General features: G+C 47.0%; 3 protein-coding genes and 1 non-coding gene across 10 annotated transcripts in view; 2 read left to right on the top strand and 2 right to left on the bottom strand.

The window, feature by feature from the left end:
- tbc1d30 (TBC1 domain family, member 30) overlaps nucleotides 1–13,491 on the bottom strand; it is a 20,941-nt gene extending 7,450 nt beyond the window's left edge. For 4 of the 7 annotated variants that reach the window (XM_068307401.1, XM_068307403.1, XM_068307402.1 and 1 more), the window contains exons 1-5: nucleotides 13,367–13,491; nucleotides 5,995–6,373; nucleotides 3,999–4,163; nucleotides 166–227; nucleotides 1–8 (exon numbers count right to left, since the gene is read on the bottom strand). The exon at nucleotides 1–8 is cut by the window's left edge and continues 58 nt beyond it. In XM_068307401.1, coding sequence (XP_068163502.1) covers nucleotides 1–8; nucleotides 166–227; nucleotides 3,999–4,163; nucleotides 5,995–6,373; nucleotides 13,367–13,489 — 737 coding nt within the window. In that variant the 5' untranslated portion in view covers nucleotides 13,490–13,491. Of the gene's footprint in view, nucleotides 9–165; nucleotides 228–979; nucleotides 1,041–1,803; nucleotides 2,211–3,998; nucleotides 4,164–5,994; nucleotides 6,374–13,366 lie in introns of those variants that run through there. The other 3 variants (XM_068307405.1, XM_068307407.1, XM_068307406.1) reach the window with 2 other exon arrangements.
- On the top strand, nucleotides 7,375–12,731 carry gnsa (glucosamine (N-acetyl)-6-sulfatase a). The gene is made up of 14 exons (XM_068306695.1): nucleotides 7,375–7,690; nucleotides 7,950–8,009; nucleotides 8,167–8,373; nucleotides 8,694–8,759; nucleotides 9,152–9,250; nucleotides 9,338–9,505; nucleotides 9,585–9,667; nucleotides 9,777–9,895; nucleotides 9,984–10,087; nucleotides 10,162–10,263; nucleotides 10,332–10,442; nucleotides 10,521–10,631; nucleotides 10,747–10,907; nucleotides 10,988–12,731. Exons 1-14 carry the CDS (start codon nucleotides 7,529–7,531, stop codon nucleotides 11,061–11,063), a joined length of 1,629 nt encoding a protein of 542 aa, XP_068162796.1. The 5' UTR covers nucleotides 7,375–7,528; the 3' UTR covers nucleotides 11,064–12,731.
- Nucleotides 13,492–31,947: 18,456 nt separating the features above from the next.
- Nucleotides 31,948–34,788, bottom strand: pim3 (Pim-3 proto-oncogene, serine/threonine kinase). Its single transcript, XM_068306948.1, has 6 exons — nucleotides 34,262–34,788; nucleotides 33,961–34,070; nucleotides 33,800–33,850; nucleotides 33,342–33,705; nucleotides 32,365–32,541; nucleotides 31,948–32,186 (listed from the first exon to the last, which is right to left on the bottom strand). The coding sequence occupies exons 1-6, from the start codon at nucleotides 34,347–34,349 to the stop codon at nucleotides 31,963–31,965; spliced, it is 1,014 nt and encodes a 337-aa protein (XP_068163049.1). The 5' UTR covers nucleotides 34,350–34,788; the 3' UTR covers nucleotides 31,948–31,962.
- Nucleotides 34,789–59,271: 24,483 nt separating this feature from the next.
- Nucleotides 59,272–59,345, top strand: trnan-guu (transfer RNA asparagine (anticodon GUU)). Its single transcript has one exon. It is a non-coding gene; the product is annotated as a tRNA-Asn (tRNA).
- The last annotated feature ends 12,059 nt before the right edge of the window (nucleotides 59,346–71,404 follow it).

Raw genomic sequence — 71,404 nt, 5'->3', positions numbered from 1 at the left:
TCGTACCACTGGAGAGAGAAAACCGGCCGTGTGTTCACACTTTAGTTAAAATCCCACCAATGATACGGCTAAAGCTCAAATGATGAAGACTTAGTGCCTCTTTAGCGACTTTAGCAACTGTTAGCAATGAAAATCCATATTAAACAGATTTATGGTGCTGCTCACCTGCTGGAATCCATTCTTTCCCAGCGACGGCTCGATGGTGAACTTCAGCCTCGTGTCGACCCCTAAAATAAATATTAAAATATTAACAAAAATAGTAATGATAAGCCATTTTTTAAATGAAAAATGGGTATTTTTAAATATATTAATCTTTAATACATCTCAATCAAAATGATGATGAACTTTATTTTGAAATTCCAGATGAAGGAATTCCATTGGACGGACAAAACTGACGTCAGCTGTGCGTCGATATAACGCTGTAATCACTACATCAATGAATGACTGAATGAATGAATGCGCGCTCCTGTCGTGCACGCGCTCTCCTATAGGAGGCCCGAATGCCGACGGAAATTACCGAAGTAAATCTGAAACTACTTTCCACGGTTTCCGGTTTTGTGAAACCCGATGTGAAATATTTTATCTGATAAATATTGTATTTATTGTTTCTAAGCGGCTTCATTTCCTCCAGGGAAGTGACGTCAGGCAAGTTTTTTTTGGGTTTTTTTTAGAAATAACCGTTCGGATTTTTGGATCTACCCTTAAAGCCCCTGCGGGGAATTCATTTTCAATCTGTTTTACCGGATAAATCCCGACGTTCCAGGCAGGATTTTCACATTTTAAGGTGAATTCTGATCCAGGAAGAGTCGCTGTCCGTTTCCTCCCGGTGCTGAATCTGCGTCTCAGTTTGATCTGAACTTAAGACGCTCCAGAAGCTCCGGCCGCGGTCCGAAGCTTCCGATCGGTCGATAGAAGTTTGATCGATGATCGATTCGATCCAGATACATCTCCTCTAAATAAACCGGGATGTGTGTTTAACCTGCGTGTTCCGCCTCTGCCGTCGGGTCGTGCGCCATTCTGGATGTTTCCTCCCGGAGCTGCGGGACGGATTAACGCAGGAAACCCTCCTCCTTCCTCCTTCTCCTCTTCCTCCCCCCTCCCTGACAGATTAGATATGACTGACACTAAACGACATCAGTCTTCCTAACAGATACACTTTAACGTCTCCTGAGTTTAATTAACCCGGTAGAGGTGAGGATGGGTGAGGGAAGGCAGCTAGGACGGAGGAAGCAAGGAAGGAAGGAAGGGACCAAGAGTGGGAACAAAAAGTTAAAAGTAGAATAAAATACCGATTAAATGAATTTATTTTCTGATTTGGAGTTTTGTTGTTTCCCCCGTCAATAAAGTTTTATTCTAAGCTATAATAAAATCAATATATTTATATAATATCAAATAAAAAGGGTCCAAAAACGTGGAATAACCATGTCAGAGACGCAGAACTCAACATCTGATGAAGGTTTTTCTGCCGAAACCTGAATCTAGACGCGACTTTTTTCATCTTCATCGCCTCCAGATTTGCGCCTCCTCATCTTCCGGATCGATAATAAGAGAATTAGGTTTCCATTTCCAGCTGTTTGAATGCAGAGGAACCAGAAACAGAACCCGAACCGGAGCAGTTTCTGGATCGAACCCATCATTTGGGAAAAGTTGGAGGATTGCCTCGTGATGCGTTCAAGGGAATATTAGTAAGATAATAAAATATCAATAATTAGGTACTGATACCTCAAGATTTTGTCGTTATTATAACTCTATCATGTAATCCGATTATTTTTAGGGCTAACCGGTCCGGTCCGGTTCGGTCACCTGGCTCTAAGGTGCAGAGCAGCCGCGGCGCGCTCCTGGAGATCCCGTTGCGCTTCCTCAGGACGCTGCTGATGATGTTCCCGACCCCTCCCGCCGCCTGCGGCCGCTGCTTGGCGCCGCTCCTCGGCCTCCTGCCGGCGGCGGGGAGCCTCTCCCGCCTCATCGTCCACCGGGATGGGGGGGGGGTCCGCTCACCTCATCGTTCCCCGGTTAACGGAGCTCCTCACGTCCCCCTCGGTGAGGAGGAATTCATCCCGCCGACGCTCTCCTACCCGCAGATGCTCGGATTTAAATCGATGATCTATCTCTGTGATCGATTAGTTTCGATAGACCGACGTCCGTTCATCGTTCAGGCTTCGATCGAGCGGCTAAAATAATCGGAAAGTCCGAACCGGATCGGTTTCTGGTTCCTGCCGCTGGCCGTCGGCGATGGTACTGATGCTGCACCTCCTCCTCCTCCGGTCCGTCACCGGGAGGAGGTGCGACGAGCCAGAGTCACGTGAGAGGGGGAGGCAGAGGAGGATGAGGTAATGGTGGGGGCGGGGGGGCAGTGGGGCGTTTGGATTTCAGCAGGGGTGTCACCAGAATGGGTTTTAAGGGGGCCCAAGAGGAACGGGGCTGATGTTTCAACAGCATCCTGTGTTTATATATAAACTGTGTATATAATATATATATTATATAATATTAATGATTTATATACATAATATATCATAAAACATATATATATAAATACATATATGATAAATATGATATAAATTATATGTGCAGATGCCCCCGAGAACCTAACATTTTACTTACAAACATTCATACATACAAACTATATATATATACATATACATTATATTATATATATGTTTTGTTATATGTACTGATGTAATTATGAAAGTACGTAACGTCTTTTTATCTCTGTCAGTTCCTGCTATGTGTATTTATTTGTATTTTTGTGAGCAGATGTTAAACTGACATTCATTTGGGATTAATTAAGTATCTATATCCATATCTCTAATATATAGACATCTCATAGTCATTATCCAATATACCATCAGCTCAGAGAAGTATTAAGCGTTACCCAACATAAACTTTCCTCTACTGTCAAATAGCATTAGCATCCATCAGCTGACATTAGCTTTCACACATGTTCTCCAATAAAAACATTGTCCTGTTGTTGACCAACACTGAGTAACGTTAGCTCAGTTTGATCATTAGCATATACGAACATTATCCAGGTGGAACCTCACATTGAGTAATCTTGCTAATCTTAGCTCAATGCCAGGTTTAGCATTATCCAACAGAACCTTTATCATTACTGATGACTAGTTCTCTGGAAACTGAGCATTATCATTCCAATCATTATGCTACTGATGATTAGCATTAGCCCACATTAGCTCTGTTTGAAGTGAAGCATTATCATGTAGGACTGTTAGCTCATTGCTACCAGCGTCACAGCCAAACTCACATTTCTGTTTGCGTCAGTTAATTCTCCTCTAATGGAAGCAATAAAGCATTAATGTTTACTTCCATCCATCTGACCACAAATAGTCGAATGCAGAAACACTATTTGCGTCCCAACTCAGCGATGCGCGAGTCGGCGCTGCAGTAAAGTGCTTCCTGTGCGTCGGCCTTAACAGCATCTGAATCAATACCTGCAAATATTCCAGACCATTATGTAAAGAGCCTCCATGATAATGTTCAAGGCCGTTACGACGAATTATCTCATGTGGAGGCGTTTCGATTGCACGACGCTTAACAATCGGGGAAAATAGAAGCTAACCCGTCGCTAAGCAACCGCTAAATGCCTTCGTTGACGTACGGAGGAAAATCCTTCCATTCACACGGATGGAAAAACAAGACGTTCGTTACTGACCACAATCAGGTTTATTAGTTAGTCGTTGGTGCGCAATGCTCGCTGGCTAAAATACAAAAATAAAAACCCAAGCAAACAAAATTTAACTTTTGTATTTTTCCACTACAGTCAGGAAAACTGGCTGAACAGGACCTAATGAAACTGTAAAAACACCATCTATTGTTCTATACTCTACTTCCTTAGCAAGTTTCACACCTTTAAAGGTAAACGCAGAACAATAACGCGACACAAAGACTCCTGCAGGTGCGTTTGACTTGCTGAACCATCTTATTCTCCCTTTTATACCTGAGAACAGTTCAAGGACAACCCACCGCCAACACGGATCTCTTACATCTTTTCTGCGAGACGGCCTGCAGGCACGCTGTGATGATGTCATAGTTCTTCTGCAGCTTGTGGCACAGTCGGTCCCGCCTCCTCAGCTGGCGAATCAGCTTGGCCGACTGCAGGCCGGTGCGATATTTGACCTCCTGGATGATCGAACGCAGCTCCTCCGGCGCTGAAAGAGGAGGAAGAAACACTTCAGCTTCATCGTTTAGACTGTTTGCTTTTAACATGAGCGGAAAGAAACCACTTTCTCACTTGCACTTGAACGCACCAAGCAATTGTGGTCTCGCACGATTTATTGCAGGGGATATCGTATCAAAATTCACAAATAAATATGAATGAATGAATAGGTGATGTGTCAATGTTAGAGTAGAGTTTTCCCTCCTTAAGGCCATCATATCATGATGAAATTACCCACAATGCTGTGTGTTTGATAAGGAAATCGCTATTATCGATGAATTGAGACATCCCTATTTTTTCAGGTCTGTCAAACATGTTTAAACTGAACTTTCAGAGCAGGATGAAACAGTCGTTTGTCGGTTCTTCAAGCCGCAGGTGGAGAATGAAATGAAAACCAGAACACTGACCCCAGATGAAAACCGTTAAGGTTTATGGACACAGAATTTGATTTTCAAATGATGGTCAGTCAGATCTGATCACTGACCCTTCGTTTGGACAAAAACAAATTAAGGTGATGATGGGAGCTTAGACGTTCCCCGGACGACAAAAAAAAAAAGGACCCAGCCTTTCCAGGAAGGATAAAACACGAAACAACCATCTGCTGAAAAAAACTTCATTCAAGGCCTTCTTTTTTTTCATTTATCAAGAGAAAATATTGCTATAATATGATTAACAAATGCTTTTACATGTAAAAATTAACATTTGCTGCTTTGTTCCTCAAAAGCAAAGCCTGAAAAGTCCTGCCATCTCCTCCTGTTGCTGCAAAAACAGCTGAAAATGTTCAGGATTCATTAAAAAAAACACCTCCTGCGTCCAGAATCCACAGAATTATTTATATAGTTCAGCTGAAACATCCCAGATTTACAGAACCAACATTTAACTTTGCAGACAGGCTGATTATGCTGTTTTCTGAGGCAATATCATGATCATTTCCTCTTCCTGAGTGGCGGCTCTCTGCATTGTTTGACTTGACCGAGCCTCACGTGTGCAGAGGGCAAACACTGAAGCCGCGGACCGGCCCGTGTTGATTGTAGGACACAGCAGAAACAGGACAGACAATGGTGCCACATGCCTGTCGAGACTCCAAGGCAACACCGTAAGACAAGTGAGCTGTTAACACATTTGTGTGTGTCTCTGAAAAGCTCTGCATTCTTTGAGGCGACCTGTCAGCAGCAGGAAAATCTAATTTGTTGATCTTTTTACGGATATCTGATTTCAGGAAACCTGCTGGATTATGCAAGCAGGAAAGACTGCAGATTAAATTAACCATGCATTCAAGCATTGTTACTAAATTCTCCCTAATACTCAACAAAAACCTGCTGCAAACGTGCATGAACACACAAATATCCAATTTATTTCCTCTGTTCATAATATCCTTTCTCTATAAATGTGTGATTTGTATTTTTAAGCGATCCTGACTAGATCCAGTCATTACAGGCCACGTTTAGCAGCTCAGCAGCTCCTGAGGCAGGATATTCTAATTTGAATATATGAACGCGGTCAATGCAGTGAGGATGCTTTTCTGCAGGTTTTAATGTGGATTCTGCAGAAACTAACAGCAGATAAAGTGAATTAAGAATTCGAGACACAATTTCCTTGTTATTTGAGGCTTTTTTTTAAGTCCCATATTTCAAAAATGTGTGTGCCACAGCTTTTTTAGCACATGCATTACATGTTTAAAAATTATACCCACTGCAAAACACCGAAAATAAGCGTTTCAGCATTAATGCACATCCAAATATCAGATCTTATTTTAATTTTTAGCTTTTAAAACTTTTTCTGAGCCTTTTACAGCAGGCTTGCGCACCTGCACACCTGCTCACCTTTCTGGGCCAGGTAGTTGACCTGGTGCCTCCTGGTGTGTCTCTCCTGCAGCTCCTGGAGGAAGCTGGAGCCGGAGTTACTGCGGCCCAGGAAGGCATCGGACCCGGACGCCTCGGTGGAGCTGTCCCAGCTGTCCGCGCTCCTCCGGCCGCCTCCGTACGTCTCATAGAGCTCCACCAGCAGGCAGTCCACGATGGAGCTTCTCGGGACTTTGACTCCATCTCCACGGGACTCCGAGTCACTGTCTGAGGCCGCGGCCGCACTTGGGGTGTCGGTGCCCGGCGGAGCTCCGCCGTCTGCCCGCTGCCCCGGAGCGGATGATGTGTCAACAGGTGACTCGGCCGGGCTCGTCCACCGCTGTAAGCCGCAGAAGTCATCCTGGAGGGAGGCGACAGAGTTGACAAAAACGCCGCTCTCGTCCTCCTCGGAAGCCACCCCGCGGTCGCATATGTCAACTTCTGAAAGTTCATTCCCGTTTAGTTTCACTTCCGTCGCCATTTTTTCCACCAGCGCCTAATTACTTATAATTCATCCTGTTCTTCCGTCAGCTTTTCTATTCTCCGCTTGTCAGTTTAACAACAGAAGTTTTCTTTGAGCGTTTCGAGGAGGATAGAGTTCCTGGAGCATTCCATTTCCCTCCTCAAAAAGGTGGAAATCCGTCTCTCTCCCGCTCGTTTCCTTCCTGAATGGGTCGTTCCCGGACTCCGGCCACCCCTACTGGACTGGCATAATGGACCAGTCCACTCCTGAACTTCTTTGCGGCTGCTAAACTTTTTTCCTGGTCGCGCGACAGGTGCCTGTGGATTGACCAATGAGGATGAAGCCAAAAGAAAATCGGCGCATCCACTTCCGTGTGTCAGGCCTGTGATAGGAAACGTTACCGTGTATTTACATCTGCGACACACCTTCGAAAATAGCGGAATATAACGTGAAGTTCAGGAATGAATTCACGTTAGTTGCGTCACAGAACATTTTAGAAAGTTTTTTGTTGTTGTTGTTGAAATAATGAACCTGATATTCAATGTTTCAGAAATAGAAATAATAAATTTATTTAAATATTAAACAAACACCAATTGATGAAAATACTTTAATTACTGCCACGCCCTTAAATTATTATTATTATTATTCTGATAAAGCATGTACATTTTATTACAATATGAGGGATTTTTCCTTTTGTCATCACTTTCTCGTTAATACATGTAAAAATATGATTTAATGAAAAAAATAAAATAATCGTTCCGACATTGTGTATTTTTATGCTTGAGTTACAAATATGCAAACATTATAAAGCAAATAAATGAAATCGTTTGATATTAGTAGTCATAATGGGGGCGTGACGTCCTAAAATCAGCTGATTCGGGCTTCCGTAGTTGGGCGTCACGTGACTCAAATAACCAGGAAGTGTTGTGAGTGGTTCGGGCCGACAGTGGGTTTACCTCGGAGAGGCTCGCTGACGAGGTTTCATGTTTGTTTATGGCGCATAGCTTCAGGAGGAGACGACGGGCGTCGGTAGTTTATGTTTAAACCGTCACAATGGACTCGAATGGCGCTCTCCTGCCATTTTTAACGAAATGTCTGCTAATCTGCGTCACTTTGCTGAGCTGCTCGACCTGCGGCTCTTCTGCCAAATCATCCCGGAGACCAAACATCCTCTTAATCCTGACCGACGATCTGGACGTGGCCATCGGGGGTCTGGTGAGGGGAATTCTGTTTTATTAATGTTTTTAGGTATTTTTAAACCTTGTGACGTAGTATTTACAGTCTTTAACGTTGTTTTTAAACTGATGACAGTGATAATGGGCGTCAGATAGTTGTTTTTTTTAATATTTATCCCATGCTGAATCACTGATCGATTTGTTTTAGCTTAAAATAAATGGATTAATGATTAACTAAATGTCATTTATGTTAAAAAGTTGACTTAAATCGTCTTTTTTTTACTTCTCCTTTCCTCCAGACTCCACTAAAAAAGACCAAAAAACTCATTGGTGATGCAGGAATATCGTTCTCTAATGCAGTAAGCATCATTATTTTCCCTCGTTGTCACGACTCATCATCGGGAATCGCATAAAAATCAAAACAGAAGCCCTGCCTGTCATCCTAAAACGGAAAAGTGAAAGTAAAACAGGATCGTTTCCACTTCTTGTTCATTTCTTCCCCATCTGCCCTTTCAGTTCGTCGCCAGCCCACTGTGCTGCCCCAGCAGGGCCAGCATCCTGACGGGGAAATACCCCCACAACCACCACGTCATCAACAACACCCTGGAGGGCAATTGCAGCAGCCAAGCGTGGCAGAAGAGCGAGGAAGCCAACACCTTCCCCGCCCTGCTCAAGTCACGCGCCGGTTACCAGACCTTCTTTGCCGGGAAATACCTGAACCAGGTAGGAGACAGTTTTTTGTGGATTTGCAGTTGTAAATCAGACGATACGTGTTAAAAAAACGTCTTTCCAAGTGATGATCGATGGTGAAAGCAGTCATGTGATTCGTCCACATGATAAACTCAGTCATGAGACGTCTACGTCACCTAAATTGCGAAAACCTGAACTCTTCACCCTGTATGTTCAGTATTTCCAAATCTTTTTTTGGACTTGTGACTCCCTAAAGTTGAATAAACTCAACCTGTGACCCCCACCCCTCTTTCCTCCCCCACACTGACATGATAGATCATCACATGTTCTGTTAATCTGTTTTCTCGTTCCAGTATGGTCACACGGAGGCTGGAGGACCGGAGCACGTTCCTCCAGGTTGGGACTTCTGGGTCGGACTGGTGAGGATGTGACCTTTGACCTTTCCTCCTGTCAGCATCAGCGAGTCTGATGTTTTTGGTGGATTTAAGATTGCTTCCGAGAAACCTGACTGGAAAACGCAGCCCAGTTGCTCTACACGCATGTTCATGAACTTCACAAGGTCACGTGACTCCAGGCTGGGGGAGGAGCTAAAGTAACAAACAAGCTAAAATTAGAATTTCCCGTACGCGTCTGACCGTTTTCACCCGAGTCGTGATTCATCGCAGCGAGGTCACGACTGTTTACCTTTCGCTCGGCAAACAGACGTGAGAACTGGTCTCATGACTGGATTTCTAATCTCACGCGGCGGTAGCAGATTGTCAGCTGACGCTGTATGAAAACTAAAACCGTTCATCAGGTTTGTGTTTTGCAGGTGAAGAACTCGAAATACTACAACTACACTCTGTCCGTGAACGGAAAGGCCCAGAAACACGGAGAAGAATACAGCAAAGACTACCTGACAGACGTGCTGGTGAGAAAAATAACGCAGACGTGATCAAACCCCCCCCCGACAGAAAGTAGCGTGACCTTTCCTCATCCCCGTCTCTTCCCCCCTCAGGCCAACATGTCCCTCGACTTCCTCCAGTACAAGTCCAACTGGCAGCCGTTCTTCATGATGGTTTCCACGCCGGCGCCCCACTCCCCCTGGACGTCGGCTCCTCAGTTCCAGGACAGTTTCAAGGATGTCAAGGCCCCCAGAGACCCCAACTTCAACGTCCACGGGAAGGTGTGCTCCCCCAGCAGTTGAAACGCGATCCGCTTACACCGGTGACGTTTAACCCCCCTCTCCTTCGGTTTGTCTCCAGGACAAACACTGGCTGATCAGACAGGCGAAAACTCCCATGAGCAACTCCTCCGTTCAGTTTCTGGATGATGCCTTCAGGAAGCGGTCGGTCTCTCCTTCCTCTTCCTCCTTCTTCTTCCATCTTTAACCCACACTTACGTTCCGTTACTTCCTGTTTGTCGTGGATTCATCCAGGTTCCCTTTCCCCCTGCAGGTGGCGAACGCTGCTCTCCGTCGACGACCTGGTGGAGACCCTGGTGAAGAAGCTGGAGGCCAGAGGCGAACTGGAGAACACGTACATCTTCTTCACCTCGGACAACGGCTACCACACAGGTGCGAAGCCGCCGCGCCTCCTGGAACCAACAGGAAACGAACGGTTTTAACTTCCTCTCCGTGTTTCTGGCTCCTTCCTCTTCCTCAGGTCAGTTCTCTCTTCCCGTGGACAAGAGGCAGCTCTACGAGTTCGACATCAGAGTTCCCCTCATGGTCCGAGGGCCGAACATCAAGCCAAACCAGACCAGCCAGGTACCGACCCCCCCAGTAGATGTCTAGAAACGCACCTTTGAATCCTCAAGTTTCAACCGATCCCTGTTTTCCAGCTGCTGGTGGCGAACGTCGACCTCGGCCCCACCCTGCTGGACATCGCCGGCTTGGACGTGAGCAAGACGTCGATGGACGGCACGTCCTTCCTGCCCGTGATGGTAAGACGAGCGCCGGCGATCAAAACGTCACAAACGCACCCCCAAAACTCATCTGAATGTGTCTCCAGGAGGGGAAGACGAACAGCAGCAGCTGGAGGACCGACTTCCTGGTGGAATACGAAGGCGAGGGGAGGAACGTGTCCGACCCGGCCTGCCCCCTGCTGGGACCGGGTGTGACGGTACGCCGCCGAGTCGATTACGTTTTTTCAGAGGGAATTAACGCAGGAGGAATCACGCCACTCTTCTTCTTCCTCCAGGACTGTTTCCCCGACTGCGTCTGCGAGGATTCCTACAACAACACCTACGCCTGCGTGCGCACCGTCGCCCCCTCTGCTAACCTGCAGTACTGCGAGTTTGACGACAACGAGGTGGGAATGCCTCTTCATTCTTTTTCTTTGACATGCTTCTTTGTGTGGCGTCATCTGGTGGTGAATTCAGGAACTACACTCACACCGACTGACGCTTGTCGCTCTTCCCCTTTAGGTGTTCGTAGAGGTCTACAATGTGACCTCTGACCCCTACCAGCTGACCAACATCGCCAAAACCATCGACCAGGAAGTCCTGGAGAAGATGAACCACCGGCTGATGATGCTGCAGTCCTGCGCCGGAAAATCCTGTCGGACTCCCGGCGTGTACGATACCAGGTCGGTCCGTCAGATTTAAAGGGTTTCCAAAAAGTCTCATGAACTCAAACGTGACTCCGGAGCTTCTGCCGTTTCCTCAGGTATCGATTCGACCCCCGCCAGATGTTCAGCAGCCACAGCTGGCGGCTCAGGAGACTCAGCCAGAGGATGAAGTGAGCAGACGAGGGAGAGGAGGGACGGAGAAGAGGAAGGGCTGCGTTGTTTCGTCTTCAGCCTTTCGTGATGTTGTTGCCTTGTTAGCGGACCTCCTGAGCTGCTCTCCGTTTGGTGTGGACGGAGAAGGGATCAGGCCAGTCTTATTTAGGGGGAATAGCTGGGTTGCCATAGTGACAGGAAGCCCCGGACCACCTTCGGGGCCTCCAGTTCGGGCCAAATTCTTTGAGGGTGGGGTTGGGTCAGGAGGCCATCCGCTTCGCGTCGTCGTGTCTGTCAGCGTTTTGCACGGCCAGTCGTTTCCATTTAAAACCTCACATCAAACACGTCGACCATCCAGATGCAGAGCCGGGTCACATGACCGTGTCGTCACAGACTCGTGTCAATGTTCAAAATCGATCAACGAGGAATAAAATGGACATTTAAGAATTTTCAGAAAATCCGCGAACCTCGCTTTTAGTTCGTTGCATGTTTGTGCATCGCACTTCCTGCGTTTCTTTTTGTCAGGATAAAACATATTTCCACTCAGGCTGAGCATAAAACCCTTCTTCCTTTTTTCTTCTAAGCACTAAAAACAATTCTTTTTTTTTTAAATAATAACATTGTTTTGCATTTTAAAAAATTGGAGAATATGAGAAAAACATTTTTACTAATTAATAAGACATTAATAACTAATAAAACAATTGATAAAAGTAAATAAATGAAGCTACTGAGGGTATTGATTACCATTGATCATTTGACAACCATGGAATTTCCCCCCAATGTCAGACTTTAGGAAGATAGCGCCACCTGCAGGCGAGCTGCTGCTAGCAGTGTGGAAGGGTATTATTTTTATACAAAATCTGATTAACACACTCTTTAATTTGTCCCAAAGTCCAAGAATTTGAATTAATAATTTGTTTCTTTAAGTCACTTTAAACATGGATTTCCATGTTGGAGAAACTTTGACGTGTTAAAAAGAATTATTTCTAATTTGACTTTTGTGATATTTCACGGCGCCAAATTGCAGAAATTAAATTTTTTACTGTGAAAGAAACACTTAAGGTGTGTTAAGTCCAGAGAGGCCAAATAAAATATAATTTAATGAAGAGACTGCCATAGAAGAGGAATCTATATTTGATATCTATCTGCTTCACGTTCTTCATAATTCCATGAAGGAAAAAAAAATTAACAAATTTCTTTCATATTTTTTGCCTTAAAATTCCTTTGTTGATCCTCCACAGGGGGTTTAAAAATCCACAGGTTTTAGGTAAAACCTCCCAAAAGTGAGACATCTTCCAGAAAGTCTCTGGGACGCTTTGGGGTAAAGTGAACTTTTTTTTTTATGTGTGACTTTTTGTTTTTCTGGCTGACAAACCGGCTGTGAATCGTGACTCGATGATCGTATTGTTGTTGTTGCTGCTCTGTCTTCCTCTGTGATCAGGCTTAACGTGACAGCACTGAGATTTCACCTCCCGGACTCGGACTTCGGGACTCAGACTCGCGCTTTGTTATTATTTCCGATCACTTTCACATCACTGATGCACTTTTCAATCGATCAAAATGTTTCTTTGGGTTTGGAATGTTGTTGTTTTTTTTCCAGAGTAGTTTATGATGATGATGTTTTAGCCTCGTGTGTTTTTGTTCGAATAAAGATGTTCAAATATCACAAAATAAATTCACTTCATGTCATTACTGGTAACAAATGATTGATTCTAAGAGTGAAACAAATTTGATGTCATCTACAGTCAATAACAAGCTTCACACAATCTAGAGAATGAAATAAAATAAGTAAAATAAGACGTCACACGAAACTATACAGCCTACCTGTATAGTTTAACATTTAAGGTGTCTTCTTATGATTTCAATAAATTTAAATCATAATTAAAATTCAGTTTATTTAATGTATTTTTTCTAAAGCAGTTGATTCAAATCTATTGAAAAACTGATTGGAAATCAAATAAGCTAATTCAGGCGACGTGTTGCAGTTACCACGGGCGGCCACGTGGGGGCGGTGTTGCCAAACAAATCTGTAATGTTTCGAACGTTACCTGAAATGACCCAGAAAGGCCTGAATCCGTGTTTTTATTCATCTCTCATCGCCTTAGAGATGCACATCCTGACTTTAGGTGTTTTACAACAGGAAATAAAACCTCATCCGCCGTAAGGCTCCGAATCTACAGGGAGAGAATCCATTTGTTCTCCTCTGAAGCTACCTCTTTTTCTTTTTTTTTCGTGGCCTTTTGAAAATCCCGGATACCTTTTTGGAAGCGTCTCCTCGCGGCCCCATTTCGGATCAAAGCATATTTTCCTAACCCGGGTCTCACCTTGCAATAAGGCTTCCCGGCTTCCTGCGGGATGATGTCAGCTGTTTTGACTCGCCGGGCTCGCCGAGGTGAAGGAGAAGCCAGTCGAGACCTGTCTGAGCTGGTAGGGAGAGATGGGAACATACCGCCCCCCACCACCCCCACTACAAACAGCCTACCCCCAACCCCCTTAGCACAACGCTCCTCTGGTCTTCACTCCTAGATGTCAACTCCTACTATTTGGAAGCGTTTCAGGAAGGGATGGGAAAAAATTATTTCCCACACATCTGGAATCCTTGAATAAAAATCTAGTGCTAATGCTAGTCTAATGCTTAGCTAATGCTAATCCTTTAGCTTCAGAGATGTCACCTATAAGCAGAGCTAAACTATCTTCCTACGTATCAATCATCTTGTCTCGCTCTGTAACAAATAGCTCACTAGATTCTTGCAAGATGGCACCTTTATCCCCCCTGACCAGACATGCTAAACACTCATCCTCTGACTAACACAACAGTCACATTAGCATTGAGGCTACAAACCCTGTCTAGACTTTATTAGAGCCGTGAAGACCAGGAGAAACATCTGACATTGTGACCGATTGCTTGGAAACGAGATCGACTCTCCTTTCTCACCACCTCGCCACTCCCAAGACAGAAATCAACAAGGAAAGTTTGAGGCGTGTCCCGGGAAGCTGATGAGTAACCAGGCTACCACACACACACACACACACACACACACACACACACACACACACACACACACACACACACACACACACACACACACACACACACACACACACACACACAGACTGTCTGATTTTGTTTGTAGGGTTCAATCATCTTTGAACTCGTGACCTTCCTGTGGAGGATCCCCCAAACTCTGGCCTCTGACTAGAGTCGAAATTAGACCGCCGTAGCTTCCTCCCGCTGGGCCCCACCCCTTTTACTGCTGTGCAGCGAATCCCTGGTCAGATTCCACAAAACCTACTTGGAGAAGTTTAACTGCAAATACCCTGCAGTCGGAGGGGCACCCTGTGGTCAGTGGGGTGCTCTAGGATTGGAGGGGTACTCTACGGTCGGAGGGGTAATCTACGGTCGGAAGGGTACTCTACGATCAGAGGGCTACTCTATGGTCGGAGGGGTGCTCTAGGGTTGGAGGGGTACCCTGAAGTCAGAGGGGCACCCTGTCGTTGGAGGTGTACCCTGAGGTCAGAGAGGTACCCTGTGGTCGAAGGGGTATCCTGTGGTCGGAGGGGCACCCTGTAGTTGGAGGGGTACCCTACATTCAGAGAGGCACCCTAGGCTCCTCTCTCTGCTTTGTGGTGGTTTTCCTCTGCTGGGACGGCCCATCTGCGGACCACATGGTCCAGCTGTGGCGGGGTGATGATGAGGACACTGACGGGGTTACCGAGGAAACCGCAGAGGAAAGAAGCATCGTGTTCTCCATCCAGAGATGCCCTCTCCTCCCTGGCATTAAAGTGGAACTGATTCTCCTCCTCATCCTCGTTCATCACAGGGCTTCTCCTTCCCAACTGTGTCCCTAGACAACAATCGTCTTTGTTCCGCTGTAAGGCGGTGGGACGGGGGTAATTACAGTGCTGAGGGGAACCGTATGCTAAACTAGAAGCCAGATGTGGCACCATGTGCTTTTGTTCGTCTCTGATGTCAGACACTCCTTAAACTTGCTGCCCTCTCTGATGCGGTCGTGTCCGCCTTCCTTTCACCCAGCTGGACGCCCAACCGCCGCCGATTACCAACAAATTGGAAACGCCGCAGAGCGCAGCTCAGATATAGATTCTCAAGGTGCAGCATGGGAACTGTCGCACAAATGAGGTGCAGGACGCCGTCGCGCTCTGAAAACGGAGACTATGGCGGGATGCAAAAGCAATTAGACGAAGGACAGAAGAGCGCCTGAGGTTAAGGAGAGGAAATTGAAGTTTGTGTCGTGTGTCGATGGATGAAGCGCGCTCTAACCCAACACCCGTTACTTCTTCATCTTTAGGATCCGAACGGGTTCCGATCCACGTTTCGTTTGAGTCGGCAACAGTCAATCGGTCATTTTTACACAACTTATTAATGTTATTCTAATTTATAATTCAAATCTTACAAGTCGAAACCTTGAATCCATCCCAGATCCCAAAGACATCGATCCCCGACAGATTTGGAGAAAATATTCTGTGTACGGTTGCAGCGTTTGCCTTGAAGGAGCTGAAGAAAGTTTGTTTAAATGGACTTTTTTTTTTTTTTTTTGCACGAGTCTGAATTATTTATTCACGTCGAGTTATTAGAAGAACCGTCCAATCGCAGCTGCGTTTCCCCCCTCGTGTGTAGAAACCATATTCTACCCGGGACCCTTCTGTTCGATAAACGAGCGACCAATCCAAACACGGTTAATTATTCAACGTGTTGCGCTGCTGTTGATGGGAATTGCTCTCCGTTTGTCCCTGAACATCGCTGTGAAAAAGCTCGCATTGTGTTTTAACCTCGGAATATAAATCCTGTGGACGCGTTGATCCCACCCCATTTGGAAAACACAATTCCAGAGTATTATCTAGAGCGAAATTCAGCTTTGCTTCTTTACTTAATTCTCTATGATTATTTTTTAAGTGTAAAAATTTGCTTCACAGAGCGGCTAGCATGGTTGCTACTAACTTCAATAATGCTCACATTGATCAAAATTTGCGATATTTTTATTCGTTAAATAAGATGCATTTTCCTGAAACAACTCATATTTGATAAGCGTTGAAACTAAATTAAATTTTAAAGGATCCGGCAGCAGGTGCGGTCCTGACAGGCGTGTTTCGACCACAACTGGTCGCCATAAATTCATCATATTCCTGTGTGCGCGTTCCAGATTTAATTTACTTCCAGCTGCCAGGACGCACATCTGCTGCTCGGATGGAGCCGGCGGTCTTTAAGTTGCGGGATCGTCTCCGCCCTGACACGTCGTAACTAACCGACCAGATGGTGATGCTCAAAACGGATGGAATCGCGGGACGTCTCCGCAACCTCAAACGGCACCTGAGTCAATCTGGAGGAACCCCGATGAGTCTAAATGTTGGCGGTTAGACGAACCCCCCAAACCAGACATGCTAACAAGACTTCCATGCTCTTATTCGTCTTCTGCTGTTGCTGACTCCCTAATTGGTCGCAGGCCGTTTCGAGTATCGTCAACCAGTTTTAACTTCGCTGGCTCGGCACTTCAAACGCATTCCTCTCCCTCACAGTTGGACGCGACTTCAAAATATTCCCCAACCAGTTGTAAAAAGCCCGGTGGAAACGGAGGCCCCCTCTCCGTTGGCCTCCCCTCGCGGCGGCGTGCGTTGCCATGGCGCTCAGGTGGTGTTGACACTGGAGGGTGTAAACAGACGCTAAAGAAGAGGGAGAAAGGTGGCGGCGTGTCAGGCGCAGACCGGAGGAGGCTGGAATGTTAGCGTTAGCATGTGGCTCTCCATGTGGAAACACTGATAAGAATAAAAGCAGATTAAGTGACGTCCGTGTTTCTAGTAAATATAGCTTCTCCTTTCAGCTCCCTTTTAGTCCCCGCCCCCCAAATGCTAAATGCTAAAGCTAATGGTAGGCAATGGCAAAGTCGGCGGCGGTTGTCGCGTCAACGGTTTACGTCTTCAACCGCGCTGAAAAAAGCTAACGTTCTCAGGAATGAGTCGAGTAATATTTCGTAGCGCGTTTATCCAGCTAACATGTCGGCGTCATCAGCGTAAAAAAGTCGCAAACTTAAATCCCGTCTTTAAGGTTTTACGCTTTTCTACCGCGGCGTGACTCCGTCCCATCCATCCATCCGTCTGTCCGTCGAACCCCCGAAGCAAAGACGGGCATCGCCCCCGCTTTCACCTTAATGGACTGGATTAATGGCTGGGCTGGGGGGCGGAGCCTCCATGCGGTCCTCGCCGTTCCTCATTTCCTGGCTGTTATCGGCTCGTGTGGTTTTGTTTTTCTGGATGGCAACCCCCAGAAAGAAGAGAGAGCCTCAATCACAGGGGAGGGGGCAGCTTATCCTCGCCGACCACCCCACCGGTGGCGGTTATGCAACCCACGGGGGCTATTCTCGGTCAGGACCGGGGGGTGGGGAGGTGGGGTGACTCACGTTCACATCAAGCAACCTCAGGGCAAAAACAAAGAACAGGAACATTTGGTGCAAACCAACTGTAATAACTGCTTTTTTATTGGCTGTGGTGACGAGTTTGGGGTGGGGGGGTTGTTGGATGGGTGGGGGGCAGCACTGCTGGGTCAGCTAAGCCGTGCTGTCACCTCTCTGTTAGCTCAGCATTTTTGGACATACAGTATATCTGCTATGCGAAGCTGCTGGGCTGACGATATGTCTCTCAACCCCCCCGACGACCCCCCCCCCCACCCCGCTATAAATTCTCATCGTCACAAAGCTGCTCAAATTAAACAAACTCTGCATTATTTAAATGTAGACGTCGTAAAGGTTAAAATCACGTGTTAAAATTAAAATCAGGCGTTTAAACGGTTCATTTTTTAATCCGTTCCTCAGTTTGCCGACTTTTTGCTTCACGCTCTGGGATTAGATGTGTGTTAGCCTACAGATTGATAGATTATAGAGAGGCCTACTGGTTTAAACTGTAAGACAATCCAGAACAGGGTCACATTTTACAAGGGAAGAGTATCTGTAAATAATACTTGTGAGAAAAGAACGTTTAAAACATTCCGTTCTGCAAAGACGGACGTTTTGGCGCGCACTGCTCAAATAATGTCTGGGATAAAATCTGTCTGATCGCCAGAATCTCGATCAGCAAAAGATTAAAAGAACTACAAAGCAAATATCCTGCATAAGATTTAAGTTGAAACATTTATTTAAAGATAGCATGAAAAATAAACATGTAAAATCAATGTATGAGCCAGATATGTGGAATAGTAATACACATTTTTATTGCAGTATTATTAATTTAATTTAATATTTTGAATTATTATCTGTCCACTATGCAAGAAAAAATATAAATGTGTTTATTTGATAAAAATAAACACAAATTTTAATACAAATTTAAACAATTTTACTAATTATATTTTTATTATTATATTATTATTATATTATTATTATTATTATATTATTACTGCATCATCTCTATATGCATTTGTGCCCATCAAATTTAAAATAGGGCGTTCAAATTGTTTGAAAGGCACAGGATAAATAAAGTTTAATTGATTTATTGAGTAACCGGATCCGACTACTGACGCACGAAACGCCACAGAGGCGGAGCTTGATTTCATTGGTCAGCAGGCGGGATCAACAGGTAGCGAACTCATCCGACCGGATCAAACATCCGGGAATTCCTTCCGCCCGGAACGCCGTCTGGATTCGTCAAAATTTTGGAAGCTTTTGTAAAAATCGACGTGGAGCGTGAACACGCCCCCAGAGGTCAAACGTTGATCACATGGTCTGATGGAGAAGAGTCCGATCTCTCGTTCCATCGCTGAATCCGAATTAAAACTGTGACCAAACGACTGCACAGCTTGATCCGGCGTTCTTACGTAATGCTGGAACCGAGCTCGCTTTCCGCCGCCAAGCCTCCGCCGCTCCGGCTTGGCCTACATCCTGTTTCTGGGCGTCCTGGTGAACGGTTCTGGGAGCGAACGGCGAGGAAGTGTCTCCGCTTGCAGAGGGAACCGGAGGCGGCGCGCTTCCCACTCACCAGCCTGCCGCGGCCCCCGCACACACGTAAGCACGCGGACACGTTCACGTGTGGTGGGCGACACGCCAGCTAGCGCACCGTCGTCGTCGTCGTCCCGTTTTGAGTCATCAGGTGGAAGAAATAGAAGTGACAGAATTAAATCCAGACATGAACGTGATTTATGAGACACGCAGCGCACCTACGGCGCCGCCGGTCGCTCCCCGCCCACACACACACACACACACACACACACACACACACGGCGGTGGAGTCGTCCCAGATGGACTACTATCAGAGCGGCGTTACGTAACAAAGAACCGCTTCAAGCGCTTGACTTGAACGAGCTTGGTGCGCCAGGTTTGGATGGTTCTCGCCATGCTGCTCGCAAAAAATCTGCAAGACGCCGCGAAATTCAGCGTGTCTGATTTAGTTTTAGGGGCTTGTTTTTTTTCCTTTTCACAAACACCAAATGGTCGTGTAAAATATGAGCATGAAAATGATTTCTGTTCATTCTGTCACCTTCTTGTCCTTCGAGGGGTCAAAGGTCAAGGATGGCGGCCGAAAACATGAAAATGGTACCAATGGAAATCACTCGGACGACGATACGGCGCAAAGATGGAGGAGGCGGAGTCAGATAACAACGTAAAGCTTATGTGAAGTGAAATAGAAGAAAAATGATCACAAATATTTATTTTGGTTCCACAAGACTGACGTGAAATGTTAATTAAGTGATTAAAACCAGGCAAAAATACCTTAAATTTGATTAAAACCAAACTGGAATACTTTAATTTGGATTAAAACCAGACAAAAATAACTCAAATTTGATTAAATTGGACTGAAATACTGAAATTTAAATTAAACCCAGACTATAATACTTTAATTTAGATAAAAAATTGGACTGAAATACTTTAAATCTTACTAATCGTAACTCCATGCAAATCAAATCTATAAATATTACAGTAAAACATTTATTTTTCATTTTGTGTGCTGCTAATTGAATTCAAATTTACACATCCTGAACATTACCTTTTCCCTCTGAGGGTTATTTGTACTGGTGGTGACCTTTGACCCCTGGAGGAGGCTGGTGGACTGCTGGTGCTAACGCTAACACTAGTGCTCCTCGCAGAGAGCCTCCTGTTAGGTGGGGAGGAGAAAGAGAGGAGGGGGAGGGGGGGTAACTGGGAACAGATGTAACTCCTGCCACGTACACACACACACACACACACACACACACACACACACACACACACACACACACACACACACACACACACACACACACACACACGTCAGCCTCTATCTCTTCCTCACTCGTGTCCTCCCTTCAAACCATGTTTTCAGCAGTGCCTCCCCCCTTTTTCCAGCTCTGACATTCCTCCCCAGACGTCACCCCTGTCTCACCCCTGGAACCCTGCCCCCCCACCCCCTCCACCGAACCGTCACCTCACCCCCACTGCAGGTCTCAACAACGGGCCCGCTGTGGCCCCGCTGGCGTCACCTGGTTCCCCCGCCGGACACAAGTCACTCCTGTGTGGGTGCAGGAGGACCCCCCTACACACATACACACACACACACACACACACGCACGCACGCACGCACACACACACACACACACACACACACACACACACACACACACACACACACACAAACACACACACAGCAGACCTGGGAGACACAGGAAGGGGCGGGGTTTATAATTTCCAGAGAGGAAGAACAAATTCAATTGGTGGACGACGTGAACTACAAGCCAAAGGTGCGACACATCAGGAAGTGAGCTAAGCTAGCTTTCAGAAAACTACAACTCCCAGCGGCTAACTCGCTGCTACCGCCGAAGCTAGCTTAGCTGCATCCAAGTGGAACAGTTGAATTGATTTCTCCTCAATGGTGTCGTATTTTTAGAGGCTTTAAAATGTCTTAAATAATTAAATTAAATTAAATTAAATTAAATTAAATTAAGATGCACTTATTGACCCCGAACTGGGAAATTTAAAAATTAAATTCTATTTAAAATAAAAATTTAAATTATTATTATTAACCAACGCTACTTAGCCGTGGCTAATTAGTCAATGCTAACAGGAGAGCTAACTGTCTGAAACATGAAGCGGCTTCAGCAGAAGCTGAGGTGTAAACAGACCAGAGGACACAATGGGGGGGTTGTGTTGGGGGGGTCTGTGTTGGCAGTGCTGCTCAGGAGGGAACTACAAGGTCCATGCTGTTATAACCCCCCACATCGCCTGTTATACCCCCCCACATCGCCTGTTACCCTCCCACATCGCCTGTTACCCCCCCACCCTGTGAGTGTTTTACAATCAGCTCTGATGCAATCAGAACAATCCCTCCTTTATGCGACCTGTGATCCTCACTGAGGTGGGGGTCCAACCTGTGGTTCTGGTTCTGGTCCTGGGGAGTGAGTGTGTGTGTGTGTCCTCTTCCTCTCTAGTATTATGGGATGTCAGTGCTGCCGTGTTGCAGGAATGCATCCTGTATTCCTGCTGAAAGCAGCAGGATGTTGCTGATGCTCATAGGTTCTTTCAGGCGCCAGGCCCCGCCCCCCACCCCGGGCCAATCACAAAGCAGCGCGGCCGCCTGCTCGGACCGATGGACCACACAAACGCCACCGGTGGCACAAACATGTCTGTAAACGCACGTGGGCATTCCTGACATGCCTGCCTGTTTATACGGCCCGGGGGGGTCAGTGGGGTTCACGAGCGGCCGGGGGCAAACGTGATGCGTGGATGTTACCAGAGAAGCCCCCCTCACCCCGCCCCTCACCCCCTATTTGGACCCCATGAAAGGACCAGGTTGGACTCCATCACCCCGCCATCATGGGCTGCAGCCCCCCCTCCAGAACCCGATCGATCAAAAGGAACCATTCGCTCATCAATAACTGATTTCAACTTATTTAAACCGACGGTACATTTTAGGACGTGTCCATTCACATTCCTTCATGCCCGTTTGAACCCGCCCCCCCGCGCCCCCCAACCCCGATCCAGGCCCCCGGACGCAGATGAACCCTACGACCGCTCACCACCCTCTGTTTCTATTGGCAGCTCCGCAGCAGGTCCTGTGAGGCCTCTGATTGGTCAGTTCAGTGCTGAGGAACACGTTAGCATGTTGCTAACCGAACGTGGAATTTGTTAAATTATTCTACACTTGGGAGAAGAATAATAACAAATAATTAATTAATTTCCAATGAATAAATTATTCTCCACTTCGTGTCAATTCTTAAACAACTTTAAACCTGCTGGTTTAGCGATAGGGCGCTAAAAGGTCACATGACGTATCGCAGGCTGCTGATTGGTCAGAGAGCGAAGCTTCTTCATCACTGCATTCAAACGGCCAATCACAGAGCAGATCAGGAGAGGCGTGTTTAATGTTGCGCCAAGTGTCGCCATAGCGACCAGCTTCGATGACGTGGCGCTACTGTCTAACGGAAACGTCTTTTTAATAATTGAGTTCATCAAGAGTGGGCTGTGATTAATCACAAATGATCAGTGATGTCATCAAACAGACTAAAAAACGAATGGTCACATGACCTGCTCTGAGCCTCTGATTGGTGGAGGTCAAACATGTCAGTGCTGCAGTGCAAGAGCGAGTCGAGGTTTTAATGGCGGCATCAGCATCGCTGTGTGTTCACACACATACACACACACACACCAACACACACACACACACACACACACACACACACACACACACACAGCAGGAGCCTGGACGATGTCATGATCCTGATCATCCAGTGATGCTTCCTCCCGCCTCCTGCCCTGGAAGCGTGGGGGGAGGGGGGGGTGAGATGGAAGGGTAGTGATGGGGGGGGCTGGGGGGGCTGATGGGGGGGGGGGGAGTGGCAGCCCTCAGCCTTTTCCAGGTTGTGAATAATTAACGTTCACCGGGCAGATTACTGAAGGTCTATATTTAGTCGTCGTGACGACCCTCACCGGTGAGTCATGACTCATCGAAACGTAAGACGGGGAACTCGCGTCATGCCAACGTACACACACGGAAACCTAATCTTGTTTTCAGTCAGCGCGCACACACACACACACACACACACACACACACACACACACACACACACACACACACACACACGCACACACACACACACACACACACACACACACACACACACTGCAGATCAAACATAACAGGAACAATGGTCATGAATCATCCTGAGTGAGTTTCCAAACAACACTTTTATTCCGCTGACATAAAGGTCATCGCCGCGTGACGCAACGCCGCGAACAGACGGTGACGCAAACGTGAACGGCCGGCTCGCCCCATTCAAAACAACAACAACAACAACAACAATAAACAAACAAACAAAACCTCCTCAGTCTCCTGGGTTTGTCGCTGCACCAGCCTGGTCATGTGACTCCTGGGAATCACATGACTTTTTTTAATCGGAATCTTTTTTACATCCTTTAACTAAAATAATCTTTAGACTTCAATCCGTGTTAAACCGGAACGAATCTACACACGCGTGTTATCGCTCTCCCTGAAGCTCCTTGTGACCCCGCATCCACACTCTGGCCTGCTGTTGAACCCGCAAAGCATGCTGGGTAAGCATGAACGTATAGAATATATCTACATCCCGGGCCGTTTAATAAATGCGCTGACTGGTTTTTTCCTTTCCCGATCCAGCTGTGCCTTTCGTTCGCCCTCTCCGCTTCGCTTCCCAGCGATCGGCGCTGTCAAGTCGCGTCTCGTCGCGGCGCCGTGAAGGAGGCTTTTAAGGGGTTCATTCTGAGGGTGGGTTGGAGTCCCGCCGGCAAGCAGGAGCACGGTTGTCCTCCAGGCTACGAAGGAATGCCAGGAGGGGGATGTTGACACGTCTTAAACACACACGCCTTCCAAATTTGCCTCTCCGTGGCGTCATCTGGCTATTTGCATGCCAGAGCGCGGCGACGGTTGACCGGGAATGATGTCACCGCTGCAGGTGAGCGGCTGGAGCTAGCTCAAAGCGCTAACACCTCCGTGGAAACGTAAAAGAACGTTTGAGGAGTCGTAGCGGCGCCAGCGGCGGCGAAGCATCCCGGGACCTCTGGCGTCCACCTGAACGCCCACGCCAGTGCTTCACCACGCCTCTTCGCTCCTCTTCCTCTCCGGTTTTGGCAGCCAACAGGAGAACAAGGTGATTCACGGGAAGTTATTTCCAGTTTTTACCGCGACCCAGGCTCGACCTCAGAGCGGAAGAAAGAAAGGCATCCTTCCGTTGGCGGAGGCCGCATCGATCACATGACCTCTTCTCTTACTCGCCGTTTCGCTTCACATCCTTCTGAAGAAGCGCTTTTCGTGAAAGAAGTCGGAGCTTGTGAAACGCTCGGGGTTCGAAAAGCATCCGAGGGATTCGCCGGATTGTACGGCGATAAATCTGGGCCCTTTCTGGCGCCACGTTACGCAAAGGTCGCGCAAAAAACGAGGCTGCAATCACACACTTTTCCACTTTGGAATACCCCCCAAATATTTCTCCCTCATCAAGACAATGGGTTGAAATTTAAGGTCCAAGAATGAAGCGTTTGATTATCAGCGTTTAAAATTCACCACATACGTTTTTTTTCTCCTTCCAGCGCTCCAACTTTAAGCGTCTTTTCCTGCATATTTGTAGGCGTTTAATGAGTAAAATCAGACTCAGAGCAGCTCCTGATTAATCAGCTCAATCTGCTGCATAATTTAGATTTCATTTAGATGCTCCTGCCTCGCAGCCGTCGCTCCGCAGCTTTATTCACGTTTCTGCTGCTGGTATTTACGACATTGTTCGTGCAAACTCTTCGCACATGTCCCAAATACATTCAGAAGGCTCCGAGAGGTTGTTTGTAAATTGAATTGTTTGTTAGTTGTTATTTATTAAAATTTCAATCTATAATCACCATTTCACATTATCTAAATATCATTAGTTCTCTAAATGCTAAAGTTCCATTCCCTCAGACTGACCAGAAACAATTAAAACAACACATAATAAATAAAATACAGCGTCAGGTCGTTTAGAGTAAAGTTGTTCTTGATTGTACGTATGATTTCACAAATACTGGACTCTAAAATCACTAGAACACCGTTAAAAGTTCTTAATGTTATGTAATGCTACAATAAATTAGAATAAAACATGTAATCATATTAAAATACGTACGTATAGCTCCAATATCTATCGTTAAACTTAACTCATGAGTCGCATTATCGTTTTAATCCAGACTAGTTCACGGTAAACTTCAATCCTGATAATTTAATCCTTGAGGAGAAGAAGAAGTTAGCATGTAGCATGTAGCTTACCTTGAGAGGGAAGGCAGAGGAGGAAGGAGAAGTTATTGTGGGTCAGAATCAGAGATGGTCACCACTGCTACTATCTCCACTAGCCTTTGCTTTATCATCACGATAAACAGAGAAGTCTCCAAGGTAGGAAGCCTGACGCTCTGAGATGCTAACAGACAACTGTGGTTGTGGTGCTGTTGTGTGTAACTTGAAGTTTTGGGTATTGGAAGCATATGCTTTTATTTTGAAGACCAAAAAAAACTATACTTCCGGGTGAAGTGACAAAGAAGAAGCTGCCCATGGAGTAAACCTGGAGAAGGTGCGCACACAGGGGTGCTGCCCCCGTGGAGGTTATGGCAGAAAGGGGAACCGCAGGACAATAGCTGAGTATGGTGAAGCGCGTTTGTTCGTATCCGTGAATGTTCGTAAGTCGTACGTTCGTATCTTGAGGACTACCTGTACCCGAGTCGTTTCTTGGAAATTTTGAGTCGCGGCTGATCGGGTTTAAAATAAATTGCCCTGTTTTTTCTACATTTCCCTGTTTGATGGTGTTTATCAGACTCAACCCATTTACCTTCCACTTACGTGTTATTTCCTATTGTGTGTGAAGCTGCGTGGAGCCTCTCCATACGGCAAACAGCATGGGCCTGTTTGTTTGCGTGTCCTCCGGTGTGTACACACTCGTGCGTTGGTGCACAGGTGTGTCTCTGGTGCCCTTTTCCCTGTGTGTGTGTGTGTGTGTGTGTGTGTGTGTGTGTGTGTGTGTGTGTGTGTGTGTGTGTGTGTGTGTGTGTCGTGGGAGTGGAGTAACGCTAAGAGCGCCGGCCTTTTGGGAACAATAGTAGAGTATTACTGGAAATCCCTTGTTTCCCCTTCTCAGAACAGGCTGTCCTAGTTGTAACACGATCACTGTGACAACCGTGGCCATCGCCGTGGCTACGGATCTACAGGTAAACAAGGTGGAGGAGGAGGGAAATGGGAGACGGGGGAGGGGGAAGCAGGTGGAGGTGAGGAGTAAAGGATGAGGAGAAAAAGAGGGAAGGAGGTCAGAGGACCAAACACCGGAGGTGAACAGGATACGGACGATGCTTCGGTGACACAACCGGGTCGAAGAGCTCCGGTTTCATCCGGGATTCTTCTTTTTAATGTGAGAAACCAACGAGCGCCAACGCCAACGCGATAACGCTGAGTCACGCCTTCCCTTCCCATGAACACCTGTGATGACCTAAACATAGCCGGTAGCGCCGCGGCGGCGGGACGGACGAACGCCGCCAGAATTCAAACATGAATCCTTGCATTTATTTCCCACATGCTAACATTTAATTCACGTTTTTATTGCACGTATGTGTCTTTTATGACAGTTTCTGTTTCTTTGAGGTAGCCGCTAATGCTAGCTGCTACCAGCTATGCCTTGATTCTGTTCATAAAATGGTTTTAAAGTCCACCTCCTTCGTCTTTCTGAGAAAGCTCAACATTTCCCGCTCCCTCGGACTCCCAGGGTCCCGCTGGTCGTACGTTCTGAGCGGTGGACGTTTAGCTCAGCGGCGCACCTCCTACATGTGGTGGATGGCGAAGCCTGGAGGAGTGGCGGCGTTTCTCTCCTCTCCCAGGAGCTCCCAAACATTCCTGGCGGCGCGAGGAGACGGAAGCCGGGGGCCCGTAGCGGTCATCGAGTCCCCGCGGTAAAAACACGCGCCCTCTAATCAGCGCCGCTGCGGAGGCGCACCGGCTTCTCGTGGGCGTCCCAAACGCTCGGCCGTTTCTCACAGCTTGTAATCGGAGCCCGGCTCGAGTAAACCGTGTCCGTCGACCACATTGCGATATTTATTCAGCTGAAATGAAAGGACGAAAGTTTGTTTTCTCTGTTGTGATATCATCCGCTCACGGTCGCCGCGGTGACCGCCGTTTATCTTTTTGAAGAGGAGATTCAGGTTCACCGGGGGAACGCAAGTAGGACAGCAAATCAGAAATCGTCAAATTTGAGGATGGAAGCAATTTAATTGGATGACATGTATAACTTTTCATGATGTCATCACCTTTACATCTTCAAAAAAGGAAGTTTAGCGTTCAGCTAGCTGGCGCCTCACTTCGAATGTCTGCATTTCCTTTAAAATGTCTCAGTAAATGTGTGCTAAAGTCGATGTTTCTTCTTCCACCACTTCTTATTATTCATCATCATCATCTTTATTATAACTTTTGTATTGTTCAGATATGATTTGCTGATGGAGAATGAAAGGAAGGTGATATTTTGCTCTAGGTCACGTGTTTTATGACCTTTAGTAGCGGTTTGGTTTGGCATGATCTCCGACTGATTATTTATTCATTCATTCATTCTTTTTCCAAACCACTAATTCTGCTTTCTCAGGTCACGGCGACCGGTTATTTAAATTCCATTAAAATAGACTGGTGCTAAAAAGCTACGGCTAATATTCAGGTTAGAAAACCAGCTTCTGCCTGGGGCCACATGGCAAATAAAAAAAGTACAAAAGGTATGAAGTCAAACTTTATAAAATTGTGGGTGAAAAAATGAAGATCGTGATTGACCCGAGCGCCAAGGTCGCCGTAGCAAACCCCCTCTGACGGGAAGATCTACGTCTCCCAACCACGAGGACGTTCTACCATCTGCTCATCTTCACCTGTTCATTGAGGTCACATGGGAGTTGTAGCCCCTCCCACTTCTCCTACAAAAGGAAACCCTCTGAGTCAGTCTGACGCGTATTTCTTTCAGTATCATGACGGTTTTCCGGTGTGACTTGCGCGAGCGGCGTGACGCGTATTCCTTTCTTCTGATGGGTCCACCGTGACCGAGGCAAACACAACCGCAGCTTTGTGTTTGTTCTGGACGCCTCAAGGCGGCGGCGTCGTTGGTATCGACGTCACGCTGACGTCAAGACAGTGACGGTATTAATACGCCCACAAGATACCTGACTTTTCCTTCCGCTAGCAAATCGTTGGGTTTCTGAAACGACCGCAGAGATGCTAAGACAGGAATAAACACACCGGTTTTGTCGGTCCAGCATTCCGTCTTTATCTGACGCGTCTTTGTTGCGTTGCTGCACAATAGGCCGCTGTGTCGCGCTGTTATTCCCAGGAACAGTGTCCCGTTTCATCAGCAGAAACGACGCTTCCCATCGCCGGAGAAACACAACAGCCACAGGGCGGAACCATTGGCAGGTCGACGCCGCCTTTGATCGTATTACAAGCTCGCAAAAAAACAAAGTGATTAAGATCTTTCTGTCCTTCCTCAAAAAGTCCCGCCTTTCTTCTCACCAGGCCACTCCTTTTTTTCCCATCATTCCATCTGATGCAGGACAACTTGTTCCCGTCTTGGGGATATTAAACCTCTGCCCTCACCTCAGTTCACCTGCTGAGGCACGCATGTGTTGTTGTTGTTGTTGTTGTTGTTGTTGTGAGGTGAACAAACAATCGTTTGTGCGTGTTTCTCTGGTCGTCGCTTCATGATAACAAACAAACGATTGAATTGAGGAAATTATTCTGATGAGGGAACAACAAAGATGGAGCAGATGGAGATAATTCAAACATAAGCAAAGGAGTTGTGTGTTTGTTTGTGGTTACCTGTGTGTGTGTGTGTGTGTGTGTGTGTGTGTGTGTGTGTTTCTATCTCCTAAATCACACTAGCCCGGTGTTTACAGCGCGTCCTGTTGACCTAGAACAGCCAGTTCCTCCGCCGTGACGCTAGCAGCTTCGCTCCAGCTGGGCGTCCAGGTACTCGTCTCCAGGAGTGACGCACTTTTCCGTGAATGTCGATCCGGACCGGTGAGAATTCCCTAAAGGAGGAGCTAATCCTTGTTACCGGCGGCGCTCCGGAGTCCCACGACAACCAGACTGTCGGATGTACCAAAGTAAACGAACGCGGTCAGGCTGGACCGAATGATGTTTAAACGTTCAAAGGTGAGGTTAGATGTTTGTTTGCTTTCATATTATCAGGATTACGCAGAAGCTACAACACAAACTTCTTGTCGTGGGAACATGATGGGAAAAATAAACATCAAATTTATGAAGTGGATCCTGAAAAAAGGGTGCTTTTTTTTTTTTTTTACTTTCTAAAAAACGTTTTGGTTTTTTTTTTAACTAAAATTTTGACTTTCCTCATGTTCTACGCCGGGATAGGCTCCAGCAACCCCCGTGACCCGCGAGAGTGGAAGCAGCCGATAAGAAGATGAACGACTAAATATTTTGCATCATTTTTAGTTTTTGGTTTGATTCTTACTTTACTGCAAATTAATTATTTTTGCTTTTACAATAAACTTTTACTGAAAGTTTTATTTTTTAATTTCCTCAAACATTTGCTCTTAAATATTTATTAAATATTTTTCAAAAATTTTATCAAATCCATGTGTCTGAATGAATTATCCATGTGTTATATAACCGGAGAGTTTTGTTCCGTGTGGTATCCGCGTCTCGCTCCTTCCCCTCGTCTCCGTTCTGGCGCCGACGCCTGTACCGCCTTTGCGGGTGCCACCCACCCACCCATCTGTGCCCATCGGGGGCCTTCGTGCCCGGCGTCCATCTGCCATCGTCTTCTGTGTCTGTCGAGTTGTCACCTACGACAACGGTCGCGGAAAGATGTAGCAACGGGAACGAAATAAGTTGTGGATGCAAACGCGTTAAAAAGTTAATGATGCACCGCTCGTGCACCCGGGGGTGGTCGTAACACCCTTCATAGCGTAGGGTGGGCTTCGTAGGGTGCAGCAGGTGAGCTATAGTGACACAGACTCACCAGAGGGGGCAGCACCAGTCCGGAAACCCCACTCACAAACATCAGCTTCACGTCACGCATCTCAGGTAGGAGAAAACTGGCAAGAGAAATCACATTTACCGCATGAGAGCAGCGTGAGACCATGCGTGCCCCCCCCCCCCACCTCCATCGTTTTCTTCTTGACATCCCATCATCCCTCATTCCGCTCCAGAGACACATCTGTCTCTTATTAGCGCCGCGCTTCCTGCAGGTTGTCACGCAGCTAACGGACCCCGTGACGCCACGTCTGCAGCTGCGTCACGCGGAACCACGTCGCTTTTAAAGCAGTGTGCTACGTTAGCCTCCTTGGGGGTGGGGGGGGGTGGGGCAATTGGCTGGGGGCTTCATTAGAAGTCAAAGCGGCGGAATTATAAACAGAAGGGACGGAGACGTCAGATTCGGTGCGTAAAAAATCATTTTAATCGAAACCGTGGTATAAAAAAAATAGCAACATCCATTCTTCACAGCTACAAGTCAGAAAAGGTTGTCCACTGGGGGGCGACGCTGAGCAGGACGCTCCGGCTGCGACGGGGTTAAATAACATTCAAATGCTCTTCAAATTTAAGTAAACTTGTTTTTATTCTGCTTTACATCGACAACTGCTTCAGTGCATCCTCCACATCTCAAAAAAAAAAACAAAAAAAAAACTCGAAATGTAAAAATAAGTTATAGGAATGCAAACCAAAGACCAAGAAGGATATGCAAATTTTCAAAGGGGGTGGGGGGATTGGGGTGGGGTGTGAGGGGACTTTTAAGCATAGACAATAAATAAATAAATAGCCACAGAGTGTGGAATGTCTACATGTGTACAAATAAATTAAAAAGCATGGGGAGGAAAAATAAAAGTACACACAAAAAGAAAAAATACACGCTGTACAATATTTGCTGAAAAAAAACCAACATAATTGAGTCCATGAATATTGCATTGATTGTGCATTTCACACCCCCCAACCCTGAGGGAGGCCGGGGGAGGGGTTTAGGGGGGCTATGATGTTCCAAGCAGTGAGATGGCGGGAGGCAAAAAAAGAAACAAATGCCCCCGACAGGTAGGGGAGGAGCCAGAGGTGTGTGTGTGTGTATTGGGGGGGTGGGGGTGTAGACATTCAGTAAAGACAGAATCCAGTTTCCAAACCCCTGTTCAGGTTTGGGAGAGCAGCGTCAAAAATGGGGGTGTCAGGGTTGGGGGGGGAGGGGGGGTTTCAAGTATTCGTCGTCAGGAAGAGCCCCCGCCCGCTTCTCTCCGAGCTAACGCTAATGCTAACGCTAGCATAGCCTCAGCGCTCGGAGAAGGGGCGGCTAGCAGTGATGGAGAGGAGGAAGATTTTTTTTTTTTTTTAAGTAACAAAAAAAAACAAAAAAAAGGTCCCTCCTCCAGTCTCCGGTCACAGCAGAGGCAACTTTAACCATCAGGCAAAAAAAAAATAAAAATAAAAATAAAAATAAAGCCCCCGGAAAAAAAACAAAAAGCAGCTTCCCGAAAAAAGGCACTACAAAATCAAAATTAAAACATTTAAATAAAAATGTCTTCTCCAAGCTCTATGAGAGCAGCCATGTCCGAATGGGGGGGCCTTGCCAGCTGCAGATACCAGCCTAGTAGGTTACAAATGAGGTGGGGGGGGTGGGTTGGAGGTGGGGGTTATAAATAGCGCTGGTAAGACCGCCCGAACAGAAAATAGTTCCCCATTAGGAAACGAGTAGAATCAACTCAAAAAAAATAAAAATAAAAAATAACGAGGTGGGGGGGTTGAGAGGGGGGGGGGGGACAAACGGTAATAAATTAGAAATTTCCTACAAAATAGGAAAATTAAACTACATTTTCTCCTCGCTGGACCGGAATGAGGGGAACACCCCTCCAGCCGGCGCCGGGCGAGTCCGTCCCGCTCCTTTCTTCTCTCCCCGGAAAGTCCATCAGTCCATCGGGGAGCGCCCCCTCCCGCCCGCCCCGTCCCCCCTCCCTCAGAGGCTCTCCTTGCTGGAGCTTGTGCTTGATGAAGAGTCCGTGTCGATGGTCCTGAGGCGGATGTCGCCGCCACCGCCGCCGCCGCCGTCCGGTTCCTCGGGCGACGACTTGGGCGACTCGGCGGGCGTCGACCTCATCCAGGGGTGGTCGCTGATCTGCTCCAGGGTGGGGCGGTCCGAGGGCCGCAGCGCCAGGCACCACTTGATCAGCTGCTGGCACTCTGGGGAGGGAGAGGAGGAGTCAGGTACCCACAATGCACCGCAGCGAGACGCAACAACAACCCTCAGCGTCAGGAGTCTGTCTCGACTGGGAGGAGCCTCCCGGGTCGGACTGGTTGCTAAGGCTAGGGGGCAACAGAGTGATGGGTGTTGTCGTCGTTGTCGTGGCGACAGACTTACCGGCTGAGACCCGCCTCCTGAAGTAGAGCCGCCCCCGGAGGATCTCCTCGTCCTGCTCGAAGGGGATGTCGCCGCACACCATGTCGTACAGCAGCACGCCGAGCGACCACACCGTCGCCGAGCGCCCGTGGTATCTATGGAAACGGATCCACTCGGGGGGGCTGTACACGCGTGTGCCTGGAGAGTGGGGAGGGAGGAGGAAGAAGAATGAGTCGAAATCGAAATAAAAATAACCGACTTATGTCTAAAAAAAAAAGTCTGAGTCATGCTCCCATCGGCCAACACAACACAAACCCGGTGGCCACGCCCCCCGCCCCGCCCCCTCCCCCCGGAAAAAAAAAAAAAAGGAGGAACTTGGATACCAAACACACACACACACACACACACACACAAAAGGAAGGAGGAGGGGGGAAAAAAACAAAAAAAAACGCAACGTGAGCCGGTCACGTGACGCCCACTCGGGTTTCACAACAAACAGATGTTACGTGGCACCGACCTGACACGGCTACGGGGCGCGAGACGAGCGTCAACCAACAATTAAAAAAAAACAAAAAAACAACAAACACGCGACGTCTCACGAGACAGACCAGATAAATAAAACAACATAAAAACAAACAAAACATTCCCGACAAACACCGCGTCGGCCGTGACGCGCGTGCTGACGCAGAATTAAACGTTAATTATAAACCAAAACAACAATAATAATAATAATAATAATAACGAAACAATAGCTATAATAGTTGTTATTATGAAACCCCGGGATGTGGAACCCCCCCTCCCCACCCCCCCACACCCAAAACAACCCACTGCGTCACGCGCGTGAACGCCTCCGCGTCTGAAAATAGCGCCGCGGAGCATCAAGGGCAAACCGGCCGGCGCGCACACGGACGCCTGAAAAACCGCGATTAATCCACCGGGAGTGGGGGGGGGGGGTTACAGAACGGGGATGTGGGAGGTGGTGGTGGGGGGGGGCTCACCGTCGAAGTCCGTGTAGACGGTGTCCTTGAGAATGGCCCCCGAGCCGAAGTCGATGAGCTTGAGCTCCCCGGTGCGTAAATCCACCAGCAGGTTCTCGTCCTTGATGTCGCGGTGCACCACCCCGCAGCTGTAGCAGTGCCGCACCGCCTCCAGCACCTGCAGGAAGAACCCCCGCGCCGTGTCCTCGTCCAGCGCGCCCTTCTCCGTGATGAAGTCGAACAGGTCCTTCACCACCTCCGGCCTCTCCATCACCATCAGCCAGCCGTCGGCGCGCTCGTAGTAGTCCAGCAGCTTGATGACCCCGCGGAACGCGGAGCTGACCTTCTTCAGCAGCAGGATCTCCAGAGGCACCATGGATCCGTTCTGTATGTGAGGGAGGGGGGGGGGTAGGAGTTTAGCCTTGGTGACGTCACACGGGGTCGGTTCCGAACCAAAACAAACGGGGGCGCGTACTTACAATGGTGCCCCACTCGGTCACCCTCTCCTTGGCGACGTGTTTCACCGCGACCTGGATGGAAAAAAAACACGAGTTAAACATCACGGGTGGGGTTAAATAACCCCCACATGCAAAATCAAAACACCCCCCCCCCATACACACACACACACACACACACTTACCGGTGCGCCATCGGAGAGGCGGCTGCCCGCATAAACGGTACCGAATCCCCCGCTGCCCAACACGGAACCCACTTGGAAAACCTTCTCGAAGGGCTCCTTCTCCACTTTAACTGTAGGGGGGGGGCAAGAAGAAGGGAAGTGGGTTAAAACCTGGGAGGGGGTCACATTCCACCCCCACCACCACCGACAATCCACGCCGCTGCGCGCGTTCGGCTCCCGTCCGTCAGCGATCCTCCGGTGGAGCCGGTGGAGCGGAGTAAATAAACCCCCCCACCCCACACACACACACACACACACACACCTGACTGGAGCTGGATCTTCACGGGGAGGTGGTCCATACTTGAAGGATTGCAGATATGCGAAAAAGAACCGAACTTTGACAGCAACATATTCACGAAAGAAGAAAAAGAAGAAAAAAAAAACACCGGCGTGGAAGAAACCAGCGGGCCGGACAGCCACCAGCCCCGGGGGAACGCGGGGGAACGCGGGGGAACGCGGGGCCCCGCTCCGCTCTGTGTGCGCGCTTCTCCGGCTTGGATCTCAATTCCGTGTCCGAGCCCAGCAGCAGTGCGCCAACCCTCCGCCGCACCGCGCCCGTCAAAGTCGCGTCACCGCCGCCAAGTCGTCCTCCGTCCGTCCGGAAACCGGCATTAAAAATATCCGCCTCCGGTGGGGTCGAGTCGAGCCCGGCGGGGGGGGGTGTGTGAGAATCCTCTCCGGTGGAAGAAGCGCCGGGCGCTCCGGTGTTCGCGGTACACGCAGCGTGTGGTACTCCTCCTCCGCGGTGTGTTCGCCTCCCGACGAGCGGACGCAGTCTGAGCTTTGGCGCGAGCTCCACAAGCCAATATTTTGACGCGCGGTGGGAAGGCGGTATCCCTCCGCCGCCAACACAGGCCGACACGTTCGCCTCAATCCCACTTTAAATCACGTGTTTCCACCATATTTACGTTTTATTCACCACATTTAACGTCTTTTGTCATTTTAATCCACTTTTATCCGGTTATTTACTCGGAATAGTCATTTTCGCCGCGCACTACTTTCTCATAGTACTAGACGTCCCAGGAATACCTTGTCTGGAGGATTTGCGCTGTGGCCACTATCGATTCGGAGGCGCCGACCAATCAGATGTCGTATATAAATACTGTGTTTCGTATTTGCACCAATCAGGTAAGAGCTAGCAGAATAAAACAGACATTTGAGCGCACGTGGCGGCAATTCTGGAGACGGCCTCTCCCTGTGTGTGTGTGTGTGTGTGTGTGTGTGTGTGTGTGTGTGTGTGTGTGTGTGTGTGTGTGTGTGTGTGTGTGTGTGTGTGTGTGTGTGTGTGTGTCCGCAGTGAGACAAGTTTGTTGGGGGGGGGGTTGCAAAATTGGAACTATTTGAGAAACTGAACTTAATGTTGACGTTTGAAAAACTAAATTTAAAACGTTATAATACGAACAAATAAAAGAACAAATGGAAAATCTGTCAGATTTTTTTCTTTTTATTATTATTTATTTAATGTTTAATTGTGTAAAATTTGAGAAAATAGTGAAAAATTTGAGATTTTCGAACATCCACGGTGACATATTCAGATCGAGTATTTTGTTTTGCCAACAGTCTAAAATAAAAAAATCACTACTTTTAAAGATATTAAATGCAAATCCTCACTTTTCAAACTTTTATAACTTCAGAATGTTTTTATTTTTTGCATTTTTGTGATTAATCTCATAAAAACAGCTCCTAATAAATTTTTATTGAATAAAACCTGAATCATATCTTTTTGTTGAATCTTCTCCTCTGAGACATTTCAAAAAGTGTCCTCAAATGGTTTTCTCTTGGGGGAGGAAGAAATGTGGGGGGCTTGTGTTGTGAATGGTGGTTAAAGGGAGAGGTGGTGGTGGTGGTGCAGGGGGGGTGACTTTCATTTCAGATAAGGCCTGATTGCATTAACATGAACTGTCAGGAGGTATCTGCTCAACCGGGCGCCGTGCTAGTTAAGCTAATCTTATATTAGCATAAGAAACAAGACAGAAACCAAAACATAATGGCTCCCCCCACCCCCCACCCCTCTGATTAACTTAGTCCTATCTAAAATCTAATAGGGGGTGGGGGGGAGGTCATTGTGACCTAAAACCAGAAATCACTTCGGAATTTTTATGCATAATCTTGCAGATAAACCAAACCAAAACAATCAACCAGGAAATGCATTTTTTAAACACACGCACACACACACACACACACACGCACACACATGCACACACATGCACACACAGACATGCGCACACATGCACACACAGACATGCGCACACATGCACACACACATTCTCCTGCAACATCAGCATCCAGAGGTGGGAACGCTGCATGTGCATCCATCCCAAATCCAACTGTCCGGTGATGGGTTCCTTCACACACACACACACACACACACACACACACACACACACACACACACTCACACACACACACACACACACACACATACGGGATGGCGTCGCCGACCCAGGAGAACACGATGCACACGGGAGCGTCGGTCGGAGCCAGCTGCTCCGTTTCGGCGTCTCTCCGTACATCTGATGGCGTGACCTTGGCTCTCGGTGAACTTTCCACTTTTTATCTTCAGCTACCTCTGATAACTGGTGTGTGTGTGTATGTGTGTATGTGTGTGTGTGTGTGTGTGTGTGTGTGTGTGTGATTGCTAATCAAACAGAAGCCTCAGAGAGTTCCAGGGAAACTTATCTCGCTCCCAGCCTGCCGACTGTAGAGTTATGTAAATGCTGGGGCGGCCTGCGGGCCTGCCTGCAGAGACGTCGACTGTATGCTAATCCCAGCCTCTTCCCGGTTAGGCCGCGTCATCCGTCACGCCACAGAGACAACATGCAATCAAGACGTGTGCTCCTGGGCCTTTTGTTCCATTTCCTGCACATATCGACTGAATTAGAGCAGAATTACAGCTTCCTGTCGGCCCGATTGGAGGAATCAGAAAGCCTCACGTCTCCGCTCGGGGATCCAGAAGCGCTGCAGAAAAAGCTGATTTCCTTTTTAACAATGGAGTTCAATGGTTTATTGGATTGAGCCTCAAAGTGTTGGAAACAGCATCTTCCACCTCTCTATGATCAGCCTGGACTATTTTTAGCCTCAGTTATTATTAGCAATCACCACCAGCGAAGCGTTTTTAGCACCAAACACCTCCTCCGTTCCCTCCTTTGGGTGAAATCAAACGCTTGATTTTTGCTTTAAAAAAATCAGCAGCTCTGCTTTTGGTCGCTGGCGCCTTCGCACGGGGTGTTGCCTCACATTAAGCTGAACCGGAGGGCGCTAAAAGTGGTTTTGCGGGTCAGTGTCCCGTCCCCCCCCCCTCGATGCAACAGGTGCACCGAAATGCTAAATCACGAGGCCTCTGAGGACGCCCTGTCCTGCATGCAAGTGTGCAAATAGTGATGAAAGGGACAGGACTGGGGGGGGGGGTCCTGCTGGGACAGCAAACAGTCGATGGTGGAGATCAAAAAAATAAAAATTTGCATGGATAAAAATAAACCCTACAGCTGGATTGCAGGTCGATGCAAACGCGACATTCTGGAATTATTATTAAAAACCAGCCGATGTCAGAATCCGTGATTGCACTCGTTTTATTTTTTTTTCTTTCAGAACCAGTCAAGCAGTCGACCAATCACGCGCGCCGGTCGGTCGAACGCGTCCGATGCAGTCGTTCACGGCACTCATGGGAAATCATCATCAGAGCTTTTTATTTATGATCAGCAATCCTGTGATGCGTGGACGGAGAGGAAACGTCTCCGCGGCTCAATGATGAGTCGCCGCCGGTCGCCATTTCTTCATTTTTCTGCCATGTCTGTCTTTTCTTTTCTTTTTTTTGTCCTGCAATGCCTCCCGTTTTCCTTTTTGCTCTAATTACTGACTTAGCAAACTGTGTCAGCGAGCCGAAATAGTTTTGATGAGGGGGTCCGGCTGCGTTTGCATCTGTAATTTGATGTATTCCATCGGGGACACATAAAACCAGACGCACCAGAGGGGACGAGGCCACATCAGAGCGTCGGGGTCGGCCAGGGTTATTATTAGCCCCCCCGTCACACTCGTTCGGTGGCGGCCGCGTCATTTTGGTAAGCCGCTGATTGAAATTGATCCAGCTTGGTTGAGCCGGCGATCGCTGCCAGAGAAATCCAGAGAAGGCCCGATTCGGCGTTCCGGGATCCGACTCGTCGACACGCGTGATGAGTTCACGTCGACAAACGGTTACAAAGCACAATTTAAAACGCTGGTATTGATTTAGCATTTTATTTGTTCATACTGTCATTAGCGACTGAGCTAGCAAGGCCAATCTTGTTAGCTTGGAGGGCTTTGCTCCACAAGGACACCAAAGAGTTAACAGAGACAAATCCAGCTTGCTTGGCTAATGTTAGCATATTCCAGCTAGCTAATGTTTTAACATTTAGCTTGCAGCTAATTTATGGATTCAGTTAGCCTCCTCCAAAAGTAATCGGGTCCACAGTGGAGGTCCACCAGCTGCAGCTGCGTGGATGGTGGCGACGACGGCTGATGACTCTGCTGGGACTCATGCAACAATGGCATTGGTGAGTTTTAACAGACTGGGCTGGAAATAGGACGTTAAAAATAGAATTATATAAAAGAAAACACACAAGCGTTAGCCAACGATGAGATCACGCCAAATTTTAAGACTTTAAGTTTTATTACTGAAGACAAATTCCTTTACTTTCCGGCGCAGGTGAAGGCGAGTCCAGTCAAGTGAGCTTCATGCAGGTCACTGCTGTATGGATTAGCGTCTCAACTCAACGTTACGCAACAACGTCAAGTCTTTAGTCGGCCTTGTAATCTAGCAGCCACCTTATATAACAGTTCATTAGCTCTGCACACTCCCTGTGCTTCACTTCTACACACCTATATTTAGATTTATAACAGCATAAAGCCAATAAATACAGCTAATATTTAGATGCACTTGAACAGAAGTGACCCAGCTACTTGTATTTTCATTGCGTCAGACGCCAAATTTACACTTGCGAATTATCGTGTTTGAATCTTATCGGGAGTTTTAGTTCCTGGCTGCGCTCTTATTTTGCCTGCTTTTATTTTGGAGGGGTGCAGATACAGTTTATTCTATTTCTGTCACAGAGACGCTGATGCATTCAGCTAAACTATGATTGGAAATTAAGTTTTGATGCTCCGGGACTTCCACACACACACACACACACACACACACACACACACACACACACACACACACACACACACACACACACACGCTGATGCTTTTATATTGACACTTTTCATCATGAAAACATCCATATTGGCCGAGCATCGCCGGTATCTGAGCTCTCTATCTTTTGTGTGTGTGTGTGTGTGTGTGTGTGTGTGTGTGTGTGTGTTTATAACCCAGGAGGGGACAGAACACGCCTCAGGGCTGCAGTGCAGGAGATTTCATAAAAATAAATCCCATTTGATCATTTGAATTGGAACAAGCTTTAACGGCTCCGGCCCAGGTTTGGGGTCCGGGGTCGGCCTTTGACTGCCTGCGTTAAAAAAAAAACAAAAAAAAAACGTCTGGCGCGCAGCGAGCTCGTAAAAGAATTTGCAGTAGGAGAGATTAGCACGGTTTTGATGGGGAAATTCAAACCAGGTGATGTGTTTCCCACTAATGGGTGTTGGGGGGGGCTCCTGGGGGTGTCCATGTGGATCCGATTGTGAGTTTTTACTTAACACTCGACATAAATGGTTTAGTTTCACTCATTATCCTTTTTTAAATGACAGTTATTTACCAGTCAATAATCACATTCAGCCGGACCCCCCCACCCCCCCACAAAGCATCGGTAGCTAATCCTCCTACTGGACGCCACCCTCCTCCTGTACACATGAAAGTTTCAGCTAAGTGGTCCACTTCCTCCCAGCGCCTTGATCCATTTAACTGCCCATCCCTGCCTTAAGAGGATACTGAGACGAAAGCCTTAAATCCCCCCCAGGTGGAGTGGGGGTGGGGGTGGGGGTGGGGCTCGACCCCCAGGAGCAGCAGGAGCAAGGAACTGCATAACGAAGCCCCCAGCGTTCGCCCGTTTTTAAATATTCATGAGGACGGACGGAAACACGTGACGATCCGGATGGAGGTCGGCGCTCGAAACGGAGCAGTTTTTTTTTTAACATATCGGGCTCAGAAACATCTGGATGTGGAGCAAATAATAGTTTCAAACTAAATGGAACGCCCAGAGAAACACTGGAGGACACTGGGAAATCCTGAGACGCGGGAACAGGAAGTGTGTGAGAACATTCTGTACGATAAAGAGGATTTTTTTTTTGTAATGAGAGACATTTTTTCCCTCACCGAACGTAAATCAGTGAACTTCCACCCGTCAGTCTCCTGCCATTTAAATGACGATCATTTATTCATTATATTACTGTCAGTTATTATTAAATACAGCTGGGAGAACCTGGCAAAGCTGTGAAATGACTATAAATCCATTCAAAGCGCTTCTCCATCATTCTGTGATGAGGATGACCTTGAAAAAGGAATTAAAAACGAATTAAATACGGCGTTAAAAAGGTCTTGACTCTCTTTTTTTGTGTTTGGAAATAAAGTTTAGTGTAATATCTGTGACCTCTGTAAATTCAGCGCTGATGCCACGTAAATTTTTCGACTCTTAATAAACGTTAAAAAGACAAATCAGGAACATACAACGACCCGTTTTCTCTGCACGAATCAAACTTCGCCTGGAGTCGTCACGACGATTGGCTCCCGCCTGCCCTTTGGCCTGAGCTGGGAGCGCTCTGATTGGCCGGCTGCGGTGACAATGTGCTGACTGTGTGTCTGTGAGGCCACCGGACGGATGCCTGGTCAGCACGTCTGTGGACACACACACACACACACAAACACACACACACACGCTTCAAAGAACACGCTTGAAACGCGGCGTGAAGAAGAAACCGTCAAGACGAGCGCCCCCCCCCATCTTGCTCGCCGGACGGCTCATTATTTATTCAGCGGCATGGTCACATGACACAGATGCATTCTGGGCGAAACTGAAAGACCTAATCCACAATGGCATGACAGAAGAGAAAATAGCAAGCAAAGCAGCCCCCCCCCTGCTCCACCAGGCCCCCTCCCCATCCTGAATTGACACCTATGACAGCGGCACAATGAAGAGGTCAAGCCACGCCCCCCGCCAGTCCACCCAATTAGGTCTTAAAAGTCAAACTCTGTTCAGGTTTGCATGAAGGGGGGGTTTGAAATGCTCCAACAAGGTGGGGCGAGGTTAGCTCGTAGCCGCTACATGCTAAGGTAAAGTGGGCGTGGCCTCACTCCATAATGAACGGCACGGATGGGAATCTATTATTTACATTTAAATTAATCCCTGCTTTCACTGGATTAAAGGAATATTCCAATTATCTACCGCCGCACCTCCAAAATACATTTCCCATAATGCAACGCTGCAGCGCTTTCCTTTCATCACGTTAAACATCCTTTCACATCTAATTATACACCTAATTATCTACGCCAGCTGAAACCCAATCCTGTGACATCACAATGATGTAAACCCACCAACTTTTTTAACATGCGGCGTCAGGCCGGATTGAGAAAATGGGACGGTCACCGCGGAAACGTGACGATGAAATCGCGACAGACGCGTTTGCGTGGATACAAAAATACTTCATTTGGGTCCTTCGGGCTCCTGTAATTACAATGATTAGCATAATGAGCCCCCATATTGAAAAGTCACAGTTCAGTCGCCCCGTCGCCTCCTCCCCGACACACACACACACACACACACACACACACACACACACACACACACACACACACACACGCAGATAATGAGAATTAATCAGGAAGCGTCAGCGATCAGATGCCTCCTAACGACGGCCCAGCTAATTGCATCAATGGGCTTTTTGCTCGCTCAGCAGTTTGAAATACACGACTCCTGTGATTGGTCGGCTCTCCCATCGTAATGACAACGTCCCCGACCGACGCCGTGTGCACGGAAGATAACGGCGAGCGTGTTGAATAACCACGAGTCCAATTACTTCCTGTGGATGTAATCAGCTGTTAGCTCACGTGTCAATAGCAGCATCGCGGCGGGGGGCGGTGGGGGCTGAAAGCTTTATTAGTCCTATCGGCGATAACGACGCGATGGTGATGTTTAACGTCCAAAGATAAATTAGCAAATGTGTATTTGTCCAACTATAATTACAGGAAACGCTAGCTAAACTAGGTCATTAGCCATTCATTTTACCCACAAAGCGCAAAAAGATTTAACATCGCGATATTTGAAATACGAGTACATTTTTGAAAAAAGGTTTTTGACTCGAAATTTTAAAAAATATAGGCATCAACAAGCGCGATTCATGAAACGTCATGGCAACTGTCGACCATGCCCTCCGGTGAAAGGGGCGTGACCTTTTCAAAGCTTTATTTCCGTTGTATGAAATGAAGACCTCCTCGCTGCTCGGATGGAGGTGCAGGTGGATTGTGGGTAATTGTGGAGGGTCCTTGAACTGTTGGGTAATTACGAGCAGGAATGCTCACAGCTGAGAGCGCAGAAAGAGAGAGATGACGTGTTGGCATGGCAACCACAAAGGTGTTAATTATTTTCTTCCTTTCAAGGCGAGGGAGGAAGCCCCCCTTCAAAGGGGAGAGACACCTGTGAGACCCCCCCCCTCCCTAGTTTTCCTTCAAATCATCAGGAATAAGGAACTGAAGTCTTTTCTTGCGTCCTGATTGGTTGTTGGGTTGACCTGTGAAGGTGAATGTAGAAGGGGGGGTGAGGGATGGGGGGGAACCTGTGTCAACGTTAGCTTGTGATTCTGCCTGTATGCTAATGAAGGTTTTATCTTCTCCATCTCAAACGTCTTGGGAAGTCGTTAACACCACAACATCACAAGACATTCCCGGGGGGCGCAGCACCCTGCCGGGGAACGCCGGCCCCCGTTCAGATCCCGTTTTGAAACAGATGAAGCCTCTGTGCTCCTGAACGCAACGCGTGTCGGGTTCCTGGTGGAGATGACGGCGTTAAAGACGTCTCGGTACGGGAAGGAGTCTTAATTTCCCTTTTATGTTTTTCTTCTTCAATTTGGAAAATAAGCAAAGAGTTGGAACATTCCAGTCATTCCGATCATGGACAGTTCATTATTCCAGTTCATTCAGTGACAGACGAGGGAATTAATAATAATAATTATAATAATAATATTACATATATATATTTAAAAATATATATACGTGTATACATAAACATTTTTTTTTAAACATATATATATATATATTTATATACATACGTACATATACTGTGTACATATATATGTGTATACAGTATATATATATATATATATACACACATATATAAATGTGATTAAATTTGAATAAAAATTAATACAAAATTTTATTTACAATTTGAAATTTGAGTTAATCCATGATTAATTTTAATATTATATTTTATATTAAATATTAATTAAATAGTAATTGTTTTCATAAAAAGTCAGCTGCAACTCAAACATGCAAGGACGTTAGCCCTCGATGACGTGATGCAAAATTTGTCTTTATTTTTATGTTTATTTGCACAAATTCCTAAAAGTGTATCGACACACTGATCATCTTATTTTTAAAATTTAGGTTTTGTTTGAAAACACAACTTTAATGTTTGTTTTTCACATCATCCTGGGCCAAAAAGAACAGGAAGTGAAAACTTGTACCATTTAAATTAAACAAAACAAACATTTGGACTTGAATGATTCTGTTTTTTCTCTCAGTTTCCTTCATTATAATAATAAATTCTTGAATGAGCAGAGAAGAAGGAACTCTTCCTCACGTGTGTGCATCCCATAATCAAACAGGATGTTTCCGGAACCTTTGTTTGCTCCATAGCAGCCTGATTGTTTTCGCTCTCCCTGTCATTTCTAATTTGAGTGACGGGCAAAGCATGCTGGGACGGCGTGTCCTCCCCCATTCTTCCTGCTCTTTAATTGGTTCGTCAACAGGACCCCTGCCTTTGTTTGTCCAAGACCCCTGAACACACACACACACACACACCCACATGCAAACACAAGCACACACACACACACGGCTCACACACTCCCTCACGCAAACACACCAAAACCAGGAGGGGCGACGCCCCCTTCCCTCTCAGCTGATTAGTGAACCACGATTATGGTTATCGCAAACTTTCCACCAAGGAGAAGAGAACACCTTGACTTTCACGAGGTGTGTGTGTTTGTCCTTAATCCACGCTGTGTTGGTGTGTAAATAATTCCCAACCAGAATTTTTCCATCCCAGTTTTCCATTTTGAACATGAAACCATCAAAACATTCCACCGCCGTCACTGGTTCCAGTAAAGACGGCCGGTTTGGTTTTAAGCTTTTATTTATGAAAATAATGTCAATACAGGCAACAGGCTTCCTGGTGTGTGTGTGTGTGTGTGTGTGTGTGTTTGTGTGTGTTAAAGTCACATCAAATGATGTTGATATGCAACACGAGTGCCAAAGAATTTTGTCCAACAAAGTCGGGAAAATTCCGAACACTTGTGGTCACATTGTCACCAGCACAATTCGAAGAACAGCTGATCGCAATCAGCTGATCAGCTGACTTGCGATGTTGTTGTCATGTCACGCATCGGTCAAGGTTGACGCGCAAAGCCACGTGAATTCCGATCTGTTTCCGATCTGGACGGCATACGGAAGTGTTTCGAATCCGATTTAAAAAGATCGAAACACAAAGTCCAGTCTGGTCACGCTTGCGTAGCCTCAAGGCAAATATAAATATATCCTTTCATGCTACGCTAATATGTGCGTCAGTGACAAGCTGACGCTCACATACCTGCGTGCGTCTGTTACGTTAGCATCGATTTGTCCACTAGGGGGCAGTGATTACGATACATTGGAAATATTTCTTGATCGTACCTACTTTGCTCCGCCCCCAGAACTCCAACTGTTTCGTCCATCTTTTCCGTATCCGAAAATTCTAAGAAAACTCGCAGAAATGCGTACAAAATAAACGCAGAGCGTTCCATTCCTAAAAAGCGAGATAAGTTAATCTCCTAGACGCGGAGTTTTCACGAGCGTTTGCTTATTTGCGATCTTTTCCCGCTCGCTTTCATCTCTTATCGGGACTCAGAGTTAACCCCTGATTACGGAGCGCTGTGACTTTCCGTTGTTTGACCACACTCAGGTCAACGCTCCAAGGTGACCTCCAGCTTGATCCGCCCCCCACCCCTCCTCTGACGTTTTCCCTGCTGGGAACTCTGCCACTTGTGACCCGGGTGGGTAAAGTAAAGGCTCTAAAACCGGACCAGGTCACATGAAGGCTTCAGAACAAAATGTCCAATCCAAAGGAATTTCGCCCTTTCTTCCGCGGGTGAAATGATTAACAGAAAATCCCTTTGATCCGGTGTCACCTGGCCACTTTCAGGAAGTGTTCACGCCTCGTGTTTACTGTAAGTCTCTGGAAAAACACCGTGGAAAAATACATGTTCAATATTTAAAATTCCTCCATGTTGACTTGCGAGTTCTGGCACACACCGGTCCGCTAAAGCCGGTCCGTAGCAACACAAACAGCATATCTGGGCTCAGGAAAAACAAAAAAAAAAGGTCAGGTGGCGGCGACGGCTGATGAAAATACTGGAGAGAGTAATCAAAATCATTCCAGAGCCAACGAGGTTTGACGAGAGCTGCAGCTGGGCTCTGTTCACACGTCGGCCCGACCGGCGTCAGAAACAGACGATTAATAGGAAAAACCGCCAAAGCCTCCGACTCAAGGTCGTCTGCAAAGGTCGTCCTTCAATCCACTTACAGAACTGATCACATGCCTTGGTTTAATCCCCTAAAATAATTTGTTTTATTGACATTTCTACTGACTGGATGATTTTTTTCTGGCTTGTAAGCCTTTCCATGCGGTTGACAAATGCTAGCATGCTAACGCTGCAGACCGTTACACGTAATTGTGTATGTAAATGCTATACGGGAACGTTAACATATGCTAGCTATCTCAATGACAATGACAGCTTGAGAAAAACTAAAGGTGACGCTTCATGAAGCTATCACCTGTCGTCAGTTAGCTTTATTAGCATACAGGCGTTTTGCATTTTGCCATTTCTGATGTCACCGACTGGGTTGTAAAAACGGTTTGCACATTTTGAAATGCAAAAGAACTGAGGTGATATCCTCCTGCAGGTGATATTTAAACGATGAGGTCGTGCGTTTTCCAGGATCCCTTCAGGTGAATGACTGAACGCTACGCTAAACCCCGTTAGCTCCTGTCGCCTCGGGGAGAAGCCCAGATGCTCATCAAAGAGATAACACAAGGGATGTGTCCTCGTCCGCACGCCTGCACCTGTGTGTGCGCCAGCGTGTCCCTGTGAGGTCACGAGCCAGGGTGCAAACCAAACCCGTTCCCCTCCCGCGTCTGCCTCGCCATCAAAGCCTCCGCCGCGCCACCGCGCCGTTTGATGCTCCGGCACAATGGAGCCTGTTGAGGTTTTGATTTCTTCGTCCATTCAGGAGACGGGGGGAGGCCAGGCCTCCCCCCGTCTCCTGGTCCTGTGAACAAGGGGAGGCAGGACCCTGGAAGCCCTCCTCCTCATCCTCGTCTTCCTCCTCATCTGAAGCTAAAGCTAGCTGTTCTTTCTTGATGAATGGATCCATCAGAAATGCTGCAAAGCTATTTTTGCTAATAAAAACAAAGCGGTGGCCGCATTTTTGTGCTTTTTTAAAAATTAAAATCAGTGTGTGGTGTGTGTGTGTGTGTGTGTGTGTGTGTGTGTGTGTATATATATATATATATATATATATATATATATATATATATAATGAAGCTCCTCGCGACGCATTAGCCTGAGCTAACGTCCAAGTTTGGATGCTGACATCCGATTAGGATCAGGATTACGCCACTTCCAGCTGAATAAAGACGTAGTAGGAATAAATATCACGCATTTAATCACATTTTTCGGAAAAAGCAGCTCTTTGAATTCTCGTTTGGGAGGAAAACATTAAAGCGCGTTTCTCGAAGTTTCTTGCTGAAGGAAGATGATTCACCCGCAATTTGACGCAAATTCCATTCTCGTCTTCCAGGAAGACGGTTGCGGGAATTAAAGCTGAAGTGATCATTTATGCCCCCCCACCCCTTCCTGATAAAGAGGCGGATTTGCATGGTGAATTAATTTGACTTGGGTGAATGGCAACTGGAAAGTCCAGTTAGATAATTCCCCTTAAGTATAATTAGCTCTTGAAATATTATTCATATGCTTCGTTCTGTTCCACTGCACCTTCATTTCCCACCCAGATTCAATTAATGTTCAATGAAATTACTGAGTGAATACATCAGAGAAATGGTGGCACAATGGAGCGAAGCCTTCCCACCAAACCCAGACGCATTTCTCTCTTTCTTTTCCCATTTTATGAATCACACTTTTTAGTTTCTGATGCGCGAGGATGATGTCACGATGCAAAAAGAGACACGCGCAACAAAAAAAGAGTCTTTTGTTTTCCTTCACCACCGATGACCTGAACTGCCCTCGCGCTGGTGTTATTTGTTTAAAGCCTCAAAATGCGTCTCTTCATGTCTAATGGGAATAAAATATAATAGCGGCTCCTTCATCGAATGGTTACAGAGCAAAACCTGTAGTGTTAGCAGCTAATGCTAACTGATCTCAGCTCCTCCGTGCTAAGGACGACGTGACTTTCCACCATGTTTCACCGCTTTGATTTCAATCTCCCATTTTTGGTTTTCCAAACGTACCTGGTGGGACGTCTCTGGCACCAACTGAGCTAAGCTAGTTTAGCAGGAGGTGTAGCTTTGGGTGGCTAACCTGACAGCAGGGGTGTCCCATCGGAGACTCCCACAAAAAAGTCTAGAGGAACTTCTTCTTCTTGGGTTCTTGTTAGTGGTTTACAACCGGGTTTTGGAATCAAGACCCCCTGCTGAGCGGAACGCAGGATTAAAACTATTAAATATCACTTCAATCACATAGTTCCTGTGGACAAAGCCGTGTGTGTGTGCGTGTGTGTGTGTGTGTGTGTGTGTGTGTGTGTGTGTGTGTGTGTGTGTGTGAAATCCAACACAAGTCCGACACTGTTAACCTTCAGTGCCCCTCTGCCATCCTCGGTGTGAACACACGTGACAGAACATAGCAACACCTCTTTCCCCTCTTCCAAAACACACACACACACACACACACACACACACACACACACATATACACATACACATACACACATACACACACACACACATACACACACAAAGAGTCAGGTGCTGTCATTCAAGGGTTGACGGGTTCACATTCATAAGGTGTGAACGTCCCGACTGATTTTAGTAGAAGTCGACTCGTTTCTTCATGCGTCTCCTTACTGGCGTGTTCAGATACGTGCAGCCCTCTACATACATGTGAATTACCAACATGTGCTCCCCCCCATTAGGGTGTCAAACCCATCACCCTCGGTCTGCATGTGATGTGAACAATGAGAGCTAGTCAAGTCAAGCATCATCTGAGCATCACCCAGACAACGGTTTCCCGTCAGACAGACCGTACAGGCGCATTCCATTTCGTGTCATGGCTATATTAAGCAGGCGAGGGTCATATGTGCTGCCTTCCTTAGATTAACCACGTTTCCACACATTTAAAGCAGAAAACTTCCCCAAAGAGCCATTGCACCACAGGAACCAGGACGACACCGACGTCTGAAGACTTTACTGTAGCCCTTAAAAAAGTATGGCTCACGTAGCTAAACCCAGCACAGGAAATTGGTTGGGGTTGGATTCTCTTTTCTGATTCTGATTTATTTCAGAAGTCGTTACTACCCCCAAAAAATGTAGACTGTTGCACAATAAAAGGACTTGCATCCACATTGCTTAGCCTAGCCTATCTCAATTGTTTCCTGGAATTCAAAATGTGACGCAGTTTCGGAGTTTTCCTCTCACCTGAGGCCGGTCTGTTGTAGGCTTTGGCTGATTTGAGCAGATGTGTGATTAAAGTGAAATTAACCACGTTGAAAGCTGAGCGTTCCGTCTGACGCTCATCAGGCAGCTTATTAAAAGTTTTTATTTAGCCTGAAGTCTGCTCGTAAAATTCCTAATGACAAACTCTTTGATTCCAACCTGTATTTAATGAGCCTCTCAAAACCTGCTAACGCGCTTCTGTCTTTGTTGTATGGTATGCAATGAGCTGTGACAGGTGTAGTATTATAGTAGTATTTGTCTGAGGTAAGCTATGGCGGCTACATAACATGTTAGCTTATATAACAATATGAAGTCTGCATACGTCATTGTAAAATCTGAATTTAAAGTAACCCATTAAACTACAGTATAATTTGGTGCGGTTTGGGCACGGCGCTAACGCCTGCTTCATTAGCAGGTATGTCAAGCTAATGCTACCGCTGGTGAGCACTCTGCTACCAAAACTAACAATACAAGAGTTCTTTGTTCTGAAGAAACATTTTTTACGGCATAAGCATTTGCTAAGATGGTCACACGTCCACCTGAACAGGTGAGGCGAATCGAGACGATTCCTGCACAGGTGCGCTAGGAGACAGACGTGTTTTTGACACCCCGGAGCGACTCATTTCTCTGCCCTGAAATGTCACCTTAATCTGATTTCAGCCGAGGTAAACCACCCGTAAAACTTAACTACAATGGAAATCTGTCATTACAAAACGAACGTTAGCGAGGATACGACGGACACCTCTTTATTATAGGTAGTAATCCACTGTTTAGGTGTTGACCACAAATCGAAAATGACTTTTAGTATTGATTTGTCAACAGATATGTTCAAAGGAGACACTTGTCGGCACTGGTTCAATGTCAGCCAGCAGCTGTGACCCACCTACAATGCTCAACAAGATGCCTGCATCAATGCTAGGCCACTAAACACAAACCATCCCCCCATCAACATTAACCTATAGCCTCGTCTCGCAGCTATCGCTAACCCCTTGCGACGGGAGGTGTGAACAATCATGGAGCAATGCCAAGCATCCCGAGCACCGCTATGGGGGAGACGGTATGCTGCTTTGGCATACTCTCGCTATCTCCCACAGCCTCGAGGGATGATACTCACGCGCTAAAGCACGAAATGTACCAGAGGAAAGACACACCAGAACGGGGAGGGAGGCGAGAAGCAGTGTTTACCAATGGGAATTGTAAAGGAGGTCTGAAGCACAGTCTCAAGGACACCCTGACATCACGCCGGATCGTCGCCCTTTGGTTGACGCCACGCCACGCCCCGATCGGCCCTCGCAAGAAACTTCCATTGCAGACGAATGTCCACTGGAGCTCTGTTGATTGTCAATATGACATGGACCACATTCTGATGTGGCAACAAAGCCATCAGGGAGTTCGCACAGGTTACGATAACTCCTGAACCGACCCATAATACTACTTGTTTATCAAATTATGCATAGACATAAAGCGGAAAATTTAAGTGCGGTACTCGTGTTGCCTCCAAATTGCTTACAAAACAATTCATTGAGCTTAGTCAGGAGGGTTCCGATGCTTATTCGGGTGTGAAAGAGTCATCTTCGTTTCATGTTCCGATGCCATCGACAGGTTCCTTTGTTCCCCTAAAATGTTGTGAATTCGTTGGACTTTTCTGTTGCATTTGTCTTCAAATTTCCTCCCTTAATCTGTTTTCCCTCCTTTTAGACTGTTAGTGACTTTCACCTGTGTCCAATCCTCACCTGTTTCCCAATCTGGTCTCTACTTCCTGTTTCTCTCTCTGGGTTGCCAAGTCCTGACGGAAATTTACCAAACATCTCCTCTTATATTTTTGTTTTTATTGCTGTTTTTTGTCTTTTTCTTGAATTTTTGTCTTCACGGTCAACAACATGTTCTTTTGCAAGAAAATATGAAGGTATTTTCCACTTCAAACACTTTAACCAATGATTTGGTTGTCATAATTTTTAGCAAACCATCCTTTCAGCAGATGAAGTTTACCAGGTTCTCATGGAATCAATGGAATTCTTGTAAGTTTTAATCAACTCATAGTTCAGCATTGACACATCGGTTACGAAATATTCACACAAAATCAACCAAATGATTTTTATCCTGGATGTGAACACACATGGCGACCGAAATTAACCAAAAAGTCTGACTCGGGAGCCGTTTTTCAAGACTCATCCATTCACCCAGAATGAGTCCATCTTCAGTCCTGTCCTTTAGTATTAACAGGAATTCTGCTCTGAGTCACGTTTGTTCAACTTTTCAGATCACAAGATGTCACAAGATTCATGACATCACATAAGACACTCCGTTTATTCTACTTTGAGTCTTACTTGAGCTGAAGTGGGCTGTCATTGCTCCCAGGTGTGAATGCCAATAATGAGTGTGCAGGGTGTGCACAGCTAACATTCCCTGGTTAAACAAAGTGCAGATACTAAATCCATAAGGTGGAGAGAAGTTGGCCCAAGGAGTGTCCTGACTCCCAGGGATATCCCTGCCTTGTGTTGGTTCTGAGCTCGGTAAACATACAGTAGGGAAGCTGTGACTCATCAACTGTAACAATATTTGCTTCACCAACAATGACTCATATCAGCGCTGAAGGAAAAGCGCCAATGTTTTGTAAAAACTCGATCGGATCAGCTTTTCAATCCAAATGTCAACAGGATATTTGGATATCTGAAGGTGGATGTTACCGGAGCACACGCCCGGAGGCTTCCACGGAATCCGAAAGGACAGGGCGCTGTCAGGAGCAGCCGTAGCTACCAGCAGTAGCTCGTCTGCATCGGCTTCCATTATTCATGCCCTACTCGAGCGTTTCAGTCCTCACCTGCTCACCTTACATTCATTCACTGAAACACGACATCGGGATCGGGGAGGGTGTCCAGCCTGGAAGCCAAACTTATTCTCACTGCAATGAGAGGTTTTGGTCAACTTAAACATGACGGGGAAGTGGAAGTGGGTTGGGTGTCTGAGTATCGCTGAATGTTCTTAACGTGAAAGTAAAATCTGCTGTCAGACGTTAACTTTTTATTATTTTTGAAGCAGCTCTTCGGAGCACTGATCCAAGTATTCCACCCATTGGATGGCCTGAGTGGCATCTTCATTTCCTGTTGGGATCACGGTGACTTTAAGTGGGCGGGAGATCCAACTACTTATCTAACTTGAACCAAGTTGGACAAAATTGATTGAAACCCAATATACTAAAGTTTCAACACAGGTTTCTGAGACTGTTCAAGTAACCGTGGTAACGTTGGTGCCCCTTCCCTCTCCTCGCACACAACGTTCCTATCAGGTGTCTTCCTTTCTAAACAAATGTTCCCGCTTTTTCTTTGTGAACGCCGACACCTTTTGCCCTTTCATTGTGTGCCAAACACACCAGCTAGTGTCCGACTGGCGCAAACTTCGCGTCTCTCTCCTGAACGAGCTGACGCCTTCGGGGCAGCACTCCACGATCGTGGGATATTGGAAATTTTTACGGTGAGAAACACGATCGGAGCGTTTACCCTCGAATCCTAGGCAGGCCCATACCTGTAGGTGTGTGTGAACAACACCCACATACACACACACACACACACACACATACACATACACATACACATGTTCAGTCCATGTAACGCCTTGTGGCGTTAGCCCTGCTTGCTGAGTCATTGCACATCTCTTATGCAACCTGGGGTCGTTAAACACTTTTTCTTTCCTTTCGCACTGCGGGGTTTGTGCGATCGCTATGCAATCCCACCGACTTGGATTGAGTCGCCAAACTGCAGAGCATTTCAATGTCACGGCTATATTTATCCACGCCCGGCACACTGCGTGTATGTTTGTCCCTGTTGAGAAGTAGGTCTGGAATGCCACCAATGCGAACCAAAACTAGGCCAAGCGCAGATGGAGCCACTGATTTAGAGGTGTGTCAATACGCGACAGTGAGCGATTGTGTTGCATAAAAGAGGTTGCATCCATAGGTCCAGATTGGGACCTAAACAGCGCTGTCATTGGCTGGAATCAGAGGTGGGGTGGAATGAACTTCAAGCAGTGGAGTTGAATAATGACTGAAAATGTTTGCATTTGAATTTTGCAGATAACACTATAATGGTTTTCTTGGTGTCTCTCCAGGTTGTAGCCTAACCCCATTGAGTTAGCGTTAGCCTCAGACTATGAACAGACTATGAGAACTCACACGAACATCTTGTGAGCTCACATCGTGATTCACGTGGCGCTCCAGTGAAAGTCTGAACACTTAGTCAACAGTTTATTTCTGAATGCCTTTCACGCCTCGATCGGATTCTGAAAGTCTTCATCGCAAACAGATTGTGCGACGGCGCCGCGAGGAAGACCCTTTTCACCGACGCGTGTTTCTTTACATTAGGCGGTAGGTAGCGTGTTAGCAAGCAAGCCTTCTGAGAGCAAAGAAAGCTTGATGTTTAACCCAACAGCACTGAAGTCTCGGGACTCTCAACCAGTTCGTCAGGACTCGTCAAGACAGTTAATCAACCGCCGCCACCACCATGATCACCACCAGTATCTGGAGCTCATGGGGTGGGATTTACCTCCCTGCAGATGCTCTTCAACTATAATCTCCCTTAAGAGTCTAAGCTCCTGAAACTGTCTAATTAGTGGAAATAATCTATATAGTTAATTTTACTCTTTTTGCTTGTTTTAAAACGTGATCAAATCACACATGGGGCTAACAGGAAGTAGCATAGGTTAACCCAAGGGCTGGGCTAATGGTGTTTTCATGCCTTCACCATCACAGATATTTCCCCAATCAAATCAAACGAGCATCAGGAGAAACTTAACACGACGGCGCTATCAGAGCAGACAGCATGATTATCTCGTAGAAGAATGAATGAATCGTACTTCAACTTTTAATCCTTCCCACCCAGCCTCTTTCAATCCCACTGCCTCTTACGGTTGGGTCTGTTTCCTGCTGAGTGGCTCCATCCCTTCATCCTTCTGACCCATTTATCTGCAGGACTCTGCCCAGGTAAATCTGCGCTGATATCATTATCTTCCCATTAAACCCCCCTGGTCTAACCAGGGCAGATAAATCTAGGCCAAGCAAACCCTCCTTCGTCTCCATTGAGGAGATGGAGGTAAAAAAATAAAATAAAATTGGAATTGGATCCATCCCAGGAGCGTAACAAAGCATTACAATGTGAAGCGAGTTAAATGGGAAGCTCACGCTTCAACAGTTTCAGGTTAAATTTATTTGGATAAGACGATTACAGTTTACAGTTCAGAAACCCTCTTTTTTTTTTTTTCCTGCAAACGCGGACTGTAAAGATCTGCGTTGGCCGTTGGTACCAATAACACGCATTTATGACACAATTGAATTTACTGAGCGTGGATGGTAAAATGGAGCGGCCATCTGTCATGTTGCATTTCCTCTGCAATCGCAAGCTTGCCTGTAATGTTATTTGCCCTGTGCTATCTTTATGAAAAGCAAATATGGCGCTGGGGTATTATTTGAATGCTAACTGCGAGGCTGCAGCGTTCGGGTTCTCACGGTAACCCGTGCATCTGTGTATTCCGTCTGTATCCCAACCTGTCTTGATATTCTTTGACTTCTAGGTCCCAACGTTACGTGCGCTTGTTCGAGGCTCCTACGTGGTCGTCTATTAGCGTTGAAGCTAAATATTCCTGCAACCAAGATCAACAGAAGACGCTGGCCAGGCCAAGGAGACAGCGGTGGCCACTCCTCTTCCTTTCTCCTGGTCTTTTCTGTCTGCACTCTCTCGTGTGTGTGTGTGTGTGTGTGAGTGTGTGTGTGTGTGTGTGATGAGTGTGTGAAGACGAAGCCAGACGACCAATTATGGCGAGAGCAAGATGGAGCAACGCTGTAAACATCGTAGTAAAGAGCACACAGCCCACTGTCTGGAAAGACCGGTGGTGGTGGAAGAGATGGAGACGGTGGAGGAAAAAATTAGGGAGACATAAAAAGAGAAGGAGATTGAGAAAGTGGGATAAAAAAAAGGAGAAGAAGGGGAAAAAAAGAACACATGACCAAACAGAAGACACATTTCTGGTGTTCCTCTGCCTGGAGCGTTTCCTCGAAAGGCTGGGAAGAATTCTTTATTCCCATGGTCGACCAGCACTTCATGAAGGCATCATTTAAAGCTTCAAGGGCGGAGTCGCTGTAGTCAGCGCGAGGATGGCGTCGTCTGCGTAGAACCGATTTTTCTTTAACGACATCTTTTGACACACGTCTACGATGATAAATTTCAAACGCTGCGACGGTTACCGTTTGGGAATAGCTTTCAGCTGCAGTTTTTACAAAAGAAGGGGCTAATGCTAATCTAGAAGCTAAATGTGCTACCGGATGTGTTTTCTGCTAGCTCATCCAGATGTTCAGATGCTAACACTGGGATTTCATTCAAACTCCAATTTTAGCATGCTAACAAAGAGACATTAACCAAGTATGAATAAGAACACTCACTATCTTGTGTGCTAAAATGCTAAGTTGGGCTAACTGGCACAAGGGAAATGGACTTGTAGCACTCAGCCAATCGTGAGCTGACTGATTTGAATCTGAACCAATCAGGGACGGTCCTAACACCTCTTCTCTCTCCAGTCAGAACGTCCCAGGGGGGGCGGGGGGAGGAAGAGGAGAGTCAAGAGAAATCACCTGGAATCTTGTTAGGTTCGATAACTTCGAGCAGTGTGCCGTCCAGATCCCGGGGGACCCACCTGGGCTCGGATTAGTTAACCCTGCGTCACCCGGGGCGCTGCCGGGGCCTCCTCCCTGCAGCGTAAGCTCTTAATGACTTCACCTCCTCCCCCCTCCCTCCCTTCCTCCCTCCTCATCTCTCCATTCATGTCATGCACCTTTGCTTTAGCTTACACCTCATTTTCTCTCTTATCTCTTCATTTCATACATTTCATTCGCTCTCCTCTCCGTCAGCATCTCTCCACATCCTCCCCATCCTTGTCTTTTCCTCTCCATCCCCAACCCCCCCCTTCCCCACTTCCCAGCATATGTTCTCCTGGATTAAGGCCTTTCTTGTTCGCCAATTAAAGAGACTAATAGAGATAAAGAAGGGAATTTTTTTTTTTAATTAAGCTTCCATCCACAGCTACACCAGGTCACATGACTGCTACAGGGAAAGGGTTAATTCTGCCACGCTCTTATTTTAATCCGTTCAACATTACATAAAGTTGGATTTGCCGCCCGATTTTCAGTTACAGCGTAAAACAAACAAATAGGGAACCAAAGAGCGACGCCAGTTTGTCCATCTCACTGATTTACCGACTTTCAAATCTGGCAATAAAAGAGAATGGATGGTAATTTTATTTTCCATAATTTTCGACTGAGTTTTCCTGGAATGAAACATGCAAAATGATCCTAATTATAGGGAGTGTGGGGGGGTGGGGGAGACAATGTTCAATTTATACGCAACCAAATTCAAATTAAGTGGCAGCAAAACTTTGAGGCTCCAGCAGGTCAGGTGGCCAAAAAAAAAAAAAAAGAAGATCCCGAAACTCAACATCTGAGATCAATAAAGTCTTCAACCAACAAGAATAATGTGCAGATGTTTAATTAGAGGTAAGACGAGAGGATCAATCCACTCCCATGTTTGGATGGATGAATATTATCCTAGCTTAGCTTAGCTTAACGCAAAATAAACTTCCTGAATTGCCACAAAAACATTGGCGACGTTTCCAACTTAGGTTGGTTTGAACAAAACGTGCTAAACAGTAGCTCGCATTTGCAAACGTGGACACGCTAGCTAGCCTTTAGCTAGCTAGCCTTGTCTAGCATAGCATGAGGAAAGCGAGGTTTCCCGTTTTCGCTCTACATTCAAGACTAATTCGGATCCGGGGGGGGGAGGTTAGTGTAGCTAAGACTGTACGGAAACAATGAAGAAGACTCTTCGTCGCCCCCTTGTGGGCGCCTCAACACCAACGTGAAAGACGCATGGTTGCCCACGTCCTTTTAAAATAGAAATAAATAAAATAAACCACCTATTTTTGCGGTGAACTTCCCTTCCTGCCCTTCGTAGATGAACCCCCTCAGAAATACCCCTCACATGATACCCATATAGGGTAGCAGGATGGTCCCGGGGGGGGGGGGAGAGAAGTAAGCTGTTGTTACTGTATCTGCCCAAGTCTGGTCTGCATGTGTACATCTGGGGGGGTGTTTGAGCGATGGGGGGGGGGCAGCTTGTCTATTTAGGGGAAAGAAATTATCCGACACTCCCCTTGGGAAGAGGAAAGACTCGCTAAATACACGCTAGGAATTCTAAGAAGACGTAAGCCTGAATAAAACCAGCTACATGTGGTTCCTTCTCTTTCTCCCCAGGGTAATACCCGTCCCCTCAGTCACCCAGTTTTCTCTTGGGGCTCCACGGCTGGATTAGCTCATCTTTCAGAAGACACTAAAAAAAACAACAACCCAAAAAACACGAACGCTGAGACGACGACAAAGAAAAAGAATTTTTTTTAAAAACCCCAGAAAGACGCTGTGATCCAATTTTCAGCTTTTTTCTCCTCGCCAGCGTTTTTCGCTCGGCGCCTGTTTAAACGGGCTCCCTGGAGATGACGGCGTCGTCGGGGTTTCTAATAACTCGCCATGTGTGTGTGTGTGTGTGTGTGTGTGTGTGTGCGGTCACGAGCAGTTTTTTTTTTGTTGCGTTACACATTATTCCCGGCTGATGAATGAAAAAAAAATTTCATGCTGACAAATCAGAGCGGAAAACCTCGGATGACTCTCGCTGAAAAAGTTGGCAGCGACATAAAGACGTCAGCGGTCGATGTTATCCCCCCCCCCCACTCTGGATCGACTCGTTACAGGCCTTGTCGGGGTCGCCTGAGGGTTCACCTTACCTTGACCCCAGTAAGTCCTAAAAGTTATGAGCACTGGAATTATAAGCAGATGAAATAGGATTGAAGCGTTCTAAGCTGGTCGATCGCAGAGACCCCCCCCCCCCACTGGAGATTAGAGGTTGATTATGATATCGAATCCTCTTTGTGTGTGTGTGTGTGTGTGTGTGTGTGTGTGTGTGTGTGTGTCGCGTTGTTGTGTGTAAACCTCCCCATACATGCGTGTCCATATGCGCCTGCATGGAGGTGGCTGGTGTTGGAATGTTTAACCCAACCGCCGCTCCAACCTGGCGTCAGGAAGGGGGGGGGTGGGGGGTGGGCGTTTACCCCGCCTCCCCCCCACTGGCGTCGGGGTCAGAAGTTCAGCAGGGCGCTAAGTAATGACCTTCAATCAGCGTTCATCACTCACTCACCGGGGGACGCATGGGTGAGTCCTGACGGCCCAGGTGAGGGGGAGGCGGGCTGGGATTAGAGCCCCTCCCCCACCGGTGGACCCCCATTAGATTAACATAATATGCTGATGACGCCATTGGTCGTTGAGGGTAATAACCGCCGCTAGAATCCTTTACGGCATCGGGATTCCAAGGTCGATTGGAGCGGCAGGGGGTGCACCACAGCTAACGCCGCCATATGCTAACCTGTTAGCCGCATGCTAACCTGTTAGCCATGCTTGTGTCAAACCTGAATGTCAGGAAAAGAGAAACATTTAGTTTTTGTGGAAACAAGCGTGGCGCCGGTGTTTAGCCGTAAACACCTAGCAAAGGTTGGTCAGACGCTAAACACGCGGCGAGCAGATGATCGACCCGGCGGGGGCTGGTAGGCGCTGACAGGCGCGTCACATGACACCTCAGGAGGCTAACAAGGCTAACAGGCAACACTGGTTAAATAGTGATTTTAATAATAAACCTGTCGTCGATCCCTGAGGCGGGACGAAATCCTCCCGTGCACGACGCCCCGTTATTTTCTAATCTTTTCGCCGTGTGCATGGTCGAGATTAAAGGGGAGATTATCTGCTGGATTTCCCTGGAAGTGTGTGATGAAATTTTTGATTTTTAACGCCGCGGTGCTATAATTCCAGCCTTTCTTTAAATTCCTTGAAACTAAGCCGTCACATCTTCACATTTCACACCCTTTAAATCATGATGGACGGTTTAAAATAAAGGATTAAAATCAACTGGAACTACGGGAGAATTCCATGCATTCTTAATCCGAGCCAAAATCCGGCCCCATCCTTAGCTAATGTAACTACTAACAGAGGTGAAACACCTTCCTTCTTCCCATTTCCAAACTGGTGCAGAAGAACTGGGAAGGTTCAACCAGTTCAAAGACGTCTTTGCTAATTTAAGAGGTGCAATTTTTGGACACCCAGAGATTCGGTTTGAGCGTCATTCCAAACTGTCCTCTCAGCTTCCAAAAGATCTAACGTCTCCACATGAGCCGACCCGTGTTGATAAAGTACTGACGTTAGCGAGGGGTCAGAGGTCAAGCCCCTGAGGGAAAGGTGAGGCTTCTGATCCCAGGAATGTTGTCACGTTGCCGTTCGGTTCTTTTCCATGTTAGATGGAACTAAAAAAAATGTGTCTCTGTGGCGCAATCGGTTAGCGCGTTCGGCTGTTAACCGAAAGGTTGGTGGTTCAAGCCCACCCAGGGACGTTGGAATTTTTGGAAATTTCATCTCTTTATCGTGGTTGTTTTCCGACTCTTCGTGTTGGACTTTGCCGATCATTGCTATCAAAACAGATTCCACACGATCCCTTTCCCTTCATAACCTCAGTTGGAATGAAGAACTCACTATTTCCTCTCCTCCTGGTTGCATCGGTGTGATTTTCCCATCATGCTAACTGTGAGGTCCCTCATGTTAATGCTAATGCACTGGGGGGGGGTGGAGACGACGGCTCATGCACGCCCGGTTTTACGTTTCGCATGAGCTCACATGCACTGACACACATTTTCTCCTTGGACCAGCTGCACCTGTCGCTGATTGTCGAGCGATGACTGTGTGCACATGGATTCTAACTGTTTATTTATACTGTACTCTGTATATCTGCGCCTCTCATGCAGGCCCGGCTGTGTTTGTGTTCGGGACCATTCGCCGCCCCCGTATCGTATATCACCGAAAACCGCCAACGCTGACCATCCCCTCATTTCTAGGTCCCCATTTTACCTTGCAAAAAAACAAAAACAAAAAACGATTGCGGGGGCCGATCATTATTCGACGTACCACCACCACCACCAACCTCTGTTTAGCCAATAACTGCTTGTGCAAACACCGACCCTGTAATAAGAGAGTCCACTCTAACCCCATGTCAGGCGGTGTCACGGACCTCAGCCGCTCAAGGCGTCCAAAATAGATCAAAGTTAGCTGCAGACATGAAAACTGGTTTTTATTCCCACACAGGAACGAGCTTTAATTAGTTTTGATTTGGGCCCCTGATTTGGTGACAAATGAATCGCTATTTGACTGTCATTCCGGGAAAAAAATTAAAAGTCGGTGGGGAAATTGTTTTCGACACGGCGGGTACTTTGAGGCGCTATATTTGTCGACAAGCTGCACGGTGACAAATCAGGTCAAATTATATTGTCAGCTGAAGTCCCTCAGATCTTTTCAGAGGGTTTTTATCCCTTTTTTTATCGGCGTTTCATGTAGTAAAATAAACCGGCGATGCGTTGCTGCACATGACACGTTGTGTGTTGTTTGCGCGACAACAAAAGTTTGACAGTTCCGAACTCGCTAGTTAAATAAGGCAAAATTTTCCATGCCTATAAAGCGTTCTTTCCACTCCTTGGCTCCATTTTTTTTTTTTTCCCACCACAAACACCCACAAGGACCCCCATGTAAACAGACACACGCCCCCCACGCCGTGCTCCAAGCACCACCTCTCCTCCTTTGTCTGTCACAATCAAAGCGCCCGTTTAGCCTCTTTTAGCCTCGTTTAGCCATTATATCTCCGTACCATCAACCACACCGCGATCCAACCTTCACGCCGCACTTCCTGCAGCGCCTTTCCCCTCATCATCCAACGCCCACCCCCTGCGTTTTCTTTCAGTCTCCCACTCTCTCTTTATTTTTACCCTCCTTGACAAAAGCAGGAAGTGCCCCTGACATGAGGTGCTGGGATTATTTATATCCCGGCTGTGTGGTGTTATTTTTAGCAGCTTGTCTATATCAGTCTGGGCTGTGCCAGATTTGGAGCCGTTGTAGTGGATGATGATGATGGAGGATGCTGCTGTTTGAGAGCACACCTACAATCACTTGGCCTTGGGTGAACGTATAAGTAGCTCTGGTAATTGTAGGTTTTCTCTGCACTCGCCAGCTTGGCAGATTTTCTCCACTATCCTCACGGGACCTCTCTCCTCTTTTTCATTTGCGTCTCCTGTACCGCTGCTCGTTGCATAATGACTGTATTGTTTTCCTGTTGGCGGCTCCTAGAAATAAAGCTCAGCCCATGTGCTGCTGGGAAATTCTGAGCAGCTACCGATGGAGATTTGTGCCACTTTGTCTTCGCCAGTCATTTCAAACCCAAACCTGGTGCGCCGCTGAATTATTTTGCCTGTCAATCGTAAATGGAACACAGGCCGTTTTCCATTCTCTCACCTCTTCCCTGCGTATCCGTGAGACAAAAATAGACCCCCGTCTTGTCAAATGGTTGTATTTACGTGCAAATTGTCACTTTGCATGAGCGCAAAACGCTTATTATGGATGCACAGCATCTATTTGAAATGATTGCAGACCCGATGGCTGTCGCTGGTGGCTGAAGGATGAGCCTCCTTCTCACTGAAAGCTCTGCCTCTCCAACGCACAGCCCTCCCTTACCTGCAGTCTCCAACTCCCAAATTCTTTTTAACCCAAGCCAAACCACCGACCTCGGATTTTCAAACGTCCCTGCGGTGATCCAGCCGATGACCGATGTTTGGGTTCAGGCTACTTTAGCTGTATCTGTTCAAATAAAGGAATTACCCTTCCTCCGTCATCACAGGTAAACACCACTGGGTTGAATGGATTAGGCAAATATTCTACAAATATGTCATCTCTCTCCAGGACTTTGACAACAAACATCTGGGCTACCGCGGAATGCTAAAGTTGCATTTTTCAATTTTGAGGTGAGGCAAGATATCCAAGACGAGGACAGTCTGGAGACTACGACCACGCTAACATAGTAAACTACTAGTATTTCCCTCCAAGGTATGGAACAAGTTGAGATTTCAAGTCTGGCCGTCTTCGAAGTCCTAATAGTCACCAGATAACCAATGTGATTAGCATTCGTCTTCAGGGAATCGGAAAACATCTGCCCCAAATTTCACGGCTTTCCATCCAACATAAAGACTATCTACTCAGGCAAAATTTCCATATAAATTTCTAAAATTCCAACAATTGGGATGAATCATCCTGCTTAAATATTCTACTATCAACAACCCTCCTGGTGGGACGCTACTGAGAGCACCTGGTGATGCTTACTTTAGCTACAGTGAGGGGGCAAGAGGATGAGTAAATAGTGAGGGATCCAAAATAGCTCAGATTGCATAACTGTTCCAAACACAAAGCCTTTGTTTTTGTTGTTGCATTTTTTTGGTCTGCATTTGTAATTCAAGGTACAGGACAAATAAAGCGTGCGAAGAGATGAAGCCACTCGTGACCTCGTTTGACTCTCCAGATGAGGGGTGGGGGTACGTCCTTAAATGTCGGACTGTTTCTATAATTGAATTAAGAGTTACAAGAACGGAGAATCGCCCTTAGCATATGGCTTTGGATTTCTCCGAACATGACTGTTTGGGTTCATATGAGGCGGCGATTGGCGCGGCAGCCTGAGGTCACATGACGCATCCCGTTGAGACATTTCAAGACAGTCGGACCCAAACCGGGAGATAAGCTCCTACGCCGATCGGGGGAAAGAGAGCCGGGTAAGAAAAGAGACAAAAAAGGAGATAAAAACTTTAGATCTAGAGATATTCTGAAGGGTTACACAAAACAACTGTCATCCCTGCTGATGTTATGCAGAAATATCAGACGATGAAATCAGGTGTAAACAATTCCAGACATTTTTCAAAGTGGCGACACGGTTGGACGAGTTCTCAACTGATATCCATGAGATAAATAAGGGATGATGGCTTCCAAGGTGAGAAAAGGTGAGAGGAACGCAAACAAACATCTCATTTTGGACATCTAACGTTTAACGGACATGAAGGTCGCCCTCTTGGGTAATTTCTTGGGGCAGAAAGGGGAGGAGCTTATGAGCATTTTCAAGTTCCTTAAAAGGAGTTGTCAAGAAAGGGGCGGTTACAGCAGAAAGAAAGAGTACGAAAGAAACTCCACGTGAAATGGCGAGAACGGTAAGCAATTTGAGACTACCAAATGTTGAGTCAGTATATAGGTAGCCTGGTTGCGTCTGCGTTCTTTGACATAGCTTAGCAGAAAGATGCTAACGGAAAGAGCCAGCCTAACTCTTTCCAGAGATTCTGGAACCTTCAGAGATTAATCTCATTGGTTTAATGAGATGAAAGCTATCTATTGGCCAGCGGATGCTCCAGGACGTTAGCATACCTAGCACGTAAAAACCCAATCTGTGCTTCAATTTGAATCCTGTCCAACATATTTCCCTGAACGTGACAAACTATTCCTTTAATACATCTTCACACTCTCAAACATTCCGAATGACTGCTCTCCTCTTTATTACTTTCCAGTGATTCCACCTGGAAGTCTTTTGTTTTTACCCCCACGAATGGAACAATCCAGCAACGAACCAATTTGGAGGCGGTTAAGGAGACCCCAGCAGAAGTTTATTCAAACATTCCTTAAGTTCCCTTTCCAGGAATTTCAAGAGGTCTGAGGTAAACGTTAGAGACAGCTGCTGGAAGTTAGCAACAAAAGAGGCCAAATGCACCACGAGGTGGGAAGGGACCATCCCCAAATGGGGCCCCTCTCTTCTGTTATTGTTTTGACTGAGGAAGGGGGTGTGTTGGGGGTGACGGGGTTCACGTGGGGTAAAGCCCTGCCTATTATGTCTGGGCGTCTTGGAATCTAGGTCACGATTAGGCCTCATCTGTCCGCCCCCCCGCCTCCACCTCATCTCTTCTCCTGCCGCCAAAAACCCTGCTCTTTAATCCCTGCTGCCTTTTTCACTTCTCGCCATCTCCACTGATGCGCCACGCCCATCCCATCCCAACCCAACCCCCCCATCCGTCTTGCATCCCTCCCTTCTCTTGCCGCCAAATGCCAGGCATTTATCAGGGATAAGCAGCTGTCCCCTTCGCGTGTGGCGGCGGGGGGGGGGGGGTTGTAACAGGAAAAGATGGGACAAAGTTTTACAATTCCACTGCCTTTGACATTAAACTGAAATTTGACGCCAATCAAACTAAATTCTTGTCTTATCCTCGCGCCCATAACACAACTCTTCGAAAGCAAAATATTATTTTTAACCCTATCGCCCACGGTATCTGACGACCGGAGCGCTGATTGCGCGACCGTTTCGCCGGCGTCCCTCGGATGTGAGGGTAAACACATTAGTACGTCTGCGAGTTGAAGGCCAAAGCTGCAGCCGCCGCCTCCGCGGCGTCATCGCTGGAGTGTTGTGTGAAAACAAAAGCATAACTACGATACGACTCTGCGAGTTCACAACCTTCAGACGACGTAAGGAGCTCGGGGTTGCTTGGAGCTTTCGTGGAAAAGTAACCGATACCAGCTCTGCGTGATCAAAGGTGGCCAAACGGTGGGATTTATCATGTGACGGCAATCCCGAAGTTACCTCTCGGAATTACCTCTCCTGAGCACATGATTGAGATTTTATCTTTATTGGACTTGCTCTGATAAGTTAGCAAATGAACGGCCAAACTGACCTTGGTAGCGCCATTCTTACCTTGTTGGTAATTATTAGAGCTCGGGGTATTTTTACCCTCTCACCCTTGCTTGACATAACCTTCGTAGGGGCCTTAAAAACGTGAATCTCTGACTTGTTGTTATTGTTTGACTCTTTCGAGGGTTTTATTGGTTAACACTTTAGCCCAGTTATCGGAATTAATGTCTTAGTTTGAAGGAAAGCCAAACAGGGAGTCCGATTAGTGTTTTGAAGGGACTCCTTTGGTAGATATTACAAAAAAAAATTGCTGCTAAAAAGTGGTAAAAACTCCCTTCCAAAAGATAAGAAACTTCCTCTCTTCTGCAGCTTTTCTCTTTTTTAATCTGGAGGAAAGATTCCCCCCTAAAGTGAGTCCTATTGTACGATTTATTACATCTCACCGCGGCATCGGTTTGGAGTGTGGAGGATATCTCCTTCTCCTCGCCTCTCTTCGGTAAACAATCGGCCTTTTAAGAATTCAAAGAAGCATCTGAGGTTACAGCAGCAGCACATAAGGAAACATCTTATCTTCATTGTTTAATGTTCCTAATCGCTCCCTGCTGCCTCTGCTTGGAATTTAATGAGGGCATTCAGCATGTCAGATCACAAAAGCCACGCCTTATCTGCAGGCTGAATCGCCACGCATCCGATACGATGCGGCGACCGTCTGCCTGCATCGACGCTTCATTCCTTGCATGCCACAGTCTGTACGTACGTCTGCAACCGCCAGAGGCGACGCCGCAGATATCCGTACATTAACGGCTGCAAATAGCGCTTGTTATCGCCCATTTGCATCTTTTTTTTTAACGGGGGGGGGGGGGTAGGGGGGGTCGTTTTAGCTGGTTTTAGGGACGACGCCACAAATGAAACGCATGCATCACGTCGGAGCAGCTGCTGCCGGGTTGGGTGTGTGCACGGGGACACGCGTGTAGCGATGCTACTGATGAGTGTGTGCAGGGGTGGATTGGAAGGGGGGTTGGCACAGGATTGCAGACGCCTCCCCCAGCTGTGAAATCTCCAGTGGACCCCAGGGAGAGGAGGAAGTCTTTTAGCTTCTTTCACTAGCTGTGATCTAATAGAATCGTAGCGTCAAGCAACCAGGTTTAAGGAAACAACCCCAAACAATGAAAGGCCTCTTGAGGGTACCGCCCCTGGATTGGGGTGGAGGGGGTCATCCTGGTATACTCATTACTTGTTGGGTTGGGGGGGGGTTATTTCAAGGATTCCAAACCTGTCCCAGCACCACGGTAGCAAAAGCCTTTTCCTGTTTGTTCATTCATAAAGAGAAAACCTAACAGTATTACATCCACATCCGGCTTGTAACTGGATACGAGATGCTATCTGCAGAGGTTAGAGTTTGACCCGGCCACCTTGGCCAACGACAGGAGATTAGCTGATAGCAATAAAGGACAATCAACTCCTCAGGGCCAATTAGAAGACAAGACGGGAAGGACAGTTGCTATCGCTGCACCTCTTATCTTTATCTGGTCGCTAAGCAAACAGACGGAGGAAACGACGACGGCTATAAAGCGGGTTTACAGAAAATGACTGATAGTGAAACTTAAAAATCCACACGAGGGTTTGAATCGATCACATCAGGAAGGCGTGGTAAAGAACAGCAAAAACTGAGCGATTTCACAAGATTTTCATGCCTTTTGACGCTTATCGATCGACTTAACATCCAGGAGATCGGGTTATGACGAAAACGCTTCACTTCACCTCTGTTTAACCCCGAATGCTAAGAAGCTTCAACCCCCCCCCCCAATTCCCTGATTCAGGCGTAAATTCCAGCTGACTTATTTCAAACGCAAATGGATTTTAATCATTTCAATCACAGACTAATCATCTAATCGTCATTACTGTGAGTGAAGAGGAAAATCCTAAACAGGGACAATAGATTGTTTCGTTAGCGAACAGATGCCGTCCAGTTGTTTAGTTATTTTACTTTCCCAGCATGCTCATTTCCATAATTCATACCCTCGACTTATTAAAAAGCTAATCCCCTTGTTCAGCGGCCTCTGCTGCTAGCAACTGTGAGCATTAGCGCGAATTTGAAGGGGTGGGGGCAGGCCAGGCTACATTTGAACCCATACTGAACCCTGATGCCCCGCATCTTCTCCTTACCCTCCTCCTCCTCGCTTCCGCCGCGTCGCCCACTCATATACGACTGATGATTAATTGCTTATTTGCTTGTGCAGGGTTTGATTGGCGTCTGTAGTGAACGGACCTGACGAGCCGCCAGAGCCGTCAGACGGGGACTTGATGCGGAGCAGCAGAGAGATCAGAACCATCAGAACTCATTAATACCTGCAGAACAGCTTTTATTTTTATTTTTTGCACGCCGGCGTGCAAAAAAAAAATCTGCGTGCAATTCATTAACGGCAGAACATTTACACCACGTAAATAGATGCGGCGGCGGCGCAGATGCATCCATGCTAATGTGCACCTATCGGATGCAGACGCACAACTCCCGATGACATTGTTCTGTCAATCACGCTGGGCGTACGGGATTTTAATCATCGTTAGAGGCAGCAGCGACAGTCATCACACTATTAAATTACATGCACTCTGCAGGGCTAAATGACCAATTGCATACATCAACATGAATTAAAGGACGGTCTGGGGGGGAAGACGTTTCTCTTTGCAAACTCAATTTGCATCTGAACCTATGCTGCTCTTTGCAGCCCTGTGGAATATTAACCCAGCGGAGTTAATATTCCAGAAATCCAATCTGGCGTCATCTACGGGGTATACATTAGAGGCGAGATGGTTTCTCCGACGATACCTCTACGACTGAAATAATCGATTACCGCAGCCCCGGAATGTGTGCATCAACTGCTAATTGGGACGTTTGTGAATTTATTTTATTTGCGTCTTAATATTCAATTTTATATTCCAGGGTTTTGCTGGATTTAATCTGAATCCGTGGGATGAAGTTGCACGAACAGGAAAGTCGACAAGACGACGCAACATTAAGGAAGAATAATTGCTGGTTAGCGTCCGATGAGCGACCCAAGATTGGAGGCTAGCATTAGCGGCTAAGTCAAAGAAGTAGGGAATGGACTAAAAAAATCCGCGATTGGCGCCAAAACGCTAAGTTGGATGTGAAATACGCACAGTGGCGGTTAATTTAAATTTGTTTTTAAAGGTGATTTCTTAGACGATTGGGGACGGCGTATGTTTGTTACCTGATATCTTTAGCGTTCTCCCCTCCACTGCAAAGCTTTTTTTATCTATCTTTTTTTTTTTCTGTTTGGATATTTTCAGCTTGCCGAGGCCCCCGGGCGGCCTCCGCCGCATCCAAGATAAATGATACCAATTTCATAAACAGCATCTTTGCCAGCTTTCACTTGCGCCTGAGCACGCACATGGACGGAAATGAGGAAAGCCTTACCTGTGCGCATAGAGGCACAGGCGCACACACACACACACACACAGAGACACACAGGGAATTTGATCAATAGCGTTGTGAGCCGTGTAGCGTTTCCTCTCGCGTGGAGCGACCGCACGTTTGTGGCTCCGGGCTGAGTAATTGGCGAATGCCGGCGCGATCGCTACCGCAGCAAGAAACAATATTGATAACACGGCCGCCATGTGTGTTCGCCTGTTGTGGAAATTGTTCCACTGGGGATACGCTACACCTCCAAGGCGGGTTCGGCGCAATGCATCTCCTCATCTTCTGCTTCTACTTCCTGTCTTCTTGGTTCTTTTTGGTTTTTCGCACCCAGAATGCATTGCTAAAAGGGCGTCAGAAGCGAACCCACCTGAGTTCTAGACTTCCTGTTATTGCAAACGTCCTACTGATCCAATTCCTCCCGGGAAATTCTTTAAATATTTATTTCATAGTCGTGATTCTGGGGTTCTGGATGTTCTGCTGTGGCGGCGTTGGGAATAATTTAGTGTCTAGACGGAGGTTTAGTCCGGCTGACTCCATGTCTGATGACCTCACCTGTCCTCTCTCAGAGTGGACATCCGCAGAATTCTTCCAGGCTAGACCTACAGGGTGGTTTAAACACGATGGAACCAGTTGGAACCGCTTCCAAAACCATTATTCCATCGGCACCTGTGCCAAAACCGATGGGGAGGGACGCGGATACGACGTGGGAGACTGGCCTCACCCCGCGAATTCACGTCCGGATGCATCTCTGGCTCAACATTTCTGTCGTGCACGCTCACGCCTGAGTGTTTTTACTCTCGTTCGAGGATCTATTTCCTGCCTCTCCATCGGTGAAATATTCACCAGGAAAGGGGGGGTAAATAAACCCCCAAAAAAACCCTCTCCTCCTTTCTTCCGCAGTCCAAAACGTGAGAGGAGGATACGCCGACGATACTCCCGACTCGGCATCGCAATGCAGACACAAAAGAAAAAAGGAGAGAGCGAGGGGAGGTGAACGGAGAGGTGCTGAAGGCGTGAGACTTGTAAGGAGATGAGCAGGGGGGAGAGAGAGGGAGAGGAAGGTGGGGGGGAGAAAGTGAGGGAGGAGGGGAGGCGGCAGGATGAGTGGAGACAGGAGTGCACCGGGTACGCCGTGTCCTCAAAAAGCCTCGGTGGAAAGAGGAGGAGGAGGAGGGAGAGGAAGGTAGAGAGGATGAGCAGTGCGGCGTGGCCGGGAAGGAGGTTAGTAAACCAGCCGAAAATTGGATAACAGTCTCGCTACGCCGCCGCTGCCGCCGCACTTTCACATGACGAGAGCTCAGCGAATGAAAATAGGAGATTAACCGAGATATAGGCGGGAAGGGGCAGATGGCGGCGATCTAATCCGGCCACGTGTCGGGGGCAAATCCTGGGGCAGGGAAACGGGTTTTAGCGTCGAGTCGACATACATGAAGCATATGACCAATTAGGAAACCTCCTTGATTAGGTCGGATCTGGGGGCCAATCAGAGGCCTTGAGAGCTGCTGCCACATGCATGCTGGGAAACATTTCTGCAGAGGATGCTGCAGTGTCACCCCGACTCTCGCTCTCTGCATCTTTGTTTATTTTTCGGAACAATTTGTCCTCGCAGGAAAATGTCACGCTACCCTGTCAGCTCCGACTACACCCCCCCACACACCCCCTCCATCTCTATTTCCTCCCCATCCTCTCATTTTCTACTCTGCAACATGGAGACTCTCCTCCCTTTCCTTCTTTTCACATCTCATCACGTCTTTGTTCTCTCTCTCTTTTTTTTTTTTGCGTCTCCTCTCGGCGGTACAGAGTGTCAGGAACACGACGTTCAGCCGCTCACACCGCCGATATATTCACGGGCGGCCGTCTGTCACACCTTTCTGCACCTTTTAGAGCCTCCGATTCGTCCTCTGTTCATCACGTCTCACTTCTATCGCTCCATCTCCTTCAGTTTTTGCGAGAATTCAAATTAAACTCACTAAATTCGTGATTGACCGAGCTGCGGTTCGACTACGAGCGTCTCATGGTGAGAAAAAATCTCCCCCAATGTGAGAAACGTCACCAAGTTTCTCATTTTCAAACAGTTTCGCCGTGGAAATCCTCATCTGACACGAATCCCACTCACCTCAATTCAACTTGTAACCATGGAAACACACACATAAAAAAAAAAGACGAAATATTTAAAAAAAACAAAAAACCACCAAATCAGTATTTGACCGTCGTGTTTCGGAAGTTTCCTCATGAAATGAAATGATTCCTTTCCTTTTGGACCACCTGTGCCTCCTTCCCTCCTCCTGTCGTTGCACTTGTGTCTCATGACCCTGTGCATCATGAGGTTTCTCAACAGCCCCCCCCCATTCCTCTACAAACATCCAGTTTCACACTCATCGTGTCACAAGCGCGGGTCACGCTGGGATCAGGCACGTGAATCCGAGACAAGCGCGCTCTTCCACAGGAGCGCACTCGGGCTTTCCACGCCATTCATGGCAGCGCCGCTGTCTCGGGTTATTTATAGCCGTGACTTAACTTTGCTCTGAAGCCATTTATGTGTCTTTACCTCACAGACCCGGTGAGTTACTACTACATGTGGGGGGGGGGACACGCCGCCAACACGCGCCGTGGATGTTCGTGAGCCAGGAGCGACACGGATGAACCGGGAGATCCGGAGCCGGAATGACCCGGACGGGGTTTCCCGGTTAACAATCAAAGGATATGACGAGTCCAAATCAAGGAAACTTAACATAATCTGACTTGACCTCGAAGGTCTGACCGTCGCCATGGCGATGAATCCAGGGCACTTCAACCTGGACGGTCTAGAATTAGAACTCTGAACACGGTGGCATCTTCCAGTCAGACTTTGAACACGTCTTACTCATTTCCAGGTCACATGACACACACACACACCAACAACAGCATTCCTGATAAAGGTCTGGTTAAATGCTAACTATGACGGGAATGTGAGCGCACGTGGGCGATCATTCGCACAACTTTATCATGTGAGCGAGCTTACACAACACACACACACACCTACACACACACACACACACACACACACACACACACACACACACACACACACACACACACACACACACACACACACACACACAGAATGAGATTATCTACAGTTAAACTGCGCAGGCAGCTGAGCACTTTATGGACATCTATATAAAAAACTTAATTTTCTTCTTCTTTGGTTTCATTTCCCAGCATTCCTTTGGTGTTTGGGTTCTTCTCATGTTTCTGCACCGGATCTACTTTCCACCTCTCACCTACCTGAACCGGTCTGGAACCCGTCCGGCCAGCTGTTACCTAACATAGACGAGTTCCTGGGATCTTTTTCTACCTAAAACCAAACCCAGAACCTGGCTTTAGCAGTGATTTCTGCTGTCATGTGACCGATACATTGACATCACCGAGGGAATTCCTGAGCAGGAAGTTTATTTGATTTCATGCTAGAGCGTCATGGGGGGGCCGCCGTCGGCCCCTTTGTG

This window comes from Antennarius striatus, chromosome 22, assembly GCF_040054535.1.
Source record: "Antennarius striatus isolate MH-2024 chromosome 22, ASM4005453v1, whole genome shotgun sequence".
In the NCBI taxonomy this organism is placed as follows: Eukaryota; Metazoa; Chordata; class Actinopteri; order Lophiiformes; family Antennariidae; genus Antennarius; species Antennarius striatus.
The sequence above is the reverse complement of the archived record's forward strand: the minus strand, read 5'-3'. Positions and strand labels throughout refer to the sequence as shown.

Bases quoted from the DNA above. Each gene is read 5' to 3' on its own strand.
- gnsa (XM_068306695.1), top strand. From the start codon at position 7,529: ATGGACTCGAATGGCGCTCTCCTGCCATTTTTAACGAAATGTCTGCTA. The intron at 10,088-10,161 runs GTACCGACCCCC...CCTGTTTTCCAG, and splicing joins AGCCAAACCAGACCAGCCAG to CTGCTGGTGGCGAACGTCGA. The intron at 10,264-10,331 runs GTAAGACGAGCG...ATGTGTCTCCAG, and splicing joins CGTCCTTCCTGCCCGTGATG to GAGGGGAAGACGAACAGCAG.
- pim3 (XM_068306948.1), bottom strand. From the start codon at position 34,349: ATGTTGCTGTCAAAGTTCGGTTCTTTTTCGCATATCTGCAATCCTTCA. The intron at 34,071-34,261 runs GTGTGTGTGTGT...CCCCCCCTACAG, and splicing joins GAAGATCCAGCTCCAGTCAG to TTAAAGTGGAGAAGGAGCCC. The intron at 32,542-33,341 runs GTGAGCCCCCCC...CCCACTCTCCAG, and splicing joins CGTCTACACGGACTTCGACG to GCACACGCGTGTACAGCCCC.